Below are 72,089 nucleotides of genomic sequence, written 5' to 3'. Positions count from 1 at the left end.
TCACCAGCAATGTGATCTTCCCCTTAGGATGATTCCTGCCGGGGTTAACTCCTTGAAACATGCCGATGACCTCTAGCTCCTCTTCTCCTATCTGAAGCTTGCTGATAACTGGTAGGGAAATCGGATTCAACCCGGCCCTGCCATCCATTAACATCTTTGTGACCTTGAGGTTGCAGATTGTTGGGGTGACCAACAAGGGCAAACACCCTACCGCCGTGGTGCGGCAGGGGTGATCCTCTTCATCATCACAGATGATGGCCATGCGGGACCATGTAACGCCCCGAGACCGATGTGCCAGGTGTCTTCCAGTTATTCGCTGTTGTTTCCTTGTCATTTGCTTGCGTGTCATGCATCTCATACCATGTCATCATGTGCATCGCATTTGCATACATGTTCGTCTCATGCATCCGAGCATTTTCCCCGTTGTCCGTTTCGCATTCCGGCGCTCCTATGTCATCCGGTGTCCCCTTTTGCCTCTTTTCGTGTATGGGTGCTAAACCTTCTCAGATTGGACCTAAACTTGCCAAGCGGCCTTGGTGTACTACTAGTAGGCCGCCTGTCAAGTTACATGCCATTTGGACTTCGTTTGATACTCCAACGGTTAACCGAGGAACCGAAAAGGCATCGTGTGTGTTGCATCCCAACACCCCTCCAAAGTGTCCCAAAACCCACCTAAACCCCATCCATCGTCTCGGTCATTCGATCACGATCGCGTGGCCGAAAACCGCACTCCATTTGGAGCCTCCTAGCTCCCTCTACCTATAAATATGTGATCCCCTCCAAAAATTCACGGACAAAACCCTAGATCTCACCTCCCTCCGCGCTGCCGGACATGTACGCCCGCCGGTGGACGCGTCCACCCTTCCACGTCGCCCCGACCAACCGGGAGGCGACACGTCACCCTTCCCCGCCGCCGCAGCCAACCGGCGCCCGCCACCTGTCGCGCCCTCCTCTTTCCACCGCGCGGAGCCACCGACCCGCGCGGCCCGGATCGGGCCCGCGTTGCCCGTCCCGCCGACGCAGCGGCCGCACGCCACCCGAGGCACGCGCCGCCCGCCGAGGCGTGCCCCGCCGCCGCCGCCAGGTGCTTTCCCCGCCGCTGCTCGCCCTTTGCCGGACTTCGCCGGCGACCGCCGCTATATCCCTGCCACGTCGTCACCGGTGCAAGCGCCGCCCCAACGCCGTCCTTCCTCGCCTTCGCCTTGCTTTCCTCTGGCCCTGTTCGCTTCGTCCTCGCCTCGCCGGAGCCATCACCTTGCCTCGCCGGAGAAGACCCACCTCGCCGGTGTTCGGTCCGGCCAGATCTGGACCGGGATGGATCAGATCCACCACCTCACTGATCCAAACGCCACCCCTCCATCCTGGATCCCTCCGTCCCGCACCGTCCCGTCCCGGGTTGACTTTTTCTGCGAGGGTAAACTCTGTTAAGTCCCAGTAATTTTGAGCATACTTCATCACATCATAACTCCGCATCCGTAGCTCCGTTTTGGGCGTGTAGCATGTCAAATTGTTCGTCTCGACGAGTACTTCATTTCATTCCATTGCACCATGTTCATTTGACCTTATCTTTGTGCCCTAAATGCTGTTGAAATAGTGCTATGCAATGTTAGTTTCAGATTCTTATCAGTAATTGGACATTTGTCATTTTTGCCATGATTGATGTGTGCCTCCTATGAACTTGAGCCCTACATGTGTTTTGAAGTATGCCATGCCATCTTTACAGGGGTGTATGCCATGTATTTTTGTCATCTCTGTGGTGACTAGCACAAGCATGCAAAGTAGCTCTCGTAATGTTGCTGATTTTAGGGACATAGTAATCTTCTAAGTCTTTTCCCTGTTAATATTTTTGTGCCATGTATTCATGTTGCTACAGAGTGATCCATGCCTCTTTTGAGCATGATCAGTGAGGACGTTTTGTAGATATTGTTATGATCTATCCATCCATGTCTTTGTTTGCAATTATGGAGCAACCTAGCTTGACTCAATCGAGCTCTACTTTTGCTATAAAATGTTCCTGGCAAATTGTTTACGTGTTAAGCAATTTTGCCGAGGTTGTTGTAGTTGATCCATGCATGCTATGATGTTGTTCTTGCCATGTTTAGCTTCTATGCCATGTCTACTTGCTGGGTGTATGCTTAGTTTGTCATGCCATGCTTTGTGGTGAGTGCATCGAGCTCGTAAACATGCCTACTTAATATTTGTTTTGCCATGTTCCAGTTTTCTACTAAGTCTGAATCTGTTAACGATATTGCAATGTTCACATGGTTTCCATTGTATTTTCTGATCCCTTTTGGCTTATGGTCAGTAAGGGACTTTTGTTGTATGCTTTGAGTAGCTTCATGCCATGCCTTGATTTCCCATGATATATTCCTGTAGCATGTTGTTATCTTGCTTAAACATTGCTTCCTGATGTTAAATTCTTGCCATGTTGTTATTTTCTCTAAGTCTGTAACCCGATATCTTTTGCACTTTTGCCATGCTTGTTTGAGCCTGCTATTGAGTGAATTAGTCATAGCTCAGTGTTCATCTTTTGTCAAGAATCTTGAGTGGATCCCTGCCATATGCTTTGGTGCTATGTTAGAGTGCAGTAGCTTGTTGTTCTTGATGAATTTAGATGGTCTCGTGCTGTTAATCGCAGATAGGTGCCATATTTGTTTTGCTTGCCATTTGCAAACGGTGGATCCATTTCCGGTGATCTTTATATCGATTTCAACCGAAATCAACTCATCTTTCCAAAGGAACTCTTGGTTTACCTAGTTGAGGCTAGGTTCAATTTTTCCTTTCTGAAGCATGCATATGCATCGCATATCACATCCCGCATACCATGCCATGTTTTGCATCATGTTGCTTGCGTATTGCACCGTGGTTGATTGTGTCTCCCTTTGCTTGTGTTCTTGCTTTGGGCAGAGCCGGGAGACAAGTTCGTGTTCGAGGTACCCGTTGAGTACGCCTTCGAGGATCAAGCTTTCGTCTTCTCGGAGAATTTTCCAGGCAAGATGATCATACCCTTGAAATCACTTCTATCTTTGCTTGCTAGTTGCTCGCTGTATTGCTATGCTTATGCTGTGATACCTACCACTTGCTATATCATGCCTCCCATATTGCTAAGCCAAGCCTCTAACCCACCTTGTCCTAGCAAACCGTTGTTTGGCTATGTTACCGGTTTGCTCAGCCCCTCTTATAACGTTGTTAGTTGCAGGTGAAGATGAAGTTTGTTCCATGTTGGAACATGGTTATTGCTCGGATATCACAATATATCCTATTTACTTAATGCATATATATACTTGGTAAAGGGTGGAAGGCTCGGCCTTATGCCTGGTGTTTTGTTCCACTCTTGCAGCCCTACTTTCGGTCATACCGGTGTTATGTTCCTTGATTTTGCGTTCCTTACGCGGTTGGGTTATAATGGGAACCCCTTGACATTTTGCCTTGAATAAAACTCCTCCAGCAAGGCCCAACATAGGTTTTACCATTTGCCACCTAGCCTTTTTTCCGTTGGGGTCGGCTAACCCAAGGGTCTTCTTTATTTTAACCCCCCCGGGCCAGTGCTCCTCTGAGTGATGGTCCGAACCGAGTAGACTGTGGGGCCACCTCGGGGCAACTTGAGGGTTGGTTTTACTCGTAGGATGTCTCATCTGAGTGCGCTCTGAGAACGAGATATGTGCAGCTCCTATAGGGATTTGTCGGCACATTCGGGCAGCTTTGCTGGACTTGTTTTACCATTGTCGAGATGTCTTGTAACCATGATTCCGAGCCTGATCGGGTCTTCCTGGGAGAAGGAATATCCTTCGTTGATCGTGAGAGCTTGTGATGGGCTAAGTTGGGACACCCCTGCAGGGTTTTGAACTTTTGAAAGTCGTGCCTGCGGTTATGGGCAGATGGGAATTTGTTAATGTCCGGTTGTAGAGAACTTGACACTTAACTTATTTAAAATGCATCAACCGCGTGTGTAGCCGTGATGGTCTCTTCTCGACAGGGTCTGGGAGGCTAACATGTTGTTGGAGTTATGCTTGAATGTAGGTAGTATAGGATCACTTCCTGATCATAGATTCTCGAACGTGCTTTGCCTTCTCTTCTCGCTCTCATTTTGCGTATGTTAGCCACCATACATGCTAGTGCTTGCTGCAGCTCCACCTCACATACCCATAAGCTTAAATAGTCTTGATCGCGAGGGTGTGAGATTGTTGAGTCCCTGCGACTCACAATTTACTTCCTAACCAGTTTGCAGGTGCCGATGATACCGTGTAGGTGACTCAACCGAGCTCAAGGAGGAGCTCGATGAAGATCTCATTCCTTTGTGTTGTTTTCTGTTTCCAGTTGATCAGTAGTGGAGCCCAGTTGGGGCGATCGGGGATCTGTAGCATTAGGGGTAGTCTTCTTTTATTTGGTTCCGTAGTCGGACCTTGATTGTATCTGGATGATGTAATGCTTTATTCATGTATGGTGTGAAGTGGCGATTGTAAGCCAACTCTGTATTCCCTTTCTTATTCAGTACATGGGATGTGTAAAGATTACCCCTCTTGCGACATTGCCTTCAATGCGGTTATGCCTCTAAGTCATGCTCCGACACGTGGGAGATATAGCCGCATCGAGGGTGTTACAAGTTGGTAATCAGAGCCTTCCCTGACTTAGGAGCCCCATGCTTGATCGAATCGTTGGCGTTGTTGATTCTAGAAAAATGTTTTGAGTCTTTTAGGATTTATATATATATCGGAGACTAGGATTTCCTTTTACTCCTCGGTCCCTTCGTCGCTCTGGTGAGGCATCTTGACGTAGAGTTTTGACTCTTCTATTCTCAAATTTCACTAAATTTTTTTTAGGATCACGCGGGTATCTTGGAATCATTCTGATGGTTTTGTGACGAGAACATTGTTCTTGGTGCCTCCTGACATTTAGGGGTTGTGGCAGTGTCTCGGGGAGTTGAGCTCCGAGGTGTTGTCCTCACAATTTTATCGTTGCAGTTCTGGAATACTTGAGTTCGCCAACATCGAAAATCTCTTTTATGCAGTTGTTGGTGAGATAACCTCGATGCCACCCAGTACTAGGGCGGGAGTTCAGGAGTATTGCCATAACTCATATAACGGATGCTTTTCGAAGGTTGAGCTAAATGATTTCCGAAGGTTTCTTGGTTATGTGTTGAAGGATGGATACAACTGGATGTAGGATTTGCTAGTTCGAGTGAGATATTATGCTTCCCCTGTATGCCCAACACCTGATTGCATAACCAGAAAGTTTCGGGAGTTTATAAGTGGGAATTCAAGTACCTCATAGGATATCTTTCCGACAGATGTATGATTTGAGATTGGGGTTCGACGTCTAGTGGTCCGCCTATCCACGGTTGGTTTTACAGTGGTCTCGTTGTGTCTTAAAGAGTCCTTGGCTATGCTGACTCAGGGACACTTCGTATGTCATGTGCACTGCCTTGTACATGATGATGCTGTACGATCGAGCCCGTATCGAGCCCGTGTAGGCCCCACAACAAAAACTTCGGACGGAATCTCTATCATATGTTTGTTCCGGCTTATTCTGCAAGCCAATCCTTTGTTTTGTTTTCAGTTGTGGTATTCCAGTTGCTTCGAAGTCAAGTGTTGATGCCATACCTTTCCTAAGTGGTGTTCCCATATTTTTATGTGAATACAAATCCTTCTTGATCATTGAGCGTGTCATCTAAATTTCCTTTCAACCGGCGTGTTTTCTCTTCAAGTGGATCCGATCTTTTCAATATCCACAAGCTCAACTCTATGTTTTTTTCTCAACGGTGTTTGCTTCATCCGTCTCCAAGTTGCCTTTGTTTTCCCGCCCACCCACCCTTTTTCTTCAAGGACTCAGATTTCTTCATCAAGTATCTGTTTTATTGATGCGAAACCTCTCCATTCTTTCCCTTCAATCTTGTTATCCGGTGATTCTCAGAAAGATACTAACGGAGCTTCAAGTTCGTCAATCTTCACTCATTTTCTTCTCCGGTGGATTCAACTCAAGCCTTGGTATTGAGAATAGTACTTTCATTTTGCTCAATGCTTTCTCATGCCGGTGCACCTCTTAATCATTCACCTCTCACTATTCTTTTGTTCCGGAGTGCTGAAGATATCTCGAGCTTGTTATCTCATTCAAGCCATTTAAATTCAACCGGTGCATTCTCTCTTTTGAATCCTTCAACGGTGTTTCTTTTGAGTGGGCCCTAACCCACAGGTCTTTGTCCAGGATCTTACCTGACTCTTCAAATTCTATCCGGATTTATAATCAAATTCTTTTCAAAGTTTGATGTAAGAATGATTTATCATCAGTCAAGTGCCCTTCTACAAGATCTTTCAAATTCTTTTCATCATTGGTTCAACCTCATCGCTTTTGATTCTCCCGGAGTATCTCAACAGTTCATGGTGGTGTTTCTCGTCGTCATTCTCGAATTTTGAAGAACAAAGAAGAGATTTTTTTCTCTCAATATTATCCGTTCTCCCAAAGATTCGTGATTCTAGCTTGATGCTTTCCTCTCATAATTGTTTTCAATTGTGAGAATTTTTTTCACCCATCTGGAGCAATTCAGGAGTATCTTTCAGTTTGATTATCCGGAGGCCATCACCTCAGAATTATTCATTCTCAGCTTTCTGCTCTCATTCTCGAAATCTTACCGGTGCTTCATTCAAGTTTTATCTAATCAGCTTGTCATCGCTTTGTTCTCATGTATCTAAACTCTCTCAAGTATCTTTGTTCATTTGCTAATTCTTCTATGTGTTTCGTGGAAGACATTCTCAAGTTTATGTTATATCTCTCTTAATCCTTTCTACGAGAATAAGTTGTATGCAATCCATTGCTTGTCATCAATTTAAATTGATGAAGGATAAGCATAATGTAATTCTTATTCTTGTTTCATCCAAGTGATTCAATTCCTTATTCCGGAGGTTCATCATATCACATTCTTAGTTCGAGAGGCTTATCTTTTCTTTTCCAAGATTTCCAATCTCTCGCAATTATATCACTACGGAGATTCATCTAAATCATTGCAAGGATTCACCTTGCGTTTTCAACTTCTCTTTCCTTTCGTTTGGTCATTCTTTTACCGGAGTTCTTCATGAAGGTTCTATGTGATGTTTCATAAAGGATTTAATTCCTCTCCAAGTTCTCATCGAGATTCTTTTAAGGAGCTCAATTATTCTTCATCTTGCAATCCGGAGTGCAATTCTTTCTTCCGTATCATTCGAGGTGGTATTATGTCATTCTTGAAAATTTGAGTTCATGTTTCGTGATTCACATGTTGTTAAGAATGAGGTATTTTAAATCCACCAATCTCTTCATTGGAGTTATCTTGGGTTATATTTCACCTAAAGCTTTCCCTAAGGATTGTTGCTATCTATGGTGCTCATAAATGACCCAAGTTCTTCATTTATCCTCTCGGTGAAATAGTTTCTCGTCTCCTTGTTCATATCAATCCAATTCTTTTCCCGTGAGTGGGAGGTCGTCACCTCATAATTTGATATGTATTCCATAAGACCATATCAAGCTTATTCTTTTCGTTGTTGGTTTTCCAACAACTACGTTCTAGCATTTGTTGTAAGTGTGCTCTCTCAAGATCGTGTTTCCCTTCGTCCATTCCATTCCATTCTTTTATTTCTTTCGGAGGCAGTGTGGTGTTGCTCTCCTCATTCTTCATCTCGGATTACAAGACCATGTTTTTTCCTTGCTTATCCATTTAACAGGAGTGTTGTGCCCTCTGCTCAAGTTCTTTCATCTTATCAAGTCTTGCATCTCTTTCCGACCGAAGTACTGTCCGAATTTGTTCTTCTTTGTTACTCTTTTCTGACGGAGATTGTCAAGTTTGTTCATCGTCGTTGCCTTTCTTTCTTTCAATTTGTTCAACATCTCAAGGTTCTTTGGTTTCACTCGTTTGTCAAAGAAGCAACTTAGTTTTACCTCTTCTCTTTCTATTCCGTTTTTCCCTCCGGTGCCATTCTAGATCTCAGGACGAGATCCTCTCGTAGTGGTGGAGTGTTGTAACGCCCCAAGACCGATGTGCCAGGTGTCTTCCAGTTATTCGCTGTTGTTGCCTTTTCATTTGCTTGCGTGTCATGCATCTCATACCATGTCATCATGTGCATCGCATTTGCATACATGTTCGTCTCATGCATCCGAGCATTTTCCCCATTGTCCGTTTTGCATTCCGGCGCTCCTATGTCATCCGGTGTCCACTTTTGCCTCTTTTCGTGTGCGGGTGTTAAACATTCTCGGATTGGACCGAAACTTGCCAAGCGGCCTTGGTTTAATACCGGTAGACTGCCTGTCAAGTTTCGTGCCATTTGGACTTCGTTTGATACTTCAACGGTTAACCGAGGAACTGAAAAGGCCTTGTGTGTGTTGCAGCCCAACACCCCTCCAAACTGGGCCAAAACCGCACTCCATTTGGAGCCTCCTAGCTCCCTCTACCTATAAATATGTGATCCCCTCCAAAAATTCACGGACGAAACCCTAGATCTCACCTCCCTCCGCGCCGGTGGACGCGTCTACCCCGCCACGTCACCCCGGCCAACCGGGAGGCGACACGTCACCCTTCCCCACCGCCGCAGCCAACCGGTGCCCGCCACCTGTCGCGCCCTCCTCTCTCCACCACGCGCCGCCGACGACCCGTGCGGCCCGTCCCGCCGACGCCGCGCCCGCGCGCCACCCGAAGGACGAGCCACCTGCCGAGGCGCGCCCCGCCGCCGCCGCCAGGTGCTTTCCCCGCTGCCACTCACCCTTCGCCGGACTTCGCCGGCGACCGCCGCCATATCCCTGCCACCTCGTCGCCGGTGCAAGCGCCGCCCCGCCGTCGTCCTTCCTCGCCATCGCCACGCTTTACTCCGGCCCCGTTGGCTTCGTCCTCGCCTCGCCTGAGCCGTCACCTCGCCTCGCTGGAGAAGACCCACCTCGCCGGAGTTCGGTCCGGCCAGATCTGGATCAGGATGGATCAGATCCACCACCTCGCTGATCCAAACGCCGCCCCTCCGTCCTGGATCCCTCCGTCCCGTCCTGGGTTGACTTTTTCTGTGAGGGTAAAATCTGCAAAGTCCCAGTAATTTTGAGCATACTTCATCGCATCATAACTTTGCATCAGAAGCTCCATTTTGGGCGTGTAGCATGTCAAATTGTTAGTCTCGACGAGTACTTCATTTCATTCTATTGCACCATGTTCATTTGATCTCATCTTGATGCCCTAAATGCTGTTGCAAGAGTGCTATGCAATGTTAGTTTCAGATTCTTATCAGTAATTGGACATTTGTCATTTTTGCCATGATTGATGTGTGCCTCCTATGAACTTGAGCCCTACATGTGTTTTGAAGTATGCCATGCCATCTTTACAGGGGTGTATGCCATGTGTTTTTGTGATCTCTGTGGTGACTAGCACAAGCATGGAAAGTAGCTCTCGTAATGTTGCTGATTTCAGGGACTTAGAAATCTTCCAAGTCTTTTCCTTGTTAATATTTTTATGCCATGTATTCATGTTGCTATAGAGTGATCCATGCCTCTTTTGAGCATGATCAGTAAGGATGTTTTGTAGATATTGTTATGATCTATCCATCCATGTCTTTGTTTGCAATTATGGAGCAACCTAGCTTGACTCAATGGAGCTCTACTTTTGCTATAAAATGTTCCAGGAAGATTGTTTATGTGTTAAGCAATTTTGCCGAGGTTTTTGTAGTTGATCCATGCATGCTATGATGTTGTTCTTGCCATGTTTAGCTTCTATGCCAGGTCTACTTGCTGGGTGTATGCTTAGTTTGTCATGCCATGCCTTGTGGTGAGTGCATCGAGCTCGTAAACATGCCTACTTAATATCTATTTTGCCATGTTCCAGTTTTCTACTAAGTCTGAATCTGTTAACAATAATTTTTATGTTCACATGGTTGCCATTGTATTTTCTTGTCCCTTTTGGTTTATGGTCAGTAAGGGACTTTTGTTGTATGCTTTGAGTAGCTTCATGCCATGCCTTGCTTTGCCATGATATATTCCTGTAGCATGTTGTTATCTTGCTCTAAACATTGCTTCCTGATGTTAAATTCCTGCCATGTTGTTATTTTCTCTATGTCTGTAACCCGATATCTTTTGCACTTTTGCCATGCTTGTATGAGCCTACTATTGAGTGAATTAGCCATAGCTCAGTGTTCATATTTTGTCAAGCATCTTGAGTGGATCCCTGCCATGTGCTTTGGTGCTATATTAGAGTGTAGTAGCTTGTTGTTATTGATGCATTTAGATGGTCTCGTGCTGTTAATCGCAGATCGGTGCCATATTTGTTTTGCTTGCCATTTGCAAACCGTGCATCCGTTTCCGGTGATATTTATATCGACTTCGACCGAAATCAATTCATCTTTCCAGAGGCACTCTTAGTTTAACAAGTTGAGTCCAGGTTCAATCTTTCCTTTCTGAAGCATGCATATGCATCGCAGATCACATCCATCATACCATGCGTCATGTTGCTTGCGCATTGCACCTTGGTTGATTGTGTCTCCCTTTGCTTGTGTTCTTGCTTTGGGTAGAGCCGAGAGATGAGTTCGTGTTCGAGGTACCCGTTGAGTACACCTTCGAGGATCAAGCTTTTGTCTTCTTGGAGAACTTTGCAGGGAAGATGATCATACCCTCGAAATCACTTCTATCTTTGCTTGCTAGTTGCTCGCTCTATTGCTATGCCTATGCTGTGATACCTACCACTTGCTATATCATGCCTCCCATATTGCTAAGCCAAGCCTCTAACCCACCTTGTCCTAGCAAACCGTTGTTTGGCTATGTTACCGCTTTGCTCACCCCTCTTATAGCATTGTTAGTTGCAGGTGAAGATGAAGTTTGTTCCATGTTGGAACATGGTTATTGCTGGGATATCACAATATATCTTATTTACTTAATGCATCTATATACTTGGTAAAGGGTGGAAGGCTCGGCCTTATGCCTGGTGTTTTGTTCCACTCCTGCCGCCCTAGTTTCCATCATACCGGTGTTATGTTCCTTGATTTTGCGTTGCTTACGCGGTTGGGTTATAATGGGAACCCCTTGACAGTTCGCCTTGAATAAAACTCGTCCAGCAAGGCCAAACATTGGTATTACCATTTGCCACCTAGCCTTTTTTCCTTGGGGTCAGCCAACCCAAGGGTCATCTTTATTTTAACCCCCCCCGGGCCAGTGCTCCTCTGAGTGTTGGTCCGAACCGAGTAGACTGCGGGGCCACCTCGGGGAAACTTGAGGGTTGGTTTTACTCGAAGGGTCATCTGAGTGTGCCCTGATAACGAGATATGGGCAGCTCCTATCGGGATTCGTCGGCACATTCGGGCGGCTTTGCTGGACTTGTTTTACCATTGTCGAGATGTCTTGTAACCGGGATCCCGAGCCTGATCAGGTCTTCCTGGGAGAAGGAATATCCTTCGTTGACTGTGAGAGCTTGTGATGGTCTAAGTTGGGACAACCCTGCAGGGTTTTGAACTTTCGAAAGCCGTGCACGCAGTTATGGGCAGATGGCAATTTGTTAATGTCCAGTTGTAGAAAACTTGACACTTAACGTATTTAAAATGCATCAACTGCGTGTGTAGCCGTGATGGTCTCTTCTCAGCAAGGTCCGGGAGGTGAACGCGGTGTTGGAGTTATGCGTGAACGTAAGTAGTATAGGATCACTTCCTGATCATAGATTCTCGAACGTGCTTTGCCTTATTTCTCGCTCTCATTTTGCGTATGTTTGCCACCATACATGCTAGTGCTTGCTGCAGCTCCACCTCACATACCTTTTCCCTACCCATAAGCTTAAATAGTCTTGATCGCGAGGGTGTGAGATTGCTGAGTCCCCGTGACTCACAGTTTACTTCCAAACCAGTTTGCAGGTGCCGATGATACCGTGCAGGTGACTCAACCGAGCTCTAGGAGGAGCTCCCCTCTCCCTCGTTGCTAGATGACTCCATAGATTGATCTTGGTGATGCATAGAAAATTTTAAAATTCTTCTACGTTCCCCAACACATACTTTGTTCTCATACATGGATCCCATATCAGATTTCATGGCCTCAAGCCATTTCACGGAATTTGGGCTCATTATTGCTTCCTCATAGTTCGTAGGTTCGTCATGGTCTAGTAACATGACTTCCAGAATGGATTACCGTACCGCTCTAGTGCGGACCATACTCTGGTTGTCCTACGAGGTTCGATAGTAACTTGATCTGAAGTTTCATGATCACCATCATTAGCTTCCTCACTAATTGGTGTAGAGATCACTAGAACTGATTTCTGTGATGAACTACTTTCCAATTCAGGAGAAGGTACAATTTCCTCATCAAGTTCTACATTCCTCCGACACACTTCTTTCGAGAGAAACTCCTTCTCTAGAAAGGATCCACTTTTAGCAACAAAGATCTTGCCTTTGGATTTGTGATAGAAGGTGTACCCAACAGTTTCCTGTGGGTATTCTATGAAGACACATTTCTACGATTTGGGTTCAAGCTTATCAGGTTGAAACTTTTTCACATAAGCATCGCAGCCCCAAACGTTAAGAAACGACAGCTTAGGTTTCTAGCCAAACCATAGTTCATATGGTGTCATCTCAATGGATTTAGATGGTGCCCTATTTAACGTGAATGCAGTTGTCTCTAATGCATAACCCCAACATGATAGTGATAAATCGGTAAGAGACATCATAGATCGCACCATATCTAATAAAGTACGGTTATGACGTTTGGACACACCATTATGCTGTGGTGTTCCAGGTGGCGTGAGTTGCGAAACTATTCCACATTGTTTCAAATGAAGACCAAACTCGTAACTCAAATATTCTCCTCAATGATCAGATCGTAGAAACTTTATTTTCTTGTTACGATGATTTTCCACTTCACTCTGAAATTATTTGAACTTTTCAAATGTTTCAGATTTATGTTTCATCAAGTAGATATACCCATATCTGCTCAAATCATCTGTGAAGGTCAGAAAATAACAATACCCGCCGCGAGCCTCAACACTCATCGAACCGCATACATCAATATGTATTATTTCCAATAACTCAGTTGCTCGCTCCATTGTTCCAGAGAATGGAGTCTTAGTCATCTTGCCCATGAGGCATGGTTCGCAAGCATCAAGTGATTCATAATCAAGTGATTCCAAAAACCCATCAGCCTGGAGTTTCTTCATGCGCTTTACACCAATATGACCTAAACGACAGTGCCACAAATAAGTTGCACTATCATTACTAACATTGCATCTTTTGGCCTCAATATTACAAATATGTGTATCACTACGATCGAGATTCAATAAACCATTTATATTGATTGTATGACCATAGAATGTTTTATTCATGTAAATAGTACAACAATTATTCTTTGACTTAAATGAATAACTGTATTGCAATAAACATGATCCAATCATATTGATGCTTAATGCAAACACCAAATAACATTTACTTTAGGTTCAACACTAATCTCGAAAGCATAGGGAGTGTGCGATGATGATCATATCAATTTTGCAACCACTTCCAACACACATCGTCACTTCACCCTTAACTAGTCTCTGTTCATTCTGCAACTCCCGTTTAGAGTTACTAATCTTAGCAACTGAACTAGTATCAAATACTGAGGGGTTGCTATAAACACTAGTAAAGTACACATCAGTAACATGTATATAAAATATACCTTTGTTCACTTTGCCATCCTTCTTATCCGCCAAATACTTGGGGCAGTTCTGCTTCCAGTGACCAGTCCCTTTGAAGTAGAAGCACTTAGTCTTAGGCTTAGGTCTAGACTTGGGCTTCTTCACTTGCTTGCAGTTCTTCTTGAAGTTCCCCTTCTTCGCTTTGCCATTTTCTTGAAACTATTGGTCTTGTCAACCATCAACACTTGATGCTTTTCTTGATTTCTACCTTCGTCGATTTTTGTATCATGAAGAGCTTGGGAATCGTTTCCATTATCCCTTGCATATTATAGTTCATCATGAAGTTCTAGTAACTTCGTGATAGTGACTAGAGAATTCTGTCACTCACTATCTTATATGGAAGATTAAATCCCACTTGATTCAAGTGATTGTAGCACTCAGACATTCTCAGCACATGCTCACTAGCTGAGCTATTCTCCTCCATTTTGTAGGCAAAGTACTTGTCAAAGGTCTCATACCTTTCGACATGGGTATGAGTCTGAAATACTAATTTCAACTCTTGGAACATCTTATATGCTCCGTGGCGTTCAAAACATTTTTGAAGTCCCGGTTCTAAGCCGTAAAGCATGGTGCGCTAAACTATCAAGTAGTCATCATACCGAGCTTTGCCAAACGTTCATAACATATGCATATGCTCCTGGAATAGGTCCATCACCTAGCGGTGCATCAAGGACATAATTCTTCTGTGCAGCAATGAGGATAATCCTCAAATGACGGATCCAATCCGCATCATTGCTACTAACATCTTTCAACTTAGCTTTTCTCTAGGAACATATCGAAAAAACGGGGGGCTACATCGCGAGCTGTTGATCTACAACATAGTTATGCAAATACTATCAGGACTAAGGTCATGATAAATTAAAGTTCAATTAATCATATTACTTAAGAACTACCACTTAGATAAACATCCCTCTAGTCATCTAAATGATTACGTGATCCAAATCAACTAAACCATGTTCGATCATCACATGAGATGGAGTAGTTTTCAATGGTGAACATCATTATGTTGATCATATGTAACGCCCCGAGACCGATGTGCCAGGTGTCGTCCAGTTATTCGCTGTTGTTGCCTTGTCATTGATTGCGTGTCATGCATTGCATATCATGTCATCATGTGCATTTCATTTGCATACGTGTTCGTCTCATGCATCCAAGCATTTTCCCCGTTGTCCGTTTTGCATTCCGGCGCTCCTATCTCCTCCGGTGGTCATTTCTACTTTTCGTTCATGTGTGGAGGTTAAACATTTCCGGATTGGACCGAGACTTGCCAAGCGGCCTTGGTTTACTACCGGTAGACCGCTTGTCAAGTTTCATACCATTTGGACTTCGTTTGATGCTCCAACGGTTAACTGAGGGACCGAAAAGACCTGTGTGTGTTGCATCCCAACACCCCTCCAATTTGGCCCAAAACCCACCTAAACCCTCTCCATCGTCTAGAGCGTTCGATCACGATCACGTGGCCGAAAACCGCACCTCATTTGGACTCTCCTAGCTCCCTCTACCTATATATATGTGCTCCCCTCCCGAAAATCGCGGATGAAACCCTAACTTCGTCCTCTCCGCGTCGCCGGACACTTCTCCACCGCGCTGGACATGTCCGCGCCGCCGTCCCCGACGAATCCGCCGCCGCCACGTCGCCATCTCCCTCCTCCCACCACGCCAGCCACCCGGGGCCCAGATCCGGCCCGCCCCGGGGCCGAACCGGGCTGCGCCGGGCCCGCCTCGTCGCGCGCCCGAGAGCACCTCGCGCCGCCGCCTCTCTCCACCTGCCCCGTGCCGCCCGCCGGCGACTGGTGCCTCGCGGGGACTCCACCGCGCCGCCCCGCTAACCCCCGTCCGCCGCTGCTGCCTACGCGCGCCACCGCGCGCCTTTCCTTGCCGCCGCACCCGGCTGCCCGCACCGCACCTCGCCCGGGAGCTCCGGCGAGCGGTCCGACCTCGCTGGCGTCGGCCTCGCCTCCCAACTCCGTACGCCTCCGCCGCCACGTCGTCTCCGGCCATCCCCTCCGGCGAGATCCGGTGGATCGGGACGAGATCCACCGGGATCTTATCCAAACGCGGCCCCCTCGATCCGGATCACCTCGTCCCGGATATCCTCATCCGCCCGTTGACTTTTCCGGAGGTATAATTCCACTAAGTTCGGCGCAGAGGAACCAGGGGCACGGCGGCTGGGAGTCGAACTCCGGCGAGCCGGGCATAGGGGCGGCGAGGTGAGGGACTTGGCGACGGCGGCGGACAACAGGTGCAGCGGCCTGGAGCGGCAGCGAACCAGTCGTCGCAGCGGGCATTGGATCGGCTCGGCTTGATCCAGAGGAGGCGCGGGGTGAGCAGGATGGAGAGGATGCAGCTGCGGGACTCGAGGAGCTCGGCGAGAATCGAGCACGGAGGAGGCCAGGAGGCGCGGGGACGGCGGATCCATGCAGCGAGGCGGTAACCCAGCGAGATCCAAGCAAGGCAGGGGTCTGTGGCCATGGTGTTTTCCTGAACAGAGAGAGTCGAGAGGGAGTTGAGGACGCATAGAAGAAAAGAAGGAAGGAAGGAGGAGAAGTACGGCGGACGAGGGACGGGCCTGGAGGTCGCCGGCAGGACGGGCTCACTGGCACGAGGCGATGAGGCTCTGGAGGCCCTCTCCATGGGTGCTCGAGCGAAGGAGCTCTGGAACAGGGAAGCGAGGTGGTTCGAGGTGGAGGCACGCAGGGGATCCGGCGTCCGCGGGGTTGAGGACGAGGTGGAGGCAGCGCGGTCCCCGGTTGCTGCTACTACTCCGGCGAGGTGGCTCGGGCACGCTGGTTCCTCGGGCACGAGGGATCGAGCAAGGAGGAGGGGGTTGCGCTGGTTGGTGGGTTGGAAAAATCGAGGGGGGGTTTTTGGACTTGGAGAGATCCCGAGGTGGGAGATAGTGCGGCGGCGGTGGCAGGGACAAATCCCCTAGATTTTAGGGTTGGCTTGATTGGGTAGGTGGTGGACTATATATATAGGGACAAACGGATTAGGTTTGGACCCTCCAATCAAAATCAGACGGTCTCGGATAAATAGGTTAGGGAGCCCAATTAAGAAAACGGGGACGTTTTGTAGAAGTTCGGGGATGATCCGGACACAACGGTGGCGACAGTCCGGGTCGGGTTCGGGACAACTTTCGGACGCGCGCGAGGGGGGCTGCGGGCTGACGAGAGAGGTTAGTTTGGACCTGGCAGTAGGTAGTGAGCTGTGTAGACGGTCTCGAGCTGAGAGAAGAGAAGAGAGGTAGGCCCGGCGACTGTTTCCAAAGACCAAAAACGTCCGACGTTAGACTGACTATAATGCCGCTATAGTTATCCGTTGGGGCATCAAACGATCTCCTAATGTGACGAAACTTGACAGGCAGTCTATCTACGCTATAATAAGACCACACGTCAAATCTCATCTCATTCCGAGAACATTTTCCCGCCACTTAAAAAATAATATTTCGGACATGCCGCGGGCGCGTGCAAGTGTGTCTGGGCTCAGAACGAACAACGGAGAGAACGAGGAGACCAGGACAGATGCAAGTTTTTAAAACATGGTGATGCAATGCACATGATGACATGATAAGATGCAACATGCAAGCAATTGACATGGAAACAACAGCGGATAACTGGAAGACACCTGGCACAACGGACTCGGGGCGTCACAACACTCCACCACTATGAGAGGATCTCGTCCCGAGATCTAGAATGGCACCGGAGGGGAAAGAAAGAGGAAGAGGTGAGGTGAAACTATGTTTCTTCTCTGACAAACGAGTGAAACCAAAGAACCTTGCGAGGTTGAACAAATTCGAGAAAAGAATACAATGAAGGTGAAGAAAGTTGAAAACACTCCGTTAGAAAAGAGGGACAAAGACTCATTGCGAAAAAAACCTTGAGGTTGAAGGGCAAGATATATATTGAAACCACTCCGGTTAAAACAAGATAGAGAAGGATTAAGAATGATATAATTTGGAGAGCACTCCGACTGTAAACGGAAGGAATTGAACATGAATTTGACAAGATGAGGGGATACTTGTTGAAAACAACAATACGCTGCCTCTGGAACTATTGAAAGAATGGCACAATGGGTAAGAACGATTTCAGGCGTCACTCCGGTTGAGAAGGGAGGAAAAAAACTTGACAGGATGGGAAGAACTCGAAAACGGGCATGACACTCCGGTTAAAAGGATAAGGACGAAAAGAACACGATCCTGACAAAACAAGAAGATGGGTTGCAGAGAGCAACATCACAATGCCTCCGGAACGAAAGAATAGAAGATAGATCGTCACAATAAGAGATCGGAGAAAGAAATGACAACTCTCGCAAATAGAATTGAAAGAGCATGCCTATGAAGAAAAGTTGAACGGAGTTGTTGGAAAACCAACAATGAAAAGAGTAAGCTTGATATGGTCTTAAGGAATACATCTCAAATTATGAGGTGACAACCTGCCACTCACGGGAAACGAATTGGATCGATAAGAACAAATTGACGAGAAAGTATATCACACCGGAAAGAATAAATGAAGAAATTGGATCATTTATAAGAACCATAGATATCAACAATCCTTAGGGAAAGCTTTAGATGAAATATAACCCAAGGTAACTCCAATGACGAGATTGATGGATTTAAAATACCTCATTCTTAATAACATGTGAATCATGAAACATGAACTCAAATTATCAAGAATGACATAATACCACATCGAATGATACGGTTGAAATAATTGAACCTTAAAATGCAAGATAAAGAATACTTGAGCTCCTCTGAAAAGAATCTCGATGAACACTTCGAGAAGGAATTAAATCCTTGGTGAACTGCCATGTAGAGCCTCCATGAAGAATTCCGGTAAGAAAAGAATGATCAAACAAAAGGAAAGATAAGTAGAGAACACAAGGTGAAGCCTTGCAATGATTTAGATGGAACTTCGCGACGAGATAATGCGGAAAAGCTTGGAACTCCAGAAAAGAAAGATGAACAAATGAAATCAAGAATTTGATGAGCCTCCGGAGTAAGGAATTAATCACTTGGATGAAACAAGAATAAGAATTACATTATGCTTATCCTTCACCAATTTAAATTGATGACAAGGAACGGATTTGGCATACTACTTACTCTCATAGAAAGTATTAAGATAGATATAGCATAAACTTAAGAAGGTCTTCGACGAACCACCGGTAGGGTTGAAAGAACGAATAAATTGATATGATAACGAAGGAAGAGAAGTCTTGAATGAACCACTGTAAGAATTAAAATGACCGAGGAAAAGATAAGAACAACACCGGGAAGAATTAGCAAATGAACGAAGAAGCTTTAGAGAATTTAGATACATGAGAACGAAGCGATCACAAGCTGATAAGAGAATACTTGAATGATGCGCCGGTAAGATTTGGAGAATGATAGCTGAAAGCTGAGAATGGATAAATCTTCTGAAATGATGGGCTTCGAAGAATCAAACAGAAAAGACTCTTGAATTGCTCTGGAAGGATGAAAAGAATTTCCACAATCAAAAACAATTATGAGAGGATGGCCTCAAGCTAGAATCACGAATCTCAGAGAGATCGGATAAGATATGGAGGAAAAACTCTTCTTCGGTCTTCAAAATCCAAGAATGACGACGAGAAACACTACCAAGAATTGTTGAGGCACTCCAGAATGAAGAATGGAAAAGGTTGAGCCAGCGATGAAAAGAATTTAACCGATCTTCGAGAAAGGCATTTGACTGATGATAAATCATTCTTACGTCAAACTTTGAGATGAATATGAGAATAACTCTGGAAATTAGAAGAGTCAGGTAAGATCCTAGGGAAAAGACCTATGGGTTAGGGCCCACTCAAAAGAAACACCGTTGAAATGATTTAAAAGAGATGTTGCACCGGTTGAATTAAATGACTTGAATGAGATAACCTGGAAAGATCTTGAACGAATGCAGCATGGAAAACATGAATCTTCGAGATATCTTGAGCACTCTGGAACAAATGAATAGCGAGAAATGAATGGTTATGAGGTGCACTGGCACGAGAAAATCATTTGAAATACAGAAAAGAATATGATCGACACCGAAAGCTTGAATTGGATCCACCGGAAAAGGAAAGAATGGAGAATGATGAACTTGGAGCTCCGTTAGAATCTTCATGAGAATCACCGGATAAGAATATTGACGGAAAAGAATGGAGAGACTTCTCATCAATGAGATGATACTTGATTAAGAAATCTGAGTCCTTGAAGAAAAAGGGTGGGAGGGTGGGAAAAACAAAGGCAACTTGGGACGAATGAAATGAACACCGTTGAGAGGGCTGATAATAGATCTTGCGGATGTTGAAAATGGACGGATCTGCTTGAAGAGAAGCACACCCGTTGAAAAGGATTGGCAAGACAATCTCGATGATCAAGAATGATTAGTATTCACATAGGAATATGAGAACACCGTTTAGAAAAGATATGGAATCAACACTTGACATTGAAGCAACTCGAATACCACAACTCAAAATAAAACAATGGATTGGCTTGCAGAATAAGCCGAAACAAACATATGATAGAGATTTCATCCGAAGTTTTCATGGTGGGGCCTACACGGCAGTGCACATGACATACGAAGCGTCCCCGAGTCAGCATAGCCAAGGACTCTTTAAGACACAACGAGACCACTGTAAAACCAACCATGGATAGGCGGACCACTAGGCGTCGAACCCCAATTTCATATCATACATCTGTCGGAAAGATATCCTAAGAGCTACTTGCATTCCCACTTACAAACTCCTGAAACTTTCCGGTTATGCAATCAGGTGTTGGGGATACAGGGGAAGCATAATATCTCACCCAAAACTAACAATTCCTACATCCAGCTGTATCCATCCTTCAACACATAACCAAGAAACCTTCGGAAATCGTCTACCTCAACCTTCGAAAAGCATTCGTTATACAAGTTATGGCAATACTCCCGAACTCCCGCCCCAGTACTGGGTGGCGTCGAGGTTATCTCACCAACAACTGCATAAAAGAGATTTTCAATGTCGGCGTACTAAACCCAGGTATTCCAGAACTGCAACGATAAAATTGTGATGACAACACCTCGGAGCTCAACTCCCCGGGACACTGCCACAACCCCTAAAGACAGGAGACACCAGGAATAATGTTCTCGTCACAAAACCATCGGAACGATTCCAAGATACCCGCGTGATCCTAAAATTTTTTTTAGAGAAATTTGAGAAGAGAAGAGTCAAAACTCTACGTCAGGATGCCTTACCAGAGCGATGAAGGGACTGGGGAGTAAAAAGAATTCCTAAACTCTCTGATATATAATTCCTAAATGACTCAAAACATTTTTATAGACTCAACAACGGCTGCTAATAAACGATCAATTAGTGAGGGCTCCTAAGGTCGGGGAAGGCTCTGATTACCAACTTGTAACGCCCTTGATGCGGCTATATCTCCCACGTGTCGAAGCACGACTTAGAGGCATAACCGCATTGAAAGCAATGTCGCAAGTGAGGTAATCTTCACACAACCCACGTAATACATAATGGAAAGAGATACATAGTTGGCTTACAATCGCCACTTCACACAATTACATGAATAAAGCATTACATCAAATAGATACAATCAAGGTCCGACTACGGAACCAAAATAAAAGAAGAACCCCAAATGCGACACGGTCCCTGATCGACCCCAACTGGGCTCCACTATTGATCAACTAGAACAAAACAACACAAAGGACAAGATCTTCATCGAGCTCCTCCTGAGCTTGGTTGCGTCATTTGCAAGGACTCATCGGCACCTTGGAAGTATCTGTGAGTCACGGGGACTCAGCAATCTCGCACCCTCACGATCAAGACTATTTAAGCTTATGGGTAAGGTAAAGGTATGAGGTGGAGCTGCAGCAAGCGAGTAGTATATATGGTGGCTAACATACGCAAATGAGAGCGAGAAGAGAAGGCAAAGCACGGTCGAGAAGCTATGATCAAGAAGTGATCCTAGGACAACCTACGTCAAGCATAACTCCAACACCGTGTTCACTTCCCGGACTCCGCCGGAAAGAGACCATCACGGTAACACACGCGGTTGATGCATTTTAATTAAGGTCAACTTCAGGTTTTCTACAACCGGACGTTAACAAATTCCCATCTGCCCATAACCGCGGGCACGGTTTTCGAAAGTTCAAATCCCTGCAGGGGTGTCCCAACTTAGCCCATGACAAGCTCTCACGGTCAATGAAGGAATAGACCTCCTCCCGAGACATTCCGATCAGACTCGGTATCCCGGTTCTTTAAGACATTTCGAATGGTTAAAACAAATCCAGCAACACCCCCCGAATGTGCCGACAAATCCCGATAGGAGCTGCACATATCTCGTTCTCAGGGAACACTCAGATGAGACATCCTACGAGTAAAACCAAACCTCAAGTTGCCCCGAGCTGGCCCCGCAGTCTGCTTGGTCGGACCAACACTTAGAGGAGCACTGGCCCGGGGGGGGGGGGGGGTTAGAATAAAGATAACCCTTGAGTCTGCAGAACCCAAGGGAAGGTGGTAGGTTGTTAGTGCAAATGGTGTCGGGTGGTAGGTGCGACATATGCCAACGGGTGGCTTATCATTGTGGGAACCAGTAAGACATCGCCGGTGCCTGGAAGCGGGATAAGGGGAAGACATGCACGCCGGCGGATCTTACCCACCTTCGGGGCTCTACGTGGAGATAAAACCCCTACTGCTGCTCTGCGGGGTCTTCGCATACACAACGCTCCTTGAGTTGTTTTTGGGGGGAGGAGGAAGAAAGGGCACGGCTAGCCTGCTTCTTCTCCTTGAATGGTGTCTACAACTAGCAGGAGGTCGAACCCTTTGCATGGGTGCTCCGGGGGGTTTATATAGGCCTACCCCCCGGGGGTACAATGGTAATCTGGCTGGGCACGGGGCCCAGCCGTCTGTGATGCGCTCGTCGGCTTCTGCGCCGGCTGCTGGGGCCCGCCGACTGTTGGGTCCCGCTGGCTGCCGGCACCTCGGTCGACAGGCAGGCCCCACTGTCCAGGGCCTGGTCGGCGGCTGGTTACTGTGGCTTCATCTAGTTGACGAGAGCTTCATCGTGGTAAGCGCGGCTACAGTACCGCAGCCTGTCGGGCGATCGCTGTAGCCTTACCGCGTCTTGTCTCCTTAATGGGGCGTCTCCTTCGAGGGAGGCGGCAAGCCGGCTACGGGGAGCCGGCTCTGTCTTGGGCCGGCTGGTTGGAAGCGTGGCCGCCTTCGACCGTCTCTCTGCTCAAAGGGGCCCACCGCCTGTGGGCCGCACTGGCGGCCCATCGCGGGTGAAGCCAGGGTCAACATGGCAACAGTGCCGCGCCGGACGGGTCATGCCTACCCCGTACGGCGCACTGTGCCAGGCGTGCCCTGGGATTCGGGGGTGGCAGGCTCTTCTGTAGCCACGCCCCGTCGCACTGCCGTTAGGTGGGTGCAAACTTTGTGGGTACGGTCTTGACTGCTTTACGGGAGCCGGCTTCTTGGAGTCGTCCTTCTCATAGCCGGCTTCTTGGAGTCGGCCTTCTCATGAGGGCTAAAGCTGGACCGCCTTCCGAAAGCCGGCCTTGACCGCTGCCAGCTAGGGGAAGGCGGCCACATGTCTTGGATTCTTGAGAGCCGGGCGGGCTCGTAACTTTTTCAGAAGTGCCAGGGGAGGCCAGCTAGGCTACCCATGGCTATTTACTCCGACAAATGGTAAAACCAAGGTTGGGCATTGCTGGAGGAGTTTTATTCAAGGAGAACTGTCAAGGGGTTCCCATTATTACCCAACCGCGTAAGGAACGCAAAACCCGGGAACATAACACCGATATGATGGAAACTAGGGCGGCAAGAGTTGAACAAAACACCAGGCATAAGGCCGAGCCTTCCACCCTTTACCAAGTATATAGATGCATTAATTAAATAAGATATATTGTGATATCCCAACAAGTAAACATGTTCCAACAAGGAACAACATCTCCATGTTCCAACAAGGAACAAACTTTAATCTTCACCTGCAACTAACAATGCTATAAGAGGGGCTGAGCAAAGCGGTAACATAGCCAAACAACGGTTTGCTAGGACAAGGTGGGTTAGAGGCTTGGTTTAACAATATAGGAGGCATGATAAGCAAGTGGTAGGTATCGCAGCGTAGGCATAGCAAAAGAGCGAGAAACTAGCAAGCAAAGATAGAAGTGATTTCGAGGGTATGATCATCTTGCCTGAGATCCCGCAAGGAAGAAGAACGAGTCCATGAAGAAGACAAACGGACGTAGTCGAACGGATCCTCACAAACGCAACGTTATCGGAACCAACCCGAAGAAGCAACACCGGAAAGAAAGCAAACAACATCATAAACAAACATCACATAAACATGGAATGATGCACAACGAAGTATGATACATGTCTGGTTTAATGATACATTGCATGGCAAAATGCACAAACAATCCTACAAATTAAGTGGAGCTCAACATGCAACTCCGTTGCATATTGACGAAACACCACGTGAATTATTTAGTTCGATCTTGTTTATGTACCCAACAATATTAAATGTTGTTAAAGATGGCAAGAGGGTGAAGCAAAAGAAAACTATCCATCTAGTCAAGTTTAAATGAGGCCGGAGACAACGAACAACAATTCCGGAAACTCCTCATATGCATATATTAGGTTTGGTCCTGTTCTGCCCTAAACCATATTTTTAGAGTTGTTAGGCATGCAAAACAATGTCACCATGATAAACTAGGCAAAATTCTACCCCATTTACATATAAAGTTTGTTAAAAACGGAGCTACGGTTATTTATTTATGAATTAAACCATTTTAGCATGGCATATGGACAAAGTTACACAAACAACATTTTAGACATTTTAACCATGGATGAAAATGACATATTATTAAACTAGATGAAATTCTAAGCAAGATTCATATTAAGTTTGTTTTAATCCGATGCATGGTTGTGAAGATATTAAATGCATGAAGTTTAGGGACCTATCTGCAAAACAACGTTCTCTGAAAAAAAAGAAAAAAACATTCTATGTAAAAAAACACGATACGGGCCGGATCTGGTTGGCCCATCAGTGCACAGGAGGGGCTGGGGGGTCTCACAGCGGGTCTTGGGCCGGACGGTGGTGAGGTAGGCCGGATCTGGGCTTGGAGGCTGCTGGGCCGCAGCTGGAGAGGAGGCCGGCCCAGGCGAGTAGCGAGGCCGCTCGGTCAAAACGGAGGGAGTCAATGAGGCTCTGCTAGCTCGTCTTCGGCGCACAGGAACCAGGGGCGCGGTGACTGGGAGTCAAACTCCGGCGAGCGGGGCATAGGGGCGGCGAGGTGAGGGACTTGGCGACGACGGCGGACTACAAGTGCGGCGGCCTGGAGCGGCAGCGAAAAAGTCGTCGCAGCGGGTGTTGGAGCGGCTCGGCTCGATGCAGAGGAGGCGCGGGGTGAGCAGGATGGAGAGGATGTAGCTACGGGACTCGAGGAGCTCGGCGAGAATCAAGCATGGAGGAGGCCAGGAGGCGCGAGGACGGCGGATCCATGCAGCGAGGCGGTAACCTGGCGAGATCCAAGGCGAGGCAGGGGTCAGTGGCCATGGTGTTTTCCTGAACAGAGAGAGTCGAGAGGGAGTTGATGACGCATAGAAGAAAAGAAGGAAGGAAGGAGGAGAAGGATGGCGCACGAGGGACGGGCCTGGAGGTCACCGGCAGGACGGGCTCACTGGCACGACGCGAGGAGGCTCGGGTGGCCCTCTCCATGGGTGCTCAGGCGAAGGAGCTCTGGAATAGGGAAGCGAGGTGGTTCGAGGTGGAGGCACGCAGGGGATCCGGCGGCCGCGGGGTTGAGGACAAGGTGGAGGCAGCGCGGTCGCCGGTTGCTGCTACTACTCCGGCGAGGTGGCTCGGGCACGCTGGTTCCTCGGGCACGAGGGATCGAGCAAGGAGGAGGGGGTTGCGCTGGTTGGTGGGTTGGGAAAATCGAGGGCGGGGGGGTTGGACTTGGAGAGATCCCGAGGTGGGAGATAGTGCGGCGGCGGTGGTAGGGACAAATCGCCTAGATTTTAGGGTTGGTTTGATTGGGTAGGTGGTGGACTATATATATAGGGACAAACGGATTAGGTTTGGACCCTCCGATCAAAATTAGATGGTCTCGGATAAATAGGTTAGGGAGCCCAATTAAGAAAACGGGGACGTTTTGTAGAAGTTCGGGGATGATCCGGACACAACGGTGGCGACAGTCCGGGTCGGGTTCGGGACAACTTTCGGACGCGCGCGAGGGGGGCTGCGGGCTGACGAGAGAGGTTAGGTTGGACCTGGCGGTAGGTAGTGAGCTGTGTTGACGGTCTCGAGCTGAGAGAAGAGAAGAGAGGGAGGCCCGGCGACTATTTCCGGAGACCGAAAACGTCCGACGTTAGACCGACTATAATGCCGCTATAGTTATCCGTTGGGGCATCAAACGATCTCCGAATGCGACGAAACTTGACAGGCGGTCTATCTACGCTATAATAAGACTGTCAGGACCCCGACTCAATGCCACATCGATCTAGCATGTAACACCTCATATCACTTTGCGGCCTCACGCACGGTATTCCCACGGGTGTCGCCTTACCTTTGCCCGGGACCGTTTGCGCCTTTTGGCACACGTATATGATAGTGTCGCTAGCATCCATATGATAAGGAGCCCGGGCTGACATGGCTAGTCGTAAACCCAAAGTGGCACAAACCTACAGGGACAGGCATTCATGACCCAGCATCGAACGTGTCGGTCATCAGCGAGTGAATCCAGGCTGTAGCACTGGGCTAGCAGGACTCCGGTGAACCGGGCTGTAGCGGGCTAACAGGACTCCGGTATTCATCGCGTGACATTTCCCCGAAGGGACAGACACAAGAACGAAGAAGGACACATGCCGGCCAGCCTAAGTGTTCCGGAGTAGCAGCAAGCTACCATGGCTCAGTGGAAACACTAGGAGACATTTCCCGGTAAGAGAGGCTACTAAGGATAAACAACTAGATAGTCAGATCCCACACATACCAAGCATTTCAATAACATACACACAATATGCTCTATATGTGCAAACACAACATGGCATCACAACATGACTCTACGACTCAAGTATTTATTCAATAGGCTCCGAGGAGCGAGATATTACAAACAGGGGTCTCATGACCCAACATTCAGAGCATACAAATCCAAGCACAAGGGGAAACTATCATGTCTGAGTACAGACATCTATAAATGAAAAAGGCTTGAAAGCCTGACTATCTACCAGATCCTGCCGAGGGCACAAGATCGTAGCTGAGGTAACAAGCTAAACGTCGAAGTCCAAGCGGAACTACTAGTGAGACTGAAGTCTCTCTGCAAAAACATAAAATAGGCAAACGTGAGTACAAATGTACCCAACAAGACTTACATCAGAACTAACTACATATGCATCATTCTCAACAAAGGGGATGGTGGGGTTTAACTGCAGCAAGCCAGCTTTGACTCGGTGGCTATCCTGATCTACTATTGCAGATAACTCTTTGAGGTGGCGCACACGAGTCCACATATTCACCATATCAATACACCACTATGGATCCACTCCCGTCTCCCTACGAGAGCGCCATCCATAGCACTCACGCTTATCTTGCATATTTTAGAGTATCCACTTTCACTTGTCTATGAACTGATATAAGCAACCCAGAAGTCCTTTTCCGCGGACACGGCTATTCGAATAGATGATGTTAACCCTGCAGGGGTGTACTTCTTCACACACGCTCTCACCACTTACCGCCGTTTACACGACATTTACTCGGCAACCTTCAAGCGGAAGCCCAACGTGGGTGTCGGCCACGGCCTACCTAAACACTCAAGTCTCTAGTCCAGGTTTATCGCCTATTCGGGTTCCATCCATGAGGAGATCCGGCCGGAGTTTCACTCACAGCCCCAAACGATGTGAACAGGGTTCCCGAGACACCAAACGGGCGCCCGGTACACCGTGCCACGTGCCTACCGCATCACAGCCCACCCCTCCGGTCAGCGCTGCCCACGGCCTCCAGCAAACTACAAACACCAGAAACTACTTGCAACTCCTGGACAGAGGACAAGGGTGATCAAGAAGCCGAGAGGGTCCATTGGTTTCGGGCCCAATGCGTGGTAGTAGCTGAATCATGGATCACAAACACAGAACTCAGTTCCTGAGGACGGCTGCAATGAGACAACCCACCATGTACTCCTACATGGCCTCTCACCGCTACCTTTACCAAATCGTATTCACACACTTAGCTCACACACAGTAGGACATGTTCACACACCTCTGATTCATCCCCGATGAACCAGACCTGACTCAACTCTAAGCAGTACCAGGCATGACAAACAAGCAAGAATGAGTAGGCACAACAGGGCTCAAACAACTCCTACTCATGCTAGTGGGTTTCATCTAATTACTGTGGAATGACAGGTCATGCAGAGGATAAAGGGGTTCAGCTACCGCAGCAAGTAACAGATGAATCGATGTTGTCCTAATGCAGTAAAAGAGAGCAGGAGCGAGAGAGTGGGATTGTATCGGAATGAACAAGGGGGTTTTGCTTGCCTGGCACTTCCGAAGATAATATAGCTCTTCATCAGTGTCATCGATCTCAACGTCGGAACATCGTCTACCGGGAGGGAACAGATACCGGCAACAAAGAAGAAATACAATCAATGCAATGCACAATATGATGCATGCTCATGACATGGCAATATGAATGTGTTTTGAGCTAATGCAACTAGCAACAGATTAAATGAAGTTGGTTTGAATACAAGATTCAAATTCAAACTCCATATGTGATTATTCAAATGCCATTTGATTGATTTGTGCTAAACAGCAGCTATAAGTTGTTCTAACATGCATGAAAATGGTACAGATGGATTCCTTGAATTTTTCTGATAATTTTTCATATATAAATTATTTAATTTGGAGTTACGGTTGAATTTCTATGATTTATTGAAGTTTTAATCATTTTCTGAAATTCCTGAATAAAAATAAATCCATAAAACCTATTACTGCGTCAGCATGACTTCACAGTGACGTCAGCATGACTTCACAGTGACGTCAGCAAGTCAACAGCGTTGTCCAGGTCAAATCTGACCTGTGGGACCCACATGTCAGCTGCGCAGTGATTTAACAGAGTTTAATTAACTTAACTAAATTGTTAGCCGGGTGAATTAAACAGTAGGGCCCACCTGTCAGTGGCCCTAGGCCTGGGTTAGCGGGGTGGTTAGGCCCTAATGACCGGCCACGTCGGATTCGCTGGCGGTTGGATGACGGCGACAACCCAGAGCGGCGGTGGCTCGCCGGAGTTACGCCAGAGGCGACGGATCGACGCGCCAAGGGCACCAGGAGGTAGCCCGTGCCCGTGCGCATCTAGGGGGACCAACGGGAGGTGCGGGGGTGGCCGGGGTTCGCCGGAATGGAGCCCGAGGCGGCGGCCGGAGCTCGGGGGTTCGCGGGACCGGCGCTGCGGCTCACAAACGAGGGAGCTGAGGCGCTGGAGGAGCTCTACGGGTCGCGGCTAGCACAACGGTGCACGCCCGTGACCAAATGGTCACCGGGATTTCGCCGGCGACGAGCCCGTGCGGCGGAGCGTCTCGGCTCCGGTAGAGGGGGCGGCTAGAGCTCGAAATCGGACTTGGGGTTAGGGGGAAACGAAGCAGGGACTCACGGGGATCGTGCAGGGAGGGTCAGCGAGCTCGGGGAAGCGACGATGGTGGCGAATCGACGGTGAAGATCCTCGGCGGCCGGCGATGGAAACAGCGATGCCGGCGACGTTGTGGCTTGTCCGTAGTTCCATGGCTTGGTGGAGAGGATGAGGAAGACGTCCCGGAGCTCTTGGACAGGTCAGGGGAGCAAGGGGGTGGCTGTGGCCGCGGTAACAGCGTCGGCGGCGACGAGCTCCGCTCGGTGGGGAAGAGAGAGGGATCCAGGGGGAAAGTGAGGGTGAGGGAGCGAGCGAGGAGGGTCCAGGAGATGTCGTGGCGTTGCGGGAGACGTCCAGGGGGGAGGAGGCAGCCAGGCAGGGAGGAGGTGGCCGGGGCGCGTGGCCGCGCGCGCCGGGCGCGTGCCCGTGTCCTTCTGGCGAGGGAGGAAGACGACAGGGGAGGGGTGGAGATGGGCTGGGCCGCACAGGAGCTGGGCCGGCTGGGCTGGACAGGTAAGCGCCAGGTAAGTTGCTGGGCTTCTCTCCTTTTTTTTATATTCCTGTTCTGTTTTCTTTTATTTAATTCTTTTGCCACTGTTTTGAATTTAAAATAATTCAAACAATGCCAAAAGCTCCTCTGAATATTTTTATTTTGCTAGATGGACTTTTCCAAAAGCTCATAAAATATTTCAGGGAAATTTGAAATTATATTCTAATTATATGAATATAATTCAAATTCAAATAGCTAATGATTTAAATTCAAAGTCCCAAAAATAAATCCTTAAAAATGTTCAATTTTTTTGGTTGGGACCAGAACCCTTGCCAAAATTATCAAACATTTAAGAAGAGCATTTTGGAACAATGAATGAGATTTTTAGGGTTTTTTCCCTTCTTTTATTTAGGGTTTTGAGGCTTCCAATTTCCCTCAGTTCAAGTTTCAAAAATTTAAACATGATGCACAGATGGAAGCAAGCATAGGTCAAGCCAGAACTAGGGATGTGACAAAGACCACACGTCAAATCTCATCTCATTCCGAGAACATTTTCCCGCCACTTAAAAAATAATATTTCGGACATGCCGCGGGCGCGTGCAAGTGTGTCTGGGCTCAGAACGGACAACGGAGAGAACGAGGAGACCAGGACAGATGCAAGTTTTTAAAAGATGGTGATGCAATGCACATGATGACATGATAAGATGCAACACGCAAGCAAATGACATGGCAACAACAGCGAATAACTGAAAGACACCTGGCACAACAGACTCAGGGCGTCACAGCTGCGGCCTCCATGCCGCCATGCAGTGCCTCGGCAGCCTCCGCGGTCACCGCACGTACGACGTCACCACCCGCCGCGTCCGCCACGTGCCATGACAGCCACAACGCCACCCACCTCCATGGGCCGACACACGGCCCGGAGCTCCGTCACGCAGCTGCCGGCGAGCACCGCCATCGCTGCCACGCCTCCGGCACGGCAAGCATGCCCAAGACACCAAGCTCTGATACCAAATGTTGTTGCCGAGCCTGGCTGCTCTCTTTCTCTCAGCTCACTCACGGACAGAGGTAGGAGAACGGAGACACACTGGACACGAGAAGTTTTCTGGGCGGCGCACGAACGCCGCCACGGGCGCACAAACGCCCAAATCTTTTCCCTCTTTCCAATGGCTACATCACGGCAACTCTAGCTCACCCACAAGCAGTACACAGGGGCTTCTTTTATACCCGACTCGCTAAGAAACTAACTCCAACAGCCCCGCATGCGCACGTATGCATGAGCTCCTCAAGACCCGGCCTCCTCTCGTCGTGAGCCATCAACTCTTCCGCAAGAGCCGCACATCGTCCGAGCTTGCCGCTGGATCACGCCCAATGCTCCCCCCATCAACGCCTGTGACTAACCTGCGCATGCTAGCTTCTAACTACACGCACACAACGCACGCACACTGCCCATGCATAGCTGGACTATGCCCATACACACACACGCACGTAACTGACACACTCGTGGTTTATTTCCTAACATTGGTTGATTTGCTTGCAGTGGTAGCCTTGCCCCTTGCCGGGCTCGCCTGCCCGGCAAGGGAGGCCCTTCTCTTGCCGATATTCTACTCCCTGGGCTCAGCGTTCGTTCTCCTGGACTGCATGTTGGTTCTTCAAATCTCTTGGTCTTTCAATCTCTGGTTTAAGCTTGTGCCTGTGCACAGTTGGTTAACATACCCTGGGTTTGTTGCACCGACAATTGGAAAAATTGATTCTACACTTTTTACTAAAAGGGATAATGGTGAATGATTTGTGTGCCAAATTTATGTGGATGATATCATATTTGGTTCAACTAACCCTCATTTTAGTGAAAAGTTTGGAAGGATATTGTCGAAGAAGTTAGAGATGTCTATGATGAGTGAACTCAAATTTCTTCTTGGTTTGCAAATCAACCAAACTAAGGAGGGTACCTTTGTTTCCCAAACAAAGTATACCAAGGATTTATTCAAGAAGTTCAACATGCAAGAAAGCAAAGGTATGAAAACACCCATGCCTACTAGTGGACATCTTAACTTGAATAAGGATGGCAAACCGGTCAACCAAAAGGTTTACCCCTCTATGATTGGTTCATTGTTATATCTATGTGCCTCCCGTCCCGATATTATGCTAAATGTGTGCATGTGTGCACGATATCAAGCGGCCCATAAAGAATGTCATCTTAAGGCTGTGAAAAGGATAGTGAGATACTTAATTCATACACCAAACTTTGGCATTTGGTATCCTAAGGGGTCTTCCTTTGATCTTGTTGGCTACTCCGACTCGGACTATGCCGGTGAGAAGGTTGAGAGAAAGTCCACTTCGGGTACTTGTCAATTTCTTGGTAGATCTCTTGTATCTTGGTCCTCCAAGAAACAAAACTCGGTATCCGTCGAAGCGGAATACATTGCCGGTGGATCATGTTATGCTCAATTAATTTGGATGACCCAAACTCTTAAGGATTATGGGATATATGTGAAACGTGTTGCGCTTCTTTGTTATAATGAAAGTGCCATTAAGATTGCTCACAATCCCGTGCAACATTCTCGAACTAAGCATATTGAAGTTCGTCATCATTACATTCGAGGTCAGGTTGCTAGAGGAGACATCAATCTTAAGAATGTTCGTGTAACGATAAGAAATTGGCAGATATATTCACCAAATCGCTTGATGAGAAAGTATTTTGCCGTTTGAGAGGTCAATTGAATATCATTGATGCCTCAAACTTGGAGTAGAAACTCCATTTGGATACATGCAAGGCAAGAGCTTGTCTTTTTGACTAATCCTTGATATTTCTCTTATGATTATGATCATATGTCTTGGATACATACTTGTACCCTTGCATGTTATAAAACTCTTTTAGGTACTTGGATGAGCCCAAATTTATGAGATTGCAAGTCACTCATATCTCGAGCAATCTCTACATCACCAAGTCTCTACAAATATGGTTATTGAATATAAGGAAGCATGAATCCACTCAATATATCCTTTGACAGTTTCTATATATCAAATTTCATTTGGTACCAAGTTTTAGGATTGTCATTTTGCACACACAAGTGCTCTTCCTTGCAAGACTAACCCATGTAGGAAGATGAACTCAAACTAAGTGATGCTCCCAACTCTTGATGAACTAAATCAACCTTGAGCATGCAACACAAGTTCAACTACATGATCAAGATCAACACCACCACCCAAGGTATGTTATTCCATCTTTGAGTAGCTTTACTCCAAGTCATGGGTCAAAGCAACTCAACAAGATGTGAGTACATCAAAATGCTTAAACGAAAAATGGTAACCCCATTTTGAGCTTAAACGATGAGTATGACCTACGATCAAGTGTTATCACTTGACCCCTCGGTCAATATACTCTAACATAGGTGACATTTTTGCCGACCCATTCTAGATGAAGTTCTCTAGTGTTTATTTGTGTCTTGCATAATTTTTCTTGCTTGTTCCCCTTATAAAAAAACTTCATCTAGATGTCTATTCTTTTTGTATGTTATTCTCTGCATCTAATTCATTGCAAATTCTTCAGCTAATTCATTGGAAATCTTTGTGAGTTCTTGATTGCCAAGTGAGCTGAGGTGACAAATTTTTTCCTCTGTATAGAACTCGGCCTCACCGATTTTTGCCTATCGGCTAGAACGAACTACAACAATACCTTGTAGACTGTTCACAAGTACAACCAACAAGGACGAACCCGGTATGACCGATATGCATCATCTGTGACACTGCCAACTTGGTGTCACCGATGAAATGGATCGGTGTTACCGATTTCACTATTGAGAAAACTTTTTTCCATTAAAAATGTTAATTCTTCTCCATCTCCACTCGATGATTCTTATCCTCTACTCGCATCTTAAACTACATGCTGCTTTGTAATGTGACTCAAGGACCAAACCTATTTGACTCATGCTCCAGAAGTTCCCTTCTTGGAAATTGATGTCAAAGGGGGAGAGGGAGCACATCAAAGCTTATCACATGGGAGAGAAAGCACATCTTAGATTCTTCAGATGCTTATTAACAATAGAGGAGAGCAATCGCATGTATTTAAGAGGGGAAAGACATGTTAATGTATGTTTGTACCATTACTTGCTCTATTATGTTTGCTTTGCGCTGATTTTCTCTTACCCTACCTTCTCCCATTATCCAATATCTGATTCAGGGGGGAAAGAGTTCATATCTAAGGGAAGAAAACCTTTGGAATTCATTGCATATCTTTAATCCTTGGGGACATGTCTATATCCAAATAGAGTACTAAGTACTCATTCACTACATGTCATCCCAGTCTTGGTACTTTGTGGTTTCTGAACTTGCTTTGATTAGTAGTGTCCCTGTGTTATCTAACCCTGTTTTCTCAAGATCATCTCGACCAAAGCCAGCTCGAGACCAGAAGGTAAGTATATTCATCACACTCATGTGCATGATGATCTCTTTCTGATGTACATATTCTTTGTAAGAAGGACTCATGAACATGAAGGTACTCTTCCTCTATCTACATCACTTACTCTGATGCATATATCCAAGATACATGCAACTCATTTCTTGCTCTGTCGTGCTTATGCATTCACATGATTCTCATATTCTTTCTTTACGTGATTGCATACATGTAGGGGGAGCCTATGCATGTTACATATCCTTCCAAAGCTTTACTTGTTACTCTTCATATCTTTTATCTAAAGCTTTGATGTATGTTGTCATCAATTACCAAAAAGAGGGAGATTGAAAGCACAAGTGCTCCCTGGGTCATTTCGGTAATTAATGTCAACATATGTCTTGTTAGACTAATATTTTCATCTAGTACATTTCATAAAGTTCAACTATGGCGTGGTATGGACAAGAGGATGTGGAACCATTTCAAAATGCTAAGGACAAATACTGGCAAAAGCTCAAGACTTTTCATTTCCATTTTTAATGATCCAAGATCACATTGAGTCCATAGGAAAAGCCAATACTATTATAAGGGGATGAAGTGTTGCTTAATGATCTACTTGCTCAAAGTGCTTAGTGATATGCTCCAAAGCCCTCAACCACTTTCTCAATTCCAAATATGTCCAAAATCTAAAGTTAAACTTGGCCCCACCGATTTGATCTATCCGACGCCACCGAGTTCCTTTGACATAGCCATTGCGAGAAACCCTAATCAGTTCGGTCTCATTGATTGGGATCTCGGTCTCATCGAGATGGCCCTGCGAACTCTCTATTGCCTGTTGAAATTATCTTGGTCTCACCGAAATGTGCAATCAGTCCCACCGAGTTTGCTTGAACAACTCTCTGTTTGCTCATTGCTGAAATCGGTCTCACTGAGTTCATGCAATCGGTCACATCGAGATGAGGTTTTGCCCTAACCCTAGCTCATCGGTCCCACCGAGTTGATCATGTCGGTCCCACTGAGAATCCTAATGTTCACATTTTGAACTGAATCGGTCTCACCGAGTTCACCTATTCGGTCTGACTGAGTTGGGTTAAATGTGTGTAATGGTTAGATTTTGTGTGGAGGCTATATATACCCCTCCACCCCCTTCTCCATTCAAGAGAGAGCCATCAGAATGTTCCTACACTTCCACTACTCATTTTCTAAGAGAAAACCACCTACTCATGTGTTGAGACCAAGACATTCCATTCCAACCACAAGAATCTTGATCTCTAGACTTCCCCAAGTTGCTTTCCACTCAAATCAAATTTCCACCATAGCCAAATCTATGAGAGGGAGTTGAGTGTTGGGGAGACTATCATTTGAAGCACAAGAGCAAGGAGTTCATCATCATCACACCATCTATTATCTTTTGGAGAGTGGTGTCTCCTAGATTAGTTAGGTGTCACTTGGGAACCTCCGACAAGATTGTGGAGTTGAACCAAGGAGTTTGTAAGGGCAAGGAGATCGCCTACTTCGTGAAGATCTACCCAAGTGAGGCAAGTCCTTCGTGGGCGATGGCCTTGGTGGGATAGACAAGGTTGCTTCTTCATGGACCCTTCGTGGGTGGATCCCTCCATGGTCTGGCGCAACCATTACCCTTTGTGGGTTGAAGTCTCCATCAACGTGGACGCACGATAGCACCACCTATCGGAACCACGCCAAAATCTCCGTGTCTTCATTGCATTTGCACACTCCAATCCCATCCCTTCACTTTCTTGCAAATTCCATGCTTTACTCTTTTCTCCACTCATACTCTTGTCATGGTTGCTTGAAATGTATTGTGAATACTTAAACTTGTGCTAAAACTCCACCTCAACTTGAAGAACTTAAAAACTGCCTCTTTTGCTTGGTGAGGGTCTAATCACCCCCTGTAGACACCTCTTCTCGATCCTTTCAGTTTGGCTGTTGGTTTGGGGATGATAGTCCATCGAGAATAGTAGCTTGATGTCGAACTTGGCGCATAGTGTCTTCCAAAAGTAGCTTAGGAACTTGACATCGTGGTCTGACATAATGGTCATTGCCACTCCATGTAGCCTCAAGATTTCCCTGCAATTTTTTTTGCAGCATGTGAAGCATCGTCTATCTTATTGCATGGTATGAAATGTGCCATTTTAGAGAATCGGTCTACAAAAAAACGAAATACTTGCCGTTTTGAGTCCTCGACACACCAAGCACGAAATCCATACTAATATCTTCCCATGGTTGATATGGAAATTGGAAGTGGCACATGTAAACCATGAGTTTGAGCTTGTGACTTAGCTTTGCGGCATGTAGAGCATCAGTTGGTGAAGCGTGCCATGTCGCGGAACTTCTATCGCCAAAAGCACTTGAAGGTGAGTGTGGCAAAGGTCTTGTCACGCCTGAAATGTCCCATAAGTCCTCCGTTGTGAGCCTCTTGCAAAAGTAACAAACGAAGCGAAGACTCGGGTATACAAAGCTTGTTAGCGCCCATAAGGTAGCCATTCTTGAGATGATAGTTCTCCCAACAATTGTTAGAAAGACATTTGGCATAAGGAATTGCAAATGTAGGATCATGTGCATAAAGATCTTAAACATGCTCAAAGCTAATAACATTCAACTCAAGTTGAGTAACTAACATACACTTACAGGAAAGAGCGTCCGCCACAACATTTTCTTTACCCTTAATGTACTTGATCGCACAAGGAAAAGATTCAATAAATTCACTACATTTAGCATGCCATTTATTCAACTTGGTTTGACCTTTAAGATACTTTAGTGTATCATGATCGGTATGTATGACAAATTCATGTGGGTGAAGATAATGTTCCCAAACATGCAATACTCTTATTAAAGCTTACAATTCTTTGTCACAGATGGGATAGTTAAGTTGAGCTGTGAAATGATTTTCATTAAAATATGCAATGGGTTTCTTTTCTTGCATCAAAACTCCAACAATACCATTACCACTAGCATCATAATGGGCCTCAAAAGTTTTGTTGAAGTTTGGCAATGCAAGAATTGGAGCTTGTGTAAGCAAAGATTTGAGCTCATCAAATGTGCTAGATTGAGATGGTCCCCAAACAAAGGGTGCATTCTTCTTACTCAAGGCATGCAACAGTGTGGCAATAGTGCTAAAGTCTTTCACAAAGCAACGATAAAACCCCGCTAGACCAAGGAAACTACGCACTCGTTGGAAATTAGTGGGTTGTGGCCACATTTTAATTGCTTAAATTTTAGACTCATCAACATGAACACCCTTTGAAGACACAAAAAAACACAAGAAAACAATCTTGTCAACACCAAAAGTGCATTTTCCTTATTAGCATAAAGTTGTTCTTTTCTAAGAGTTTGCAAAATAGCCCTAACATGAGTAACATGATCTTTGAGGGATTTGATAAACACAAGAATATCTTCAAAGTAGACCACACCACACACCAATGTATGGGCGAAGCACATAATGCATAACACGCATGAAGTACCGGGTGCTTCCGATAAACTCATAGGCATAACTAGCCACTCATACAAACCAATTTTTTTGAAAGCGATTTTCCATTCATCACCTTTCTTGTATATGTATTTGATAATAGCCACTTTTAAGGTCAATTTTTGAGAAAATTGTGGCGCTGCTAAGCTCATCTAGCATATCATCTAGGGGTTGAATGGGTTTCCTATAACGAACAGTGATAGCATTTATTGGTCTACAATGGGAACACATGTGAAAACTACCATCTCTTTTTGGCACAAGAATGACTGGCATGACACAAGGACTCAAACTTTCACGCACATGTCCATGATCTTTGGTTTCTTGGGGGTTGACGTGGTATGGAGCCTTGTTAGGAAGAGGTGCGCCGGGGATGAGGTTGATCCGGTGTTCGATGCCACATTGAGGAGGAAGACCGGGAGGTAGCTCATCGGGGAAGATATCCGCGAATTCCATCAACAAATTAGACAACACTAGAGGAAGAGGATTAGAAGTCATAGTCCTTGTCGCTTCATCTTTGCATACTAGGACATAGTGTATGAAACTTGATGGGTTCTCACACACTTCTCTCATCTCTCTTTTTGTGGCTAGGAGGAATAAGTTCTTTTCTCTCGGTGTAGAGTCACTCAATTTGGGCTTTTGGTGCTCACTCTCTTTGTGGTGGTTCACTTTCTCACTAGTCTGTCCATGATGGGTGGATGATTGCTTGTCAGCTATCACTTGGCTTGGTGACATAGTTCGTAGCACGTACTCTATTCTCTTCATCTTGAAGCTGTAGTGGTTTGTTCTTCCATTGTGGATGACACCGCGGTCGAATTGCCAAGGTCTTCCCAAGAGAAGATGGCACACGGACTTGGGAACCACATCACATTCCAAAGGTGTCCTCATAGGCGCCGATATTGAACGAAACTTGCACGGTGTGCTCCACTTGAATGGTGCCGGAGTCGCTAAGCCATTGGACCTTTTAGGGGCGAGGATGCTTCTTCTTTACCAATTGTAGCTTGGAACATAGCTCGTCACTTGCCAAGTTGTGGCAACTTACTACGTCGACGATGACCTTCACAGAACGTCCGTTGATGCCCGCTTTGGTATGGAAGATGTGGCAACGTTGATCTTCGTCTTGTTGGTGTTGAAGTGTCAAGACCTTGGAGACTTCGAGAACGGGACTTGATTCATTGTTGCAATAGACATTAGCATCTTCTTCTTCATTCACTTGACGGTACATGGCAAAGTGCTCGAGGGCTTCCATCTCGTCTTCACTCGTGGAGTAGTATGTGCCATCACCATTTGCAATCATGGTGCACCGATTGGTGCATTGGAAGGACTTGTGTCCACGTCCACCACATGTGAAGCACTTGAGAGAACTTGTCTTGACGAGATTGTCCGGTGGCGTCGATGACGAGGGAGTCTTGGACTTGTAGTTTCATGCTGGAGGACATGTCGAGGAAGGCGTCGCTTGCTTTGAACTTAACTTGTCGCCGATACTTGGTGATGCTCTAGTCGAGTTAGGAGGTGTCATAGTTGAGGGAACTTGAGTGTAGGAGCCGTAGTTTTTGGAAGAGTACTTGGCGTATTTGAAGTCTTCTTGTACTTGTCACTCTGCCTTGGTCGCTTGATGAACTAGCTCAAGAAGGTTGGAGTAGGGTTGGAAGTCGGTGATCTTCTTGATTGGATGATTGAGGCTGTTCAAGAAGCGTGCCATAGTCTGCTCGTCATCTTCCTTGACATTGCCTCTTATCATGGCAATTTCGATAAGGGGTCCTTGCTTGAGGAGTTGCAACTTATTGAAGTGATCTCGGGTGTAGTCTGTGGGCACGAAGCGAGCTCACATGATGTCCTTCATTTGTATCCAATTCGTGATGGGTGGTGAGGGAGTCTTGGACTAAGGGGTCCTCGGGCGTCCGGCTTGTTAGCCACGGGCCGGACTGATGGGCTGTGAAGATATGAAGACCGAAGACTGCATCCGTGTCCGGATGGGACTTTCCTTGGCATGGAAGGCAAGCTTCGTGGCCAAATGTGTATATTCATTTCTTTGTAACCGACCTTGTGTAACCCTAGATCCTCCTGGTGTCTATATAAACCGGAGGACTTAGTCTGGAGGGGGATATTCATAATCATAGCCAGACAAGACCTCTATGGTTAGCCATTATGATCTCGTGGTAGATCAACTCTTGTAATACTCATATTCATCAAGATCAATCAAGCAGGACGTAGGGTATTACCTCCATAGAGAGGGCCCAAACATGGGTAAACATCGTGTCCCCTGACTCCTATTACCATCGACCTTAGATGCACAATTCGGGACCCCCTACCCGAGATCCGCCGGTTTTGACACCGACATTGGTGCTTTCATTGAGAGTTCCACTATGACGTCGACGACAGGATCGATGTGTCGCCTTGTTCTCAAGGATAATATCACCATCGGAGGAACGCTTGCTCCAGGCCAAACCCTCCGGCTGGGCAGCTTTACCATGACCGCCCGTTCGATCATTAAGCCAACGATGACCTCTCGGGTCATCGAAAACCCCCTTCATATCGACTTCAAACACTCCAAGCAGATGGATCCAGCAGAGCTTTCATCCTTAAACGAGCTCCTAGATCGCATCTCTGCCCTGGGGGTCATTACAGACTACGATCGAATTGGGCTTAAACCCGATTAGAGAGAAATCAAATCTCCACCGATCACCCACCATATAGCGGTAGTCGAGGAGCGAGTCGGCAACTCTTCCTCCATATTAAGGATGAACTATGTCCAAATCTCCTGTCTCAAAGAGCCAGACACCTACCTGCGAGGAGATGCATCCTGCCCTCCGAACATAGATTCGTACGATGGGCCTATGAAATCAGTGGATATCCTGGAGCTCGATCTGTTATGTTCGGAAGACCTTCAGACTCCGGATACAAAACTGGGTCAGGGTTCATATTTCAATCCACCCACCCACCTGAATACAAGCGCTCTCAAGAGCATACAATAGCAGCCTCAGGAAATGGTCCACCACTTCTGGGCCAGATTCCTTCTTGTCAAAAACAAGATTAAAGATTGCTGCGACGAGAAAGCGATCTCAGTGTTCCGCAACAATTGCAGGGACGAAGGAATCCTCAACGCCATCAACCGCCATCGCATCCTACACTTTGCTGACTTGGCAACTATCATACAGAAGTACAACACAATGGAAAGCGCCTGGAAAACTCAAGTAGCCCATTGGGAATCATTGATCCCCACTCAACCCCTCATTCAGGCGAAAAGGGCGCACCCTTGCAACACGCCTGGTTCAATAGTAAAGAAATATAAGTCCAGTACGGGGCGTGGAACTGTTCTGGAAGGATGGCTTGATGGACCATGCAAAATACACGCAACACCAGATAACATACCAACACATAGCCTTAGAGCATGTTGAATACTCCAGCAAGTGGCCAAGAGCGGCGAGGATATCCTCACCAAGAATAACCCAAAACAACACCCCCCAGAGGACAACGACCCCAAAGTACTGACGGTCTTCGAGACATTCGCCTCAAACAATAGGCGTAAAAGAGCACTACGTGGACTCACCGAAGTTTGTCAAATAGCAGCAATAAACCCTTGGCACGACACGGCTATAACTTTTAATGCCAGTGACGAACCAAAATACAGGACAGTCCGAGCACCAGCTGACGGTGTCCTGGACTAGGGATACTCACCACATCATCTCTCGATTAGTTGGATTGGGCCGAGGACCCCATGGCCATTTACTCATGGGCCTGTTCGGAAAGCCGAAGACATATACGAGGAAGATTCCACAAGACTTGGTGATCAAGAGAAGGACTCCTCTCCACCGACGTATTCGACTAGGACTCTTGTTATCCTAGGCCTCTGGTATGTTATATAAGCCGAGGCCAGGCTAGTTAGTAGATGATTATGATATTATTCATCATACCCTTAGGTTTTAGACCACAACATATGATCTCAAGGTAGATCAACTCTATACTTGATACTCCATCAATATAAACAAGAGCAGGATGTAGGGTTTTACCTCCATCAAGATGGCCCGAACCTGGGTAAACATCGTGTCCCCTGTCTCCTGTTACTCATTGATCCATGATACACAGCTTGGGACCCCCTACCCAAGATCTGTCGGTTTTGACACCGACAATGGTGCTTTCATTGAGAGTTTCGCTGTGTGATCGGCAAAAGATCAATGGCTCACCCGCAGATCAACTACGATGGCGACATCTTCGTCGTCGGCTCGACTGGCCACCTCGGCTCCACCGAGGACCATGCTCCATCTTCGATCGTCATGTTTGGACGGGGGCCTTCATCAACATCAACTCCGATCTCTATCAAGATCATGGAGGAATCATCCATGGAGCTCGGGGGCTCAAGGTCAACATTGCCCTTGGCCGACCGTGCTGTTTTTATGAAGAACGGAATTGTATCCGCTTCCACCACCTCCTCGAGCATCGCTTTGACGATTCCTTTGGTTTAATTGTGCGGAATTGAGTTTACAACAACCATGCAAAATTTCACCGTGTTCTGATGGAGGAATCTACGGCAATCTACGATATACCGGAGCCCTGTCAAATCTAGACGAGAATCTGGACGAGTTTAGGGCGTGATCTCCATCACCTATCTCAGACGTCCTTTGGAAGATCCAACCGTTGATCGGCTGTGGAATTCCAATATCTACCACCCCTCAAAATTTCAGCTCGATCCGACCGTCCAAACTCCGGGTACCTTCTAATTAGTGCATCGTTTTTCGGATTTGTTTTCTACGCGAATACGGATCCGACCAGAATTCATGTTTCTTTATGAACGTGATATTGGACAACCTTTTTAAAGGAATTTTATTCTATGGTATTGTCCGTTATTTTTAAACACATGCCCATAAAATTTTAAGCCTTCTTTCAGGCACTCTTCACCATCGCGTTGGTGTCACATCAGTCCGGTAACATTGCTCCACGTCTGCCGATGTACGCTAGACAGATCGTCGCTTCATCGAGCCGAGCCTAATCTTATCGGATCATCAGCTCGGCAAGCCGAACAAGAGTTCAGAATCGCGAAGAATAAATCATCACCAACACCATCGCCCCACGGATTGAATGGGTCAAGCGCGCCGACATCGCCGCTCGGTCACTTCATCAATTCGGCATTGACCGCGTCATAAGTTATGACCAGCGTCAGCATGGCCCCACTGTTGCTTTTTTAAGCCGATGTCCATCACATTGAACTGCTTCAACATCTCGGCTGACATGGCAGATGCAATGTCTCCTTACTGACCCGCTCTGTCATCTCGGCTAGACCGGGGACTTCGCTATTTCTTCTTCAACATACTTCGGTAAATTCGGCATCACCAGCCGACCAGCTTCGTCACGTTAGCTGGATCGGGGGCTTTTCCTCGGCAAGCCCACCTTTGCCAGCATCGACATATCGTTGCTTCATCGCCCATCAGGCAATGGGTGTTCGGATCGAGTCCCAATTTTGGGAGTAACCTTTCTTCAGATTGCTACAACAGATAAACCAGGTGCTATTAATCATAGTATTTTTTTTCTTGCTTAGCTTTATCTTTCCCAAGGAATTATTACTCTGTTTTGTTTCATCATCTGTACACAGGTCTATGAAATGGTGGCCGCATTAACAACGGTCACGTGGTGGTTCGGTCATTTTCCATTTACAGTTCGGTGAATGCCGCATCCAGAACTCGGACCGGCCTGCGAATTAAGGCTTGGCCATGCCTTCACCGCCTCACGCTGATGCCCTACATCGATATGACTTCGGCGCTAGGCCACATCTCTTTCAATAAATTATGTTTGCGAAAAGCAATTATCCTTTTTGGACCACACTATTTTATGTGTGTAGGTCATCGACTTCGACAGTGTCACGCGGTCACTTTGGCAAGCCGACGCCGTTGTCCCACTCGGCTTGCGTGATCACCTTGTTGGTGAAATCAACATAGCGACATGTTCGGTTGCCTCAGGGACTTCGGCATCACTGAGAGAACTCTACCTCATCGAGTGTTCAACACACATGCCATATTTCTTTTATTATTCACTTTTCTTAAAGTATTAATTATGTAGAGATTTATTATTATTATTATTATCATTATTATTATCTCCGGATTGCACTACTTTTTGTGCATAGGTAAATGATTTCGGCCCGACAATGCTATTACCTTGGCGCACCAATATGCTGATGTGGGGGTTCTGTCGTCACCTTGCTGACCTACCGCATCACCTCGGCTCGACCGGGGGCTTCATCTTCACTTCATTAACACACGCTGGGGGCTTCGGCGTCACACTGCCGGCCTGCTCTGTCGCCTCGGTCGGACTGAGGTTTTCACCTCGCCCATCGACTATGCTGCGTCACCACTTCATCAAGCCGAGCTCTTTACTCGGACATCTCGGGGCCAGCTTGGGGGCTGGGATCTCGTCCCACCACAATCTCGGCCTGCGTCATCAACATCGAGCACATTAACCAGCTAAGTCACTTTCATGCTCAAAAACTTCCAGTTTTAAATTTTGTTCAGTTCGACCAAGCATTATACTTTTTGGCAAAAAAGTTGTTTGTGACAAAATTCCTTGTCAAACCTTTGTTTGTGACACACAAATTCAAATACCCCGTTTATTTGGGGGCTTCCTTTATGAAGCTTTTCCTCTTGCATATGATTATACTCGTACGGCTTCGTTCCTTGTTCGTGTAATACACCACAATATGCACCATGTTGACTTAAGTGTTTCGCAAGCTGGGTTGCCTGGCTCCTGTGCTTACCTCTACATTCCAAATTGTTCGGCTAGGCGGTAAAGAGAGCACCTCTACGATTGTTACTACCGGCTCATCCGAGTTAGTACCTCAGACTGGGTGAAGCCGAAAGCTAGCGCTCTTATTGTTTTCAATAATGGTCGGCACACAACGGAACTCATGAGTACAAAAATCTATTGCACAAGTCTCATAGTAACAATGAGCAACCGAAGAAAGGTATCGGTGGAGGTACTATTTTCTTTGAAGATGCTTCTTACACTTCGTCAGTAATATATCATAAGTTCCCTGAGCGTGCTTTGTCTATTATAGCCTTATGGCCTGGTTGCCTGGTTATCGGAAACAACGTCGATACTTTCGACAAGTGGAGTACATGACACTTTTGGGTCCTTGACCGAAGAGGGAGAAGCCGATAGTCGGTTAAGACGCGTTTAAAGTTTGGGTGAACACAGATATGATATAAGTACATCGGTACATACAATCATTATACATAAAATTCTTTTACCCAAGTCACTTGGGGGCTCTTAAATTAATATGAGCAGTTTTGCAATAGATGTTTTTCTTCTTAGTCATTGCCAAGTCTTTTTATGTCGCTCCTTTTTAGACTCAATTGTATGGTCAATAGCCGGATAGCCTGTCTTCTCTCTAAAAGCCGCTCGAGTTTAATTTGCTAAACTAATCTCGGAGAAGTACTCCGCGCTTTGGGATAATGAGCTTGAAGCCGTAGGCTGACCCATGTGAAGTCTTGAGATCGGGTGTGTCATGCTAAAGCACAATTTTTTTTCTTCCAATTTTCGGATTGGCACCGAATAATTGATCTTGTTCTGACGTCAAGATTTTACTGACGTTTTTTTCGTTTTCCAAGCTTATGGCACTTCTAAACTATTTGTGTGTTTTCAGTATAAGTCTCACAGTGCAACGCCGGACACCTTTAGAGATTCGGCAAAAACATTCTCGGATATTGCTATATATGCATCGGTTTCAGATTGTGTCTTCGGTCAAATAGTTGGGTTGCCCGGCTCCTGTGCTTGCCCCTACATTCCGCTTTGTCCGGCTAGGTGTGGAAAGGGAGAACCACTACGATTGTGCTTCCAGCTCGCATGGTTAAGCACCTCAGTGGAGAAAGCCGAAAATTGACTGTCACAATAAGCGTAAACTGGTCAGCGATCCGATGACTATGTTAAATGACGGGCCGTTCATAACATTGGCCGAAGTGTTTACGGCTTGACCTCGGATGTCACCAAACACTAACCGGGGGCTCGTAGCTAGCTTCCCCCGTTTAAAGCTCCTATGACTAAGTGAAAGTTATAAAGCCCGCATATCGGATTGCCTCGTTTCCGCTAACACAACCGCCTTTGGGCACCAAGACGTCGGCTAAGGGTTGTCTTGTTATTGCGGAGACATCCTGCGTAGTATCTACAATGGGGTAGAAGCCGACGATGGGCCACTTTCAACTAATAAACGGTCGCAACGGAGTCAAAATAACATATCATCGTCATTTGTATTTAATATACAAGGGGTTCCTTCCGTAATCATCATTATAAAGCCATAAATATGCATCAATTTGACTTAAGATTTTTGCCAAGCTGGGTTGCTGGCTCCTGTGCTTACCCCTACGTTCCCGGTTGTTCGGCTAGGCGGTAGAGGGAGCACCTATGTGATTGTTACTACCGGATCATCCGAGTTATTATGTCAGACTGGGTGAAGCCAAAAGCTAGCGATCTTAAAGGATCACATTGGTCGGCAACGATGGAAGTGAAAATTTTGGTTCATTAATACCACAGAGTTTGGGAACTTTCCCCGAACTAAATCCTTAATATTTTCTTCCCACATTGATCGGAGGTGAGGTTTCATGATCATGATACGCATGATGACCCAAAGAAAGGAACTGATATTGGGACTATTTTCCTTCAAAGATATTTCTTACATTAAGTAATATAACATATCTCTCCGCGTACCTTTGTTTATAAAACCGTATGGCCGAATTGCCTTGTTTTCCATAAATCTTTGCCCTTATAACGGCTTTATAAAGTAGGAAAACACTCCTCGGATACTGGCCGAGGAGGTGGAAGCCGATGGACGGTTAATAAAGTTTTGTACAACGCGGATCCGAGCATTAATGACGTAAAGTACTTGGATACACAGAATCATTACACATAATTTGTGATTTTACTCTGGACATCGATCCTTAATTCGGCCACCCATGCCCGCATTAAGGCTCGGGGGCTACCGGGCTTTGGGCTTATCATTTACTAATATTAAAGGGGCACATCGATCCCCTGATCTGGTGTTGCCACCCGACCAGTGTCTCGTGGGCTACTGCATTGGCAATCCAGTGCAGAAAATTTAAGTGCAATATAGTTTTTGAGGGGATTATGATCCTCAGGTTGGTCGGCCGCACCCAACCTGAGTCTCAAGGACTTTGCACATTGCTTTTTGTGTCCAAAAGTATTCTGCTGAGGGAGGAGTGGACCCTCAGGCCGATTTTGCAAATCAACCTGAGTCTCAGCAGCTACTGGGACTAGCGGTCTTATGTCATCCTTCAGGTGCATCTCGGGTTTTAGACCGATACACACCTTGAGGGCTACAGGCTATGTATCTCGGCAGAGAATAAATTGCACCAATCAAAAATATTGACAAAGATCGGCCCACAGTCAGGGTGGTGCACCACCTCGGAAGCAGTCCGGCATAAAGCTCGGGCGCCTGTGGCTGGCTCCATAGAGGGCATTTCCAGCATTAAGCTCGACTAAACTCTTTCAAATTTTTTGAACCAAGGTGATCTATGACACCTCGGATATAGTCCGGCATTGGAGCTCGGATACATTCCGGCATTGGAGCTCGCAAGCGCTCCGGTGTTGGTGCTCGTCTGCAAAAGATACCTCGAATATAGTCCGGCTTTGGATCTCGGACGCAAGAGGACACTGCCGCCCACGAACAACTTCAAACCCGAGGTGTGGCATAAAAATAACGAGGCATTGATAATGGCTGAAGACTTAAAGGGCTCCTCGGATACCCGACGTGTGAGATCTTCAGATTTAGCTCGGCAATCCTCAAGATAGAAGATGGGAAGATTTGTTGAACCAGTTTTCAAGACCGACGACCGAAGACGAAGAACAGTTTGGAAGAACCGAGGAGCGTACCCAACTTGAAGACCGGTTCAGGGGGCTACTAAGGTGTCCTGGACTAGGGGGTACTCACCACATTGTCTTCCGATCAGTTGGATTGGACCGAGGACCCCCATGGCCGTTTACTCATGGGCTCGTTCGAACAGCCGAAGACATATACGAGGAAGATTCCACAAGACTTGGTGATCAAGACAAGGACTCCTCTCCATCGACGTATTCGACTAGGACTCTTGTTATCCTAGGCCTCTGGTATGTTATATAAGCCAAGGCCAGGCTAGTCAGTAGATGATTATGATATTATTCATCATACCCTTAGGTTTTAGACCACAACATATGATCTCGAGGTAGATCAACTCTGTACTTGATACTACATGAATATAAACAAGAGCAGGATGTAGGGTTTTACCTCCATCAAGAGGGCCCGAACTTGGGTAAACATCGTGTCCCCTGTCTCCTGTTACTCATTGATCCATGATACACAGCTTGGGACCCCCTACCAATATATGCCGGTTTTGACACCAACACTAGCCGCCTTGGTCCTCAGTCCAATAGTGGATGGCTGTCGGCGTTCTGGGAATGGGGGTCCCCAGACATGCCTTCCTGCGGCCCACGACATGGCTTTGCTAGCAGGGATGTATGTCACATCTTCATCAACAAGGAATCAACACCCTCGCGAGGGCCAACCCTCGCCAGGTAGACGACACGAGACCTCCTCAGGAGTGGCCTCACTAGGCTGGCTCGTGACGGGTGGAGAGTTCAAGGCCGGGAAAACCTCGCGAGGTTCTTGTGACGTGAGCCATGACGATCGAGACCAGGCGGGCACCTGCACGCGCAGCGTCCTTGTTTCCTGTTTGGTGCTAAGGGAGCAAGCGCAGGCGCGGAGTACCGAGGTATCAAGAAAAGGTTTCCATATTGGTGCAATGAGACCAAGACCAGAAGGACGGCAAGACGTAGGTCACCGTGGGTCCCAAGACAGCGTCACCACCAGATCCTTTGGCAGACGAAGACTGCTTTTGTCAGGATAGCTTCTACTAGTTGTCCCCTTACAAATTGGCTGTTGTTGGCTCCCTTCCCTCTCAATATTTGGGGAGATGACCAAGGCCACTATAAATAGAACTAGCCGCCACCGTAGCTAAGGGGAGGAGGAAAAGAGGAAAAAAGGAGAGAGAGATCTGAGATTGGAGCCACCACATCCTTGGTGGCACACCCACCAAGCACAAGAACACCTCAACCTCAGGAGGCTGTTCTTCCCCTTGTACTATTCATCCTCAGCCCAAGAGGCAATCCACCACCACCACACTTGAGTAGGGTATTACACCACAATGGTGGCCCGAACCAGTATAAATCTTGTGTCCTTTGTGTTGCGAGTTTATCAAGTTCGCCCGTGAGATCTTAGCTAAGTTAGGATGTGGATCGATAGGGGGGAGATCTTCGCGCGCACCTCAAAGTTTTTACCTTAAGGGTTTTACCGAAACCCATGATCCGACATTTGGCGCGCCAGGTAGGGGTGCACCGGAGTCTTCCTTCCGTCGGCTCGCGCTCCACCATCTCCACGCCCGCTCCCCATGGCGGGCTCCCCTCTAGATGGATCTACCGGTGCCCATGGCGGCGCTCAGGGGCTCCGAGCCCTTCCCCCCACCTTACGCCAGGTGCAGTGGCCAGCCAAGTTCAAGCCCGAGATGCCGCCGCACTATGACAGTGCGGCGGACACGTTGGCTTTCCTGCTAGCATACAAGGAGGCCGTCGTGGATGCTGGGGGCGACCACAAGATCATGGCCAACTGGTTCCCAATGGCCCTTGTGGGCGCGCCACGCGCCTGGCTCCTCCACTTGCCGGAGTCTTCTGTCGCTACCTGGGAGGAGCTGCGTACCCTCTTCGTCACTCGCTTCGGGGAACCGGCGGCCCCCATCGTCGCAACTCTTCTCGATGGTTCGGAACACCACCCTCAGATCTACATGTCAAGCCGCTTCCAAGCGCCCGGGGGCTCTCCTCGGCTAGGCCACACTTGAGGCCAACCTCACCTTCGACTCGGAAGACCATCCTGCCTCCACCGTCGGTTCGGATGCGCTCCCGATGCTGTGCGCAGCCACCATCTGCCACGTATCCATCACCAAGACGCTCGTCAACGGCGGCGCCGACCTCAATGTTCTCTCCGTCGAGGCCTTCAGCCTCCTTCACGTAGCGTTCGAGCGGCTCCGCCCCAGCAAGCCCTTCTCGGGAGTTGGCGGAGGCCTCGCCCGTTCTCTAGGGTAGATCCGCCTCCCCGTGACCTTTGACACGCGCGACAACTACCGCACCGAGCTCATCGACTTCGACATCGCCCGCATTGGCCTCCCATACATCGCCATCCTCGGGTACCCAGCTCTGGCCCAGTTCATGGAAGCAACCCATCCTGCCTACAATCTCATGAAGATGCCGGGGAGCCTGGGTGTCCTCACCATCAAGGGGGACGCGAAGGAGGCCCTCGCGGTGCTCAAGCTTGCCCTCAAGGCCGCCGCGACAGCACGACCCACCGACGCGGATACCTCCAAGACCAAGGGAGTCGTATCAACCAAGAAGAAGCAGTTCTTCACTCAGGCCAAAGCGGAAACCAAGCAAGTGTTGGTCGAGGAGGACGGGTCCTCAGGGGAAACCTTTACCATAGGCACCAACCTCGAGCCTGCTCAGGAGGAGGCACTAGTGAAATTTTTGCATGGAAACAAGGGAGTGTTCGCCTGGGAGCCCGATCAGCTGGTAGGGGTCCCAAGAGAGGTAATAGAGCACCACCTAAAGATATGCCCCAACGTACGCCCTATGAAGCAGAAGGCAAGGCGGCAGTCCACGGAGAAGCATGCTTTCATCGTCCAAGAAACTCGCAAGTTGGAGGCTGCGGGTGTCATACGCGAGGTTCGGTACCCCGAGTGGCTGGCGAACCCCGTCGTCGTCCCCAAGAAAGGCGGGAAGGAGCGGATGTGCGTCGACTTCACCAACCTCAACAAGGCCTGCCCCCAAGATCCGGTCCCGCTTCCACGCATCGACCAAATTGTCGACTCCACCGCCGAGTGCAACTTGCTATGCTTCCTGGATGCGTTCTCAGGATATCACCAGATCAAGATGGCGGTAGAAGATGTGGAGAAGACAACCTTCCTGACCCCATGTGTGGTGTACTGCTACACCTGCATGCCGTTCGGGCTGCAAAACGCGGGCGCAACCTTCCAGCGACTCATGCACATCGCCTTAGGGAAATAGCTCGGGAGAAACGCTGAAGCCTACGTTGATGACATCATGGTAAAGTCTCGGGAGGCGGGGACTTTGATCCAAGACCTAGAGGAGACCTTTAAAAGCCTGCGCCAGGTGGACTTGCGGCTCAATCTGGAGAAATGCGTGTTTGGCGTCCCTTCCGGCAAGCTGCTGGGTTTCCTGGTGTCCCACAGGGGGATCAAGGCCAACCCAGAGAAGGCGAAGGCCATTGAAGACATGAGTCCACCACAGACCCTCGAGGAAATGCAGAAGTTAGCTGGTCGGGTGACTGCGTTAGGGCGTTTCATCTCCAAGCTACGAGAGCGCGCCCTACCCTTCTTCAAGCTGATGAAAAAGAAGGGCCCGTTCGAGTGGACCCCGGAGGCTGACCAAGCCTTTCAAGACCTCAAGAGATACCTGACCAGCCCTCCAGTGATGGTGGCGCCACGACCTCACGAGCCCCTAGTGCTCTATCTTGCGGCCACCCCGTACACAGCCAGCGCGGCCCTGGTGGCGGTTCGGGAAGGACACCAAGCCAAGGGCGCATGCGCCGTGCCACGCCTCCAGCAGAGACGACGCAAGACCAGAAGGGCGCCACAACGGCCGCATGAGCAGCGGTAGACGATCAGGCTCGGCAGGATGATGCCCCCAAACTCGCGAAGACATCAATAAGAGACCAAGTGTCGGGGGCTCTACCCCCTCAGGAGGCACCCAACTTCCAGAAGACGCAAACCTCATCAGCATGCCTACCCTCGTCGAGCACCTGGTATACTTCGTCAGCATGGTGTTATGGGATGCAAGAGCGCGGTACCCATGCCTCAGAAGCTCCTACTCGTGCTCCTAGTGGCCTCGCGAAAGCTACAACACTACTTCTAGGGCCACCGCATCAAGGTCATCTCAGCTTACCCATTTGAGAGAGTGCTCAGGAGCCCCAATTACTCTGCCGAAAGAGTCACTGAATGGAACATCGAGTTGCACGTATTCCAGCTGGAGTTCAGTACTACCAGGATCATCAAGGGGGCCGTGCTTGCTGATTTCTTGGCAGAATGGACAGACTCCCCGGCGCTTGAAGAAGGCGAAGACCGGTCCCTCTCGCTGGGAAGTGAGGCGCCTGACGGCCGGGTCATGCATTTCGATGCTGACTTCGCGCGCCAGGGCGCGAGGGCTGGAGCAGTAGTCATCTCGCCCACTTAGGACAAGCTCTACTACGCCGTGGAGCTCTGCTTCCAGCAGGGCGAGAAGGTCTCCAACAACTTTGCAGAATACGAGGGCCTCAAAGCCGGCCTGAAGGCTGCAGCGACACTGGGGGAGAAGCGTCTCACTATCAGGGGCGACTCATAGCTCCTCGTCAACTTCTCCAACAAGGTATACGAGCCGAAGGACGAGCACATGGAAGCATACCTCACAGAGGTGCGCAAGATGGAGAAGCAATTTCTAGGCCTAGTGTCTTCGAGGAGGGGCTCTTCAAGCCATCAGCAACGCCGCCGCTTTCAAGAATAACTCAGCCTCGGGAGGAACTCCCGCAGCCGCCTGCCTCAAGAGCCCCAGCCTATGGCCTGACCTCAGGAGCGCACCTACTCCTGGCGCTCGAGTCCAGGAGGGATGCTCGACCAAGGAATTCAAGGAATACCTGATGCAAGGGATGTTGCCAAAGAAGGAGGAGGACCCAGAGCGCATGGCCCGTTAGGCCACGACATACTGCATCCAGGACGGTGAGTTATACAGAAAGCAACCAAATGACGTTACACTGCATTGTATCTCCAGGGAACAGGGGAAAGAGCTGATAGCTGACATACACGACAGAGACTGTGGGCACCACTCGTTGTCTCGAACCCTCGTCGGCAAGGCATTCCGAAGTGGATTCTACTAGCCTACAATGCTCAACGACGCGGCCGAGCTGGTGAAGTCCTGCAAGGCCTGCCAATTCCATGCCAAGCAGATCCATCAGCCAGCTCAGGGCCTCCAGACTATCCCACTCTCATGGCCGTTCGCGGTCTGGTGGCCTCATATTCTGGGCCCGTTCCCTCGGGCGCCTAGGGGCTATCGATACCTCTATGTCGCCATCGACAAGTTCATTAAGCGGCCGGAGGTTGAAGCCGTCTGCGCCATCCCAGCTGGCTCTACAGTCAAGTTCATCAAGGGCCTCGTGAGCCGTTTTGGGGTCCCCAACCGCATCATCACCGATAACGGCTCACAGTTCACTAGTAATCTCTTCAAGTCGTATTGTGCTAACCTTGGAACGCTGATCTGGTATGCCTCAGTAGCACACCCTAGGAGCAATGGCTAGGCCGAATGCACCAACGCGGAGGTCCTGAAGGGCCTCAAGACCAGGACCTTCAAGAAGAAGCTCGAGGCCTGCGGCAGGGGCTGGCACGACGGGCTCCAGTCTGTGCTATGGTCGATCCGCACCACTGCCACCGAGCCAACGGGCGAAACCCCGTTCTTCCTCATCTATGGAGCAGAAGCAGTCCTCCCTCATGAGATCGAGCATTGCTGCGCATGGGTCCTGGCGTTTGATGAGACGCAGCAGGACGCCATGTGGGGGATGGACCTCGTGCTGGGAGAGGAACGACGCCGTGAAGCTGCACTACGGGCAGCAAGATACCAGTAGGCGCTGCGGCGGTACCACTGTCGCAGCGTTCGCTCCAGGACTCTTGAGGTGGGTGACCTCGTCCTGAGGCGGGTGCTCTCCAGGGAGGGGCTGCATAAGCTCTCGCCCATGTGGGAGGGCCCGTTCAAGGTCGTCCACCTCTACAGGCCTGGCGCCGCGCGCCTGGAGACACAGGACGGGGTACCCGTCCAGAACGCCTGGAACATCCAACACCTCTAGAAGTTCTACCCATGAAGAAATGCCCAGTGCCTGTGAAGAAGGCCCGGTGCCTGTGAAGAAAGGCCCAGTGCCTGTGAAGAAGGCCCGGTGCCTGTGAAGAAAGGCCCAGTGCCTGTGAAGCAAGGCCCCGTGCCTGTTAAGAATCACCGTCCGTGACACTCTCACGTAATAATGAGTGGGGCTGTACATGCCCCGGAGCCTCAGGAGAGCCACCCTTGGGCCTCGGAGTCTCCCGCCCACGCCAAGTGGCAGCACTTAGCTCCGCGCTGGTGAGAAGACGTCGAAGACTAGACTAGGTGTCAGACGCGGCTTTTCATTTGCTTTCCAAAGTTGGCTTGCCCCTCTTTTAATTGAAATTTGATTTCTGGTGTCTCTTGCTGGTCCCATTTTATCGCTTTTCCCTCTGTTTCTGCCATTGCCTCTTTGGTCGACCTGTACTCTCCCTCGCGTCCCTCACGAGGGGGATAAACAGGTACCTTCGCGAGTTTCCACCTTCTGTCTTTTCGTGAGGCACCCTCGTTCGAGCCCACAAGCTGGTGCACCTCTCCTAATCCGTGCCCCACGGGTATCGTGACCCGAAGCAGTGAGTCAAGGCCAGTGGTGCCTATGACCAAGCCCCGGGTGAGCGATAAACCTCTTGACAATTTTTTTGCAGTTCCGAAGCACATATCAGGTCAAGGAGGCCTCGACAGGCACTAGGAAGCAAGCGCCTCGTGAGGAGGAGGCCACTCAAAACAAGTCGAGCTAAGTTATCCCTACATAAAACGACGATGTTGCAACACGGCACAGGAATGGTAAACATAATATAATGATTGAGATCATAGTTCGATACACGCCCCTGCAGGGCCTATTCTAGTTTCTTTCTGATGCAGGAAGGAAAAGAAGAACAAAATAGAAGAGGCGCCTACAGCGGTCCACGGGCGCAGGCCCCAGCGCCCTCCTGAGCTCAGCCGGACCCCTCCTCGCACTTCACGGAGGCGCGGTGACGAGACGACCTGCCACCATCTTCGAAGCGGGAACGGAGGACTGGCGGATGGTCGTAGCCGCCACTTCTGGAGCTGTCGCTGAGGGAAGAGCTGCCATAGCCAGTCGAGACGCGGTCGGCACCAAGGGCACGTTCGCCCTCATCCTCGTCTCGGCCGTCGCCAAGGCCGAGCACCTCCTCGTCGTCGTTCACCTCGGGGCAGCACCCGACCTGGCGACCATCTCCCCCAAACACCCTCAAATAGAGGTCGCGTCGCCGTCGTACTTGAAGTGAAGGGTGCACCGTCTGCCCAGGCTGCGCGCGTGGGCGAACCTCTGCCAACCGCGGGCCTGAGCTACATTACCTGTGGCGGAGACCTCGACCGCGACCCAGGAAGCCCTGCTGCAGCAGCCGTCTGCCTGTAGCCAAAGCCCCCCAGGACCTGAGGCCAGCAGCTCATTAGCGAAGAAGCACGGGAGCTGAAGCCAGTTGCCAGCCGGGTTCTCCGAATAGACGATGAATTCCGGCAGCGTCTCCGCCGAGTGGAAGCATGGTCGGGGAGGCCGCGCGACCACGGTATGTCTCCCTTCATCAATGGGACCGCCACAACCAGAGCGACCCCTGCCTCGCGAAGCAGCACCAACATGTCCGCGTGGAGCCGCGGCGGGGGTTGTGGTGTGCTTGCGGGGACGGCCGCGTCCACGCCTGGGCACCGGAGAGCAGGGCCCCTCGGGAGGGGCCTTCCCCTTCTCCGCGCAGGTGAACCTCCTCGACGGTGCCATTGGTAGCAGGAGAGGAGCATGGAAGGAGAAGAAGCGGAAGAGGAAGAGGAAGGATGGGCGACGGGGGCTCCGCCCCCTCCCATTTATACTAGGAGAAGGCCAACCAGCACCCCTCACGATCACAGGTAATGATGGTTTTCCTTGCATGTCGCGGGGACTTGTCAAGTCGGGCAGTTGCCGAGGCGACATGCGGAAGCGGAGACGCCCACGTCCAATCAACCGCCACGCGTCGACCGAGGCCGTAGGCTCTTGGGGCCCGTGGCGCTCCGCACTTGACCCTTGGCTTCACCTCGAAGCCAAGCCCGAGCACGCCTTGGGCCCGGGGCTACTGTCGGTGTTCTGGGAACGGGGGTCCCCAGACTTGCTTGCCTGCGGACCACGGTGTGGCTTTGCTAGAAGGCCTATACGGCCCATCTTCATCAACAAGGAATCAAGACCCTCGCGAGGGGCCAGGCCTCGCGAGGCAGACGACACGAGACCTCCTCAGGAGCGGCCTCACCAGGCTGGCTCGTGAGGGGCGGAGAGTTCAAGGCCGGGCACACCTCGCGAGGTTCTCGTGACGTGAGCCATGACGATTGAGACCAGGTGGGCGCCAACGTGTGCAGGGTCCTTGTTTCCTCTTTGGTTCTAAGGGGGCAAGCGCATGCGTGGAGTAGCGAGGCATCAATCAAAGCTATCCATATTGGTGCAACCAGACCAAGACCAGAAGGACAGCAAGACGGAGGTCACCGTGGATCCCAACACGGCATCACCACCAGAGCCTTTGGCAGGCGAAGACTGCTTTTGTTAGGATAGCTTCTACTAGTTGTCCCCTTTCAAATTTGCCATTGGTGGCTCCCTTCCCGCTCTATATTTGAGGAGAGGACCAAGGCCACTATAAATATAACTAGCCGCCACCGTAGCTAAGGGGAGGAGGAAAAGAGGAAAAAGGGATACAGAGATCTGAGATTGGAGCCACCACATCCTTGGCGGCACACCCAACAAGCACAAGAACACCTCAACCTCAGGAGGTTGTTCTTCCCCTTGTACTGTTCATCCTCAGCCCAAGAGGCAATCCACCACCACCACACTGGAGTAGGGTATTACACCACAACGGTGCCCCGAACCAGTATAAATCTTGTGTCCTTTGTGTTGCGAGTTCGTCGAGTTAGTTCGCGAGATCTTAGCTAAGTTAGGACGTGGATCGATAGGGGGGGAGATCTTCGCGCGCACCCAGAGTTCGAACCTTACGGGTTTTGCCGGAACCCGTGATCCGACAATGGCTTTCGACTCACCAAGGTCCTCATGGACGGCGGTAGCGGACTAAACCTCATCTACGAAGATACACTCCACAAAATGGAAATAGACAGGAGCCGCATTGAGCAAAGTAGCACGACCTTCCAAGGAATTATTCCCAGTCGGGAGGCGCGGTGTGCGGGAAAAATAACACTCGATGTGGTATTCGGCACGCCGGAGAATTATGGTCCGAAGAAATAACCTTCCAAGTGGCCCCTTTCAACAGTGGATATCACGCCCTTTTGGGGCGGGAGGCATTTATACGCTTCCAAGTTGTACCTCATTACGGGTACATGAAGCTTAAGATACCTGGGCCCAAAGGCATAATCACTCTCACCAAAGATCCGAACATAGCACTCCGCGCCGCAAATAAAACCGCATCCCTAGCCCTCGCGGCCGAAGAATTAACCGCACTGCGCTCCACGGTGGACAGGGACGATGTGATCTTTGACAAACGCCCCAAGTCCACCTCCTTCAAGCCAGCGGAAGAAATAGTCAAATTCCTGGTCCATCCAATGGACCCCAAAAAGACAACATCTATTAGGGCACAACTAGACCCAACGGTCGACGCCGCGCTAAGGGATTTTCTTTGCGAAAACTGGGATATATTCGCCTGGCACCCTTCTAACATGCCAGGTATCCCGTGCAAACTAGCTGAGCACAGCCTCAACATATTAAAGGGATACAAACCGGTCAAACAAACAGTGCGGCGCTTTCCCGAACCCAAACGTCAAGCGATGGGAGAGGAGCTGGCCAAGCTAATCGAGGTCGGATTCATTAGAGAAATAAAACATCCGGACTGGCTGGCAAACCTGGTGATGGTACCAAAGAAATATAAATCCTGGCGCTTGTGCGTCGATTTGAAAGACCTCAATAAGGCTTGCCCTAAGGATCCCTTCCCCCTCCCCCACATTGATCAAATCATTGATGCTACCGCAGGACACGAGTCACTGTGTTTCCTCGACGCATATTCCGGATACCATCAAATCAAAATGAGGGAGTCCGACCAAGCTGCAACAGCATTCATCACCCCATATGGGCCATTCTACTTCAACACCATGCCCTTCGGGCTCAAGAACGCCGGCGCCACTTACCAACGCATGATCCAAACATGCCTGGAGAAATAGATCGGAAAGACAGTTGAAGCCTATGTGGACAATGTCGTAATCAAGACAAGGTACATCGAAACACTAATAGATGACCTATGCCTCACATTTGACAACCTCCGCGCATATGACATTAAGCTCAATCCGGAAAAGTGTGTTTTTGGCGTCCCCGCAGGAAAGCTCCTGGGCTTCATCGTCTCCAATAGAGGAATTGAAGCAAATCCAGCCAAAATCCGAGCTCTGTCACAGTTGGCTACGCCAACAGACCTTAAACAAGTCCAAAAACTCGCGGGTTGTGTGGCAGCTCTAAGCCGCTTTATCTCTAGATTGGGAGAAAAGGCACTGCCACTCCATCGCCTTCTATGGTGAACCGTTCACTTCGAGTGGACGAACACGGCAACAGCCGGACTGGAAGAAATAAAAACACTCCCAGCGAGCAACCCAATCTGGCCGCACCAAACGTCGACGAACCCATGCTGCTATACATATCGGCAACACATCAAGTGGTGAGCAATGTGCTCGTCGTTGAACGAGAACAGGACAGACAGAAATTCCCACTTCAGAAGCCAGTATACTACGTATCCACTTTCCTTACACCATGCAAATCCCGGTACCCCCATTATCAAAAGATAGCATACGCGGTCTTCATGGCATCCCGAAAGCTATGACACTACTTACAGGAGTGTTCGATGACATAATAAACAACCGTGATGCCATGGGCCGGATTCCCAAATGGGCCATTGAGCTGCTTCCATTTGATATTACATACAAACCATGTTGAGCTATTAAATCCCAAGTACTGGATGACTTCGTCGCTGAATGGACAGAGGCCGAACTCCCTCAAGAATACGGCACATATTCCAACTTGGTTTTGTACTTTGATGGCTCCAAAATGTTGGCAGGGCTGGGAGCGGGCGTCATTTTGACGTCCCCCATGGGAGACATCATTCAGTACGTACTCCAAATACTATACACAGACTCCAATAATGCAGCCGAATACGACTCCTTATTGCATGGTCTCCGGACAGCTATCTCCATGGGCATACAGCGCATGGAAGTGCGCGGGGACTCAAACCTTGCAATATCTCAAATAAATGGAGACTTCGATGCCAAAGATCCGAAGATGGCAGCTTATCGTAATGTCGTCCTAAAAATGTCGGCTCGGTTCGAGGGACTCGAGTTTCATCACGTGGCCCGAGAAAGTAATCAAGCGGCGGCCGTTCTTGCTCGTATCGGTGCCAAGTGCGACCCAGTCCCACCTAACATCTTTCTGGAAAGGCTTTTTAAGCCATCCGTGGTGTAGCAAGGGGAAAGCGACAACGCTAGTCCAGATCGAACACAACCCCATATTCCGAACACACTGATATCATCGGAGGCTCAGCCACCAAAATAACACCGTCGGCCCATCTGATTGTGGCAGTCATTGCCCCATGGACCGAACCCTTCTTGGCCTACCTTAATAGGAAGGAACTTCCTGAGGATCAGAATGAGGCCCGCCAGATTGTCCTGTGTTCGAAGTCCTAGAAGGTTCATGATGGATAATTCTATAAGAAAAGCACTACCAGAGTCCTTCAAAGATGCATCTCCGAGGAGGAGGGCCGGCAGCTCCTGGCAGAGATTCATGCTGGTCTCGATGGTCATGGTGGATAAATTCACAAAGTGGGTAGAGGCTAAACCAGCTAAACGGCTAAATCCGGGCCAGTGATAGAATTTATATCCGGCGTCGTACACCGTAATGGTGTCCCACACAGCATCATCACTGATAATGACTCTAATTTCACGGCAGATGAAGTGAAACCCTGGTGCGCTAATCTATGCATCAAGCTCAATTACGCCTCTGTCTATCATACGCAGACAAACGGTCAAGTCGAACAGGCCAACGGTCTTATAATGAGCAGCATCAAACCCAGGCTGGTGTGGTCTTTGAAGGAATCAGACGCACACTGGGTCGAGGAGCTTGACTCCGTACTCTGGGGGCTATGGACCACGCCAAACCAAACTACCGGATACACACCTTTTTTCATGGTGTATGGCGCAGAGGCTGTGCTACCCTGCGACATTATACATGACTCACCTCGGGTGTGCATGTACGAAGAGAGAGAGGCCGAGCTCGATCGGCAGGATAGCCTAGACGCCCTGGAGGAGGAGCATGACGTTGCAAAAGCCCGTTCCGCATTTTATGAACAATAGGCCCGCAGATATCAAAGCATAGAAGTACGGGCCAAGACATATAACATTGGCGAACTCGTTCTACGCTTGCCGGAGAAGAAAAATGACAAACTCAAGCCCAAATGTGAGCGTCCCTTCATCATTGACGAAGTCCTCACCAGAGGATCATACCGCCTGCGTAATGTGTCAGACAATCACCTCAAGCCGAACCCCTGGAACGCGGCCAGACTCCGAAGATTCTATGCCTAAGCGCCGAACTCTTTGTTCGTCTCCTTCTCCCTGCTGTTTCCATAATACTTCTTTTCTTTCTCTCTCTCTCTTTTAGTTTTTCTCTTTAGCCTTAAAGCTTTCGTGCGGTTAGACCGCGCACCTCGGACGCACACATATGCCTTCAAATATGTATGTCCATTATACCTGGGGGCTTCTTGTACAGAAGCTTGCTATTATTCTCTGGGCATCGAGCTCATCACATATGCGTTTTTCCCCATATGTACCTTTTCTTCGCCATTATATGCAACGATATGACTTAAGTTTTTGCCAAGCTGGGTTGCCTGGCTCCTGTGGTTATGCCCTACGTTCCCGTTAGTTCGGCTAGGGCATAAAGGGAGCACCTCTGTGATTGTTATTGCCAGGTAATCCGGATGTGTACCTCAGACTGGGTGAAGCTGAAAGCTGGCGTTCTTAAGGTAATATTTGGTTGGTGAATTAAAGATATTTTTTGCATTCTCTCCATTTGCGAACCCACATAAGATATATATATATATATATATATATATATATATATATATATATACTGCGATTTTTTCAATCATAGTTCGGACATGCGCTCTAACGCATGCACACCCAGGGGAAGGTACCCTTAACGGAACTATTCTCTTTGTAAGATGTTTCTTACATAAATTAATATAACATAACTAGCTGAATACAACTTGTCTGTTCAAGCAACTATGACCCCTATGCCTGGTTTACATGCATACCCCGGTCTATTCGGCCGCACGGGTATTCGGAAACACTCCGCGCCTTCGTGTTCAGAGGGCAAACCAAAAAGGTATGCCATGACAATTGTTTTATAATTCAGTTAGACGGAAAAATACACAGTCATTTCGACTCAAAAATTCCCTCCTCTATACCCTGCAGCAGGCTATCTAACTTACAATCCTGCTGGGAATATCTAGCGGCCACCTCTACTTGGTCATATACTAAACTAATGGGAATTTCTTCCACATTTGACCCTAGCAGTCCGACCCGAGCCATGTGATTTGGATTCAGCTTCATGTATCATGTTTTCACCATGGCCCAGGCCTCTCGCGCACCCTCTCGGCAGGCCGATATATTCCATACGCGGATATGCCGCCACGCTCCCTTGAACAGCTCTACAAGCTCCTCCATATTCCCTGGAGGGGAGGCGGATGGCCATAAGGCCTTGGCCACACTCCGCATTGCCTGCCGAGCTTGCTCGTGCAATTGTGATAGCCCTTGCAGAAGATCACTTGATGATCCGGACACCTCCTCTTCGCTACGGCCCGTCAACATACCTGCAATCGTACCTATATCAGCTACTTTTTACCTCCAAACTGTTATAAGGTAAATTCGACCACATACTGAATATGCCGCCTCGCAGCTTTTTGTTCTCCTTCACGGAGTCGGCCAGCTGGGCTCGCACATCTTTCAATTCTTCGCGTAGTTTGGTGTTTGAATCCTGGACTTGGTTCTTCTCCTCTCTAACTCGGGTCAGAACGCGCTCGCCTGCGGCATGTTGTCTCTTCGCCTCTTTTTCGCTCGTTTGAGCGGCCTTCAGTTTCTCTTCCAGTTGGTCTGACGACCCTATTATGAGACAAAGCAGCAATTCAACACAGCTGGCATATCATTTTTTGTTTCTCGATGGAGGGAAATATTACCAAAGGAGGCCTTCTTGAGCTGTTCCAGTTCGGCGGTAGCAGTAGATAGCTATGTCCGGCACTTTTCCAGCTCTTGAGCTAGAAGGTCGTTCTTCTTCGTAAGAACCTGGTTACACAATGATCCTTAAATCATTTGTACCAACTACTTCAAGTCTCTGGGGCTACTAGCATATGGTTATCATAGTCAGACAAAGTAAACTTACCTGCACATCTTTTAAATGTTGCTTTGTGGCTCTGTTAAGCGCATCTCGAGTAGCTTGGATATATGCATCAGACAAGCTGAAGGCGTTAAATGCCTCTTTCGAAAAACCAGGGTCCTGTAAAACGGCCCTGCGGTGCCGATGATTCATGGCACTCTCCACTTCTGAGTTGGTGACGGATACATCATCCGAATCCTCGGCTGGAGGACAGTCCGGCGCCACCCCCGCATCAGCCCCCGTCTTCACGGCAGGATCTGGATCCTAGTTGTGGGAAGTATGACCGGCCTGACCCCCGGATATAGTCCCGCACACCTTCTTCCTGATACAGGGTAAACGGAAAGGTCACATTTGGACGTAACTGCCAAGGTGCATATTTGCAAATTCATACCTCTTTGATGAAGGCTCGGCTGTATCTTTGTTTGCCTTCCTCTTCGAAGGCTTGCCTGGTGTGGGGGACGCTCTCTTCGAAGATGCCCCCGGGGCAGCATGGCGCGCCAAACGCCTCCCCTTTTCAGCACAGGACAGTGCGGTGGATGAGGAGGAATGAGAAAACTCTCTTGGACAAGGTATCTCCGGATTACTTACATGTGAAGTAGGAAGGAGACCAGGGTAATCGGCGAAGATGGGTACATCTATACCGTCATAGCTCATCTGATAGAATATTCCATCCTCAAGCTCCACAAATATGTTCGGATCTTCCTCATATCCGGGGTCTAGATCGCGGTTGCGATTCTCCGGCTGAGGAGCAGGGTCATGGATCCCCTCGACAGCCTTTCGCCAATCCTGTTATAAGCGGATAAGATATTGCCTGTCAAGAATGATTTAGGGACAGGAGTAAAATAGTGGAGCTGAAGATTACCCAGCTAGGAGGATTATACATGGAAAATCCGTCTCGACATTGGAGACGGGTGAACTCCCCCTTCTCCCCTTTATACAGCTCGGCCAATATTTTGGCCAGGGCGGCGGGGATCTTCGGGCCCTTCCGATCATAGTGTGAGGCGTCGTCTTCCCCGTTATAATGCCATGTGGGCAGCCCTCTGTATTGGAGTGTCTGGAACCCCTGCGCTATAGAGATCGCCATTACCTCGGCTATTGACTATCCGGACTGGGCAAGCATCTTAATCTTGCCCAGCAGCAGGTTGATCTCTGCACTATCCTCTTCCTCGAGGCTCCGAGGATGCCAGCTATGCCATTTCTTCAGCGGAGCACTTGAAAAGTCGGGGAGGTCCATACGGACAAGGTCGGGTAGAGCGACATCGTCGATGTAGAACCATTCGGAAGGCTACTCTTCGGAAGCTTTCTTCGGCCTGCCGAACAGGTATCCGGTCCCGGCGATGCGCCACACTTCGGCTCCTCCCACTTCAAAAATTGACCCACCTTGATTACGAGGGACGAGGAAGAATAGTCTTCTACATAAATCGAAATGGGCCTCGCAGCCCAGGAATAGCTCGCATAGAGCGACATAACCTGCAATATGAGGGATAGAGGCGGGAGTGAGACTGTGCAGTTGGAGGCCGTAATACTCTAGCAGACCTCGGAGGAAGGGATGGATTGGAAATCCAACACCTCTTAACAAGAAGGGGTCGAAGCATACTCATTCTCCCTTAGATGGATTGGGGAAGTTCTTTGTTTGAGCCCCGCCCTTGAAGGACGTCATCCCTGCTCGTATGAGGACCAGGTCCGCGAGGGGAAGAAAGACTTGTGTTTGCAGCTTTGCCAGCTAACTGTGGGATATGGAACATCTCTCCCAATCATCCTTTTTGGAGCCGTGGGGACGAGAGGAAGAGCTGGGAGCGCTAGCCATGTTGGGGTGGTTTTTTCTTAGCAAGCGCTAAGGATTTTTCGCGAGGTGTGGAATGGATATGAGATCAATTCTCTTTAAATAGGCACCTTTATGGTATGGTCGGGGTGGTATATGCAAAAAATACCCCGACCTCTCGCATTGGCTCGACACGTGGAGACTAAAGTTGTTGATGCACAGAAGCCGAGGGGTACCACATTAAATGGAAGGCCGAACACACTACTTGGCAGTCATCGGTGAAGGAACCCTCCTTACAATGTCGAAGATAATCTATGTGCCGAACACCTCGTCATTGAAGACTGGTTCTAGGGCTACTGAGGGAGTCCTCGACTAAGGGATCCTCGGGCGTCTGGCCTGTTAGCCATGGGCCGGACTGATGGCTGTGAAGATATGAAGACCGAAGACTGCACCCATGTCTAGATGGGACTTTCCTTGGCGTGGAAGGCAAGCTCGGCGACCAAATATGTAGATTCCTTTCTTTGTAACCCACCTTGTGTAACCCTAGATCCTCCTGGTGTCTATATAAACTGGAGGACTTAGTCTGGAGGGGGAGATTCATAATCATAGCCAGACTAGACCTCTAGGGTTTAGCCATTACGATCTCATGGTAGATCAACTCTTGTAATACTCATATTCATAAAGATCAATCAAGTAGGACGTAGGGTATTACCTCCATAGAGAGGGTCCAAACCTGAGTAAACATCGTGTCCCCTGTCTCCTATTACCATCGACCTTAGAGGCACAGTTCGGGACCCCCTACCCGAGATCCCCCGGTTTTGACACCAACAGGTGGCTCACCCTTCTCGCGTCGTCGCTCGATCACTTGTTCCCACCAAATGAGGATGTAATCTTGAAACTCAAGGGATGCCATGGCAACGGCTTGAGTGGACTCTCGGAGTGCGTCTTGAGCCACTTGAGTTGGGCTTCATGACTTTGTTGCTCTTGCGGGATTGCATCGCCGTCTTGAGATGCTTGACGTGGACGATGTGGTGGTTGTTGCTCTTGATCCATGGCTTCTCGTTCTTGGCATTGTGCCTTTTTACGAGCTCGAACTTAGTCTTGTAGGCCATTACCATGGAAAGGATTTTCTTGAGCTTGGCAATCTTGAGTGTCGCCGTGGCGAGGGGAACGAGCTCAAGGAGGACTCACATCAGAATAAGAGTATGACGATGAGTGGCAACTTGAGTGGCGCTATCTTGGGTAAGAGCTCGAGGAAGACGTGCGAATCATGATCATATTGATGAATTCGTCCATTTGTTTGGAGAGCTTGGCGTCAAGGTAGTCTCTTTGTCTAGCTTCCGATCGTTGTAGGTCGGTGGCGAGTTTCTCGATGCGGTCACCCAAAGCTTCACTCTCTTGATGTAGAGCTTGTTGTGCGATGAAGAAGTGATTCTTGGTGACATAATCGTGTTCCTCATCTTGATCCTCAAAGAGAGGGTTCACCGAAGAAGGGGGCCTATCCATCATGTGGAAGTGGTGGTGAGTGGGAAAATGAAAGAACAATACCAAAGTTACCTTTTCTGAAGATTTTGGATGTATCAAGTACAATCCCACATGATGCTATAATAGTAGAATTGGTATCGGGTTTTGTTTCTCACACCTACAAGTAAAAGGCTTATGGAGGATCTCGGTTACGAAGGGCACAAATAATTCAAGCAAATGTTAGTCAAGATATTGAAAAAGTTGAAAAGATGCACAAATCGCAAGTAAGACAAATAGATCAAACCCAAAGATATCACTAGGAACACACACACGGAAGATAGATGGGATCTGCACAACCAAGGAATGAGCTCTAAGAGGTGGAACCATGGAAATGCTCTTGGTGTACGGATACTAAAGAGACACTAGCTCGATTGCACTCATGGGATAGATACGCTAGTGGACCAACCTAAGAGAGAAACGGGGCATCTACTATCCCAAGTATGCTTATGTATGTATGAACCGAGATGATGAACTAGGCAAAGTGGGTCAATGCTATTGCTTACAAGCTCTTGCTTCTCTTTTCTTTTGCTTAAAAGATTTTTTTTCTTTTTTTGACTATGCCACAATGCTTGATATGCGAGCCGAAGTATGAGATAACAAGTGTGATATGCATGTGAGAGGTGTAACACTAAAGGTGCACTAAAAGCATGGCCCGACAATACTCAACTTGCTAGTCTCAATGGGTAAGTAACGCAAAAGAGGATCGAGTCTATCAAGGTAATGGCAATGGTAATACAATGGTGTCGTCGAGGTTACCGTCCTTTCTTACGGTTGGTATGAAGATGGAGTGGTCGATGTCGAAGTGGAGTCCAAGGCCATGACGAGTGGCGGTGATGATGAAGACAAATCACGCCTAAGTAGCCGAAACACCTTAGGACACGTGCAACCGCAACCCAGAAGAGGTAAGAGAGGCCTAATTAGCTGAAACACCAATGAGAAGTATTGCGGAAGACAAATGGTGGTGATGGAATGGCAAAAAGGAGGGTGGCCAAACTGATCTATATGGCCCGTGTGCACGGGGTCCCGATGGCCCGTGCGCATGGGGTGTTCTGGGAGCGCAAGAACACCTTCGGATCCGTGGATTTTTGCAAATTATCGACCGAATTGGATGGTTGGGTGGGTGGGGAAAGGTGGTAAGGGGTAGATCCACTTGAAAAAAACCAAATTCGTGGATCAAATCAACCAAATCTCATAAGATCTAACAAATTGCAAGAAAATTTTTGGGACTATTTTTGGTGGGGATTTTCCAATTAGGACGAAAAAACAAAGCTAAGCTAGCAAATGGGGGGGGGGGGTAGGGACTCCGAGATGTGAATCAACCTTGCTCATGATACCAAGATATTGTAGGGTGAAACCCTAAGATGGATCTTTTCACACTTGGAGGGGGAAAGGGAAGAACCACTGGTACGCGTCAGTGCTGTACAAACGGTTTTTAACCCCTTTCCGCGATGGCGTTCGGAACCGTCGCCAAGTGAGTGATTGCAATAGAGCAGTCCTTCCCACACGACCCAGAAACCGTTAGGGATATGCCCTCCTGGCACACATGCTCAACAAAATGAGGCCGTGTGCGACCGGCGAGCGCTCAAATACGATTATACGTACAAGAGTGCTAAAAATATAATTATACATGCGAAATATTTTCCGGTCGTAAGTACATCCCACACAGCCAGTCCCCGCTAAATGTTTCCATTCATATGTACATCCCACATAGTCACTCCAAGGAAAATGTTTCCCTTCGCAGGTACATCACACACAATTTTCCCCGTTAAATCGTTTGTGAGAGCATTGCCATTGCACACGATATTAACAATTTTATCGTTTGTGTTATTGAATGCATCACACATGGTGCATAGAAGAAACTGTGTGGAAAAGGCTGTCCATCACACACAGTTTTTATGTGGTAAACTTTTGCGCAAGGTGGCCTAACACAAACAGTTCTCTAGAGGATGTCGTGTGTGATTGTGCGTGTAGTGGAGATTGATCACACACGTAGTGGATCCTAGAAACATGTCTAATCTATACGTCTATCGCAGACGTTTCGCTTTCGCAAACCATGTGCAGTGGAATCCTGTCACATCCCTAGTTCTGACAATGCCTAGTGCATGCATTAGAGTGTTGCACCATGTTTAAATTTCATTTAAACCTGAGATGGGGATTGACTAAGCCCTAGCACCAAATGAATTCAACTAGGGACAAAATAAAACCCTTTTCATTGAACTCAAAATGTCCTCTAAAAATGTTCAACATTTCTGGTTTGAGGTGGAAGCATCTACCACAAATGCTTTATATTTTTGCAGGACATATTTGGTCACTGAATAAAATCATATGTATTTTGCTTTTGGGCATTTAAATGCTAGTAAATATCTTAAATGCCCAAATAATTCTAAAAATAAGTGTGGGCTGTTGGAAATATTCTAAACAGAGCCCCTGATTATTTTCTGGAATTTTAGAGATGCCTAAGTATTTTTAATAAAGCCTCCCAGTTACAAAAAAAATAGAAAACAGAAGTAAAATAGAAATAAAAACCAGAGAGAGAAAGACCCGTACCTGGCGCTCACCTCAGCCACCCGGCCCAACTCCAGCTGGCGGCCCAGCCCGCCACCGCTACCCCCCCTGTCGTCTTCTTCCCTCGCCAGAAGGACGCGGGCACGCGCCGACGCGCGCACGGCCCCGCACGCCACCTCCTGCTTCCCCCCGGCCTCCTAGCGACGCCACGACGACGCCCCGTGTCCCCTCGCTCCTCTTTCTCACTCGCTGCACCCTCTCTCCCTCCCCTGACTCTCTTCCCCGAGCCTCCCGAGAGTCGCCGTCGCCGCCGCTCGCCATAGCCACGACCACCGACCACCACTCGCCTCGCCGACGTGTTCATGGCCTCCATTTCGACCTCCTCGTCCTCCCCGTCGACTCACTCGACGCCGGATGCCTCAAAACACCGTCACCGGCCTCTTCTTCATCGCCGGCCGCCGCGGATCCCCATCATCGACTCGTCGCCGTCCGGCCTTCCCCGAGCCTGCTTCGACGTCCGCTGCAACCGCCGTGAGCCACCGAACTTTTCCCCCTCTCCGTTCCCTCTCTGGCACGCCGTAGCCGCCTCGCCCCTTTCGCCCGACTGCGTCGCCGCCTGCACTCACCGCCGACACGACTCCGGCGACCATTTGGTCCGGGCGTCGTGTCCAACTTGCTCGCTGCCTCGCGTAGCTGCTGTAGGTGCCACGAACGCGATACCACGGCCGCAGCAGCCCCGTAGCCAGAAACAACCGAACGCCGGCGCCGCCTCGAGCTCGTTTCCGGCGAGCTCCGGCCGTCCCCGCTGCTGCCGCAAGCCTCCCTGGATGCGGCGAGCCCCAGCTCCCCGCGCGTGCACTCGGCCGGCCGTTTGGTCGCCGGAGACGCAAACCCGAGGCTCGCCACCGCGGCTGGCCTCGCCGGCGTCAAGCCGCCGGTGGGTTGACCCACTTTGACCACGGCGGGACCCCCCCCTGTGTCCATGACATGTGGGGCCGGCCTGTTAATTAGGCTAGGATTAGTGTTAACTAAATACTAGTTAGTTTAATAGACACTGACAGGTGGGCCCTACCCTTTAATTAACCCGGCTAACCATTTAGTTAAGTCAATTAAACTCTGTTAAATCACTGTGCAGCTGACATGTGGGTCCCATAGGTCAGATTTGACCTGGACAACGTCGTTGACTTGCTGACGTCACTGTGAAGTCATGCTGACGCAGTAAATTCATTTCTGGATTTATTATTAATCAGGAAATTACAGAAAATGCCTAAAACTTCAATAAATCATAGAAAATTAACCGTAACTCCAAATTAAATAAATTATATATGAAAAATTATCAGAAAAATCCAAGGAATCCATCTGTACCATTTTCATGCATGTTAGAACAACTTATAGATGCTGTTTAGCACAAATCATACTAATGGCATTTAAATATCCACATATGGAGTTTGAATTTGAATCTTGGATTCAAACCAACTTCATTTAATCTGGTTTTAGGTGCATTAGCCCAAAACACATTCATATTGCCATGTCATAGCATGCATCATATTGTGCATTGCATTGATCGTGTTTTTCTGTATTTGCCGGTATCTGTCCCCTCTCGATAGACGTGATACCGATGATGTGATCGTTGACACTGATGAAGACTCAATGTTATCTTCAGAAGTGCCAGGCAAGCAAAACCCCCTTGTTCATTCCGATATAATCCTACTCTCTCGCTCCTGCTCTCTTTTACTGCATTAGGACAACAACGATTTATCTGTTACTTGCTGCGGTAGCTGAACCCCTTTATCCTTTGCATGACCTGTCATTGCCACAGTAAATAGATGAAACCCACTAGCATGAGTAGGAGTTGTTTGAGCCCTGTTGTGCCTACTCATTCATGCTTGTTGTCATGCCTGCTACTGCTTAGAGTTGAGTCAGGTCTGATTCATCGGGGATGAATCAGAGGCGTGTGAACATGTCCTACTTTGTGTGAGCTAAGTGTGTGAACACGATTTGGTAAAGGTAGCGGTGAGAGGCCATGTAGGAGTACATGGTGGGTTGTCTCATTGCAGCCGTCCTTAGGAACTGAGTTCTGTGTTTGTGATCCATGATTCAGCTACTACCACGCATTGGGCCCGAAACCAATGGACCCTCTCGGCTTCTTGATCACCCTTGTCCTCTGTCTAGGAGTTGCAAATAGTTTCTGGTGTTTGTAGTATGCTGGAGGCCGTGCGCAGCGCTGACCGTAGGGGTGGGCTGTGATGCGGTAGGCACGTGGCCGGGTAAACCGGGCGCCCGTTTGGTGTCACGGAACCCTGTTCACATCGTTTGGGGCTGTGAGCGAAACTCCGGCCGGATCTCCTCATGGATGGAACCCGAATAGGCGATAAACCTGGACTAGAGACTTGAGTGTTTAGGCAGGCCGTGGCCGACACCCACGTTGGGCTTCCGCTTGAAGGTTGCCGAGTACATGTCGTGTAAACGGCGGTAAGTGGTGAGAGCGTGTGTGAAGAAGTACACCCCTGCAGGGTTAACCTAATCTATTCGAATAGCCGTGTCCACGGAAAAGGACCTCTGGGTTGCTTATATCAGTTCATAGACAAGTGAAAGTGGATACTCTAAAATACGCAAGATAAGCGTGAGTGCTATGGATGGCGTTCTCGTAGGGAGACGGGAGCGGTTCCATAGTGGTGTATTGGTTGATGAATATGTGGACTCGTGTGCGCCACCTCAAAAGAGTTACTTGCAGTCGTAGTTCAGGATAGCCACCGAGTCAAAGCTGGCTTGCTGCAGTTAAACCCCACCATCCCTTTGTTGATAATGATGCATATGAAGATAGTTCTGATGTAAGTCTTGCTGGGTACATTTGTACTCACGTTTGCCTATTTTATGTTTTTGCAGAGAGACTTCGGTCTCGCTAGTAGTTCCACGTGGACTTCGACGTTTAGCTTGATACCTCAGCTACGATCTTGTGCCTCGGCAGGATCTGATAGATAGGCAGGCTTCTCAGCCTTTTTCATTTATAGATGTCTGTACTCAGACATGATAGCTTCCGCTTGTGCTTTGACTTGTATGCTCTGATTGTTGGGTCATGAGACCCATGATTGTAATATCTCGCTCCTCGGAGCCTAATGAATAAACTACTTGAGTCGTAGAGTCATGTTGTGATGCCATGTTGTGTTTGCACATATCGAGCATATTGTGTGTATGTTATTGAAATGCTTGGTATGTGTGGGATCTGGCTATCTAGTTGTTTATCCTTAGTAGCCTCTCTTACCGGGAAATGTCTCCTAGTGTTTCCACCGAGCCATGGTAGCTTGCTACTGCTCCGGAACACTTAGGCTGGCCGGCATGTGTCCTTCTTCGTTCCTGTGTCTGTCCCTTCGGGGAAATGTCACGCGATGAATACCGGAGTCCTGTTAGCCCGCTACAGCCCGGTTCACCGGAGTCCTGCTAGCCCAGTGCTACAGCCTGGATTCACTCGCTGATGACCGACACGTTCGATGCTGGGTCATGGATGCCTGTCCCTGTAAGTCTGTGCCACTTCGGGTTTACGACTAGCCATGTCAGCCCGGGCTCCTTATCATATGGATGCTAGCGACACTGTCATATACGTGTGCCAAAAGGCGCAAACGGTCCCGGGCTAAGGTAAGGCGACACCCGTGGGGATACCGTGCGTGAGGCCGCAAGGTGATATGAGGTGTTACATGCTAGATCGATGTGGCATTGAGTCGGGGTCCTGACAGCGTTGGTATCAGAGCTTGACTGCCTGTAGGATTACCAAGCCAAACTGGTCGAAGTTGAGTCTAGAAAGTCTTAGTTATATAAGGGAATTGATTGTGGGATGGAACGTAAGGCTCTTTTTACTCCTTATACCTTATGCCTTCTGATCTGAGTCATCATCTTCTCTTCTACGGGGATTAAGAACTAGGCTATCTCCTCTTTCTATCAGGATCACGCGTTACTAATCCGTAGACTTACAGATTGTTGAATTTAAGCTTGAGTTCAGTTTCTACTACTTTCGTATGTTAATTGTTGATCTCGAAATCTTGATATTGTGCTTCTGAGTGGTTATGCCACCATTTTTGTGAATGTCTCAAGTCTTTTCTGAGCATTTACAGCCGTTATGCTGTCCGAGTCATTCCAGGTTTCTAAATAGTCTGATGCATTTGCAAAATCCTTTCCCTCTGGTTTCGATGCTCCTTTATGCCAGCTCAATCACACTAATTGTTGAGTTGAGGCATTCTATTGCCTTGACATTTATGTTGGAGTTACTATTATGACCCTAGGTATTTAGGGAGTCACCTAGTAATCTAGCAACGTTTTGTGTTCCCAGTGTGAGATTCTGGCCCTTATTCTCGAAAGCATTTCGTGATGCTACTTAGTAGTAGGTATTCTGTTC

Source organism: Triticum aestivum, chromosome 3A, assembly GCF_018294505.1.
Source record: "Triticum aestivum cultivar Chinese Spring chromosome 3A, IWGSC CS RefSeq v2.1, whole genome shotgun sequence".
Taxonomy (NCBI): Eukaryota; Viridiplantae; Streptophyta; class Magnoliopsida; order Poales; family Poaceae; genus Triticum; species Triticum aestivum.
The sequence above is the reverse complement of the archived record's forward strand: the minus strand, read 5'-3'. Positions refer to the sequence as shown.